The following is a 72,089-nucleotide window of genomic DNA, read 5'->3' as shown; positions in this document are numbered from 1 at the left end:
GAATGGTGCTGAGGCGCTGATGCCTGTTGTCCCCTGGGTAAAGCAGGGAGTATTAACCACATCTGATGGAGAAACCCTCATACCCTTGCTCAGTCAGCGTGGAAGGGTTGAGGGCGGTGTGGGGCAAGGGCAGCTCTTGAGTGCAGAGTTGGAGTCTGGAGGACAGCAGGGGCTATGGGACCACCATGGGGGCCAGTCTCCATGGTGCCCAGCTCAGGGCTCAAGAGGGTCTGATTTCACTGCCAGGGTGCTGTGCAGGCCAGCGGCTTCCTCAGGGCTGGGGTGCTGGGGGCCAAGGGTAGGCATGGTGCGGGGGGGCAGTGCCCACACTGATGGGTTGCAGCCCCATAGCACCTGAGCCACGTGAGCCAAGCAGGGTGGTGATGGCAAGAGGCCTTGCTGACAGGCTGATGAACATAAGCCAAAAACAAGGTAACCATCCAGCGCCAAGGACAAGCCAGGAAATCCAAATAACTGTTCAGGAACAGGGCTGAAGACCCTGCAGCATCTCTGGAGGGTGCTAAAATGGGGTTCTGGGTTGTAGGCAGGGTGGGCATAGCCCTGGAGGAGCTGAGCAGGGACAGTCAGGTCCACCAATGCTCTCACAGCCCTGAGAAGGACTCTCTTTGTCACACAGCCCACTTTGGGATGTGTCGTGAATAAATAATGATAATTGGCTGGTGCAAAGTAAAATAGCGTTCACTCAAGCTGAGAAAAATTGAGCAATACCATTTCATTTTTGTTAAGCAAAATAAACAGTTGAGAAAAAATAAATTATACGAGAATGGCTTGTACTGGCAAAATGAGTAAGTGATGTCAATGTAACTGCAAGGTGGTCTCATTAGCAGCATGATTTTGTACAAGCTTTGCACAATAATTGTTGAAAGACTTCCAATATTATTTAGAAAGTTCAAACATACCTCTCTTAAAGTCTACTGTATTTTGGTTTAATAGTTTATTCCCTAGGGAGCTGAATTATTTATTGATTTGTTAAGGAGAACAATGATCTAAATGCAAGAACTGAAGTGTATGTAATTGAGATCCAATTGGAGAGACATTAACCTGCTCACTAAATTTAAGTGCAGACACTTAAATTGGCCCCAAGATTAAAAGAAATTCTTTTTCAGCTGGGTTCTTTCACTGCCAGAAGGTACATTTTAAGAATGAAAAGGCATAACTTTTTCCTTTTTTTTTTAATATCTCATTCTAAAAATGGCAGAGCAACAGAATGTATTTTTAAAATGACCCAATACTTGCTTACTTAAGACTATAACCTCAGACTGTATTGTAAGTACTGCTATAGCTAATATGGTTCACTAATGTAGCTTTCCCAGCATGTCACATTAGAGCAGAAGTTCTAGGAGAGTAAAGTGATGAAGGAATTTCAAGACCTGGGAAAAAAATTTTGAATCAGTATGCTTTTTAGTCTGAGCATTGGGAGAGTTCAGCACATTTTGCTACTGTCAAGAAAAGAAATTTATTGTAAATGATATGCCATTAACCTTTAAAAGTAACTTTCCTTTAGCAGGAGTGGTGTTCTACCGGCATCTTATTATACTATCAGTTCCTCTGAGTAATTGAGGCTGTTAAACTACCTCTTAAAAATTAATTTCTCTCGCTGATAATGGGAGCATCATTGGTCCCTGAAAGAATAAACTATACTTGAATTGACTCAGCCTGGAAGTACTGCCTTCTTCCAGTGCTGTGTTTTATGAGTAAATAGTGAAAAAGCATTTGAGCTTTTTAAAAGAAAAGTGTTCTCATCTGTTTGACTTCCACAAGATATAATTAACTGAATTCCCAATTGGGCAGTTTGAGCAGTTTCCTTTCTTCGAATTAAACACTGTCAGTAGGTTGGTATCCCTCTAAATAGCTTGTGAGCCCTACAATCGTGCTTGCTTTGATGCTGCTTCCAAAGCTACTAGAATGCATCCAAAGTGGTACCGTGTATGATTAGTTAGGCTTTACCTGTTGCGCAGGGTCATTTATCTGGAACCATATGACTTTGCACTGGTAAATGATAGGCTCATATTAATGTCTTCAGCCCCACTGAAAGAAAAGTCACACCATGGAAGACATTAAGTGTGGGCTTAGATATACTGTGCTAAACTTAATTCTGCTCTGTATTTTCATCTGCAATTCCGTATATACTCAAGATAGAATCTGACATCAATTTCTCTTACACAGTGCCCTATATATCTATTGGATTGTGCAAATAATAATAAAAGTTATAAAATTTCCTTGAAAAAATAGAATGATTCTTCTCCATGTGAGGTCATACTTTTAAATCCCTTATGAGCAAAAAGCAAGAACAAATTCAAGCTCAGGGAATAGTGTTATTAAAAGCTTCCCTGTTTCTAACACATATTCATTCTCCCTCCATCTTCCTCCTTTCTCTCTTTCCCTCTCCAATTCTACCCCTTACTTCCTTTGTGCTCTTATGTCCTCTTTTTTTTCTTTTCTCTCCATATGTTGTTTTCTCTGTCCTTTGCCTTTGTTCATTTTCTTTGTTTCTCCCCAGGGTATCTGGTGCGAAAATTTATTAGCAGTATAATTTGGACCTACTCAGCTAATTTTGCCGTAAGGTTGCCAGAGATACGTGGAAATGCTCTTGTGCATGATCACAGAAATGGTCATACTTTGTTGTTGTAGTTCTAGCTGTTGTTTTTAAAGTATCGATCTCCTGTTTGTTTGAGGCAAAAATGAGAGTTAATTAGAAGCTTGGGATTCTCACAGTCCGAACCCAAATTTAAAGCACACTTGTGTGTAATGTGTTGTAGTTAACAGAGATTTATTTCTGTTTTGTCTCCCATTTATGATGGATTGGTTCCATGTTGTAGGACTTCTTGTCTTTAGTAAAGGATAAAGTAACTTTATATTCTGCAGGTTACAGCTTTGTTTGACCAGTCAAACACTGTAAGTGTGAAAACTCCTGCGGTCTTAAATCTGGTTACAGAGCTTGGCTGAGAAGATTTAGATTACACTTAGATTACAAGGCAATGGCTGTAGTCCTGTGTTGGATAATGACATTCTTAATTTTAAAAACCAATGGATAAAGGCTAATTAAAGCAAAAATGACGTGACTTTGCATGTCCAGTATACAGTATAGTATTTTTGATTTTGAGTGAGCGTGGAATTCAGCCTCAGGAACAATCCTAAAGCAGCTTGCTATCTGCCACACTTTGACCTTAGAAACACCTACACCTACCTTAAAGATGATATCAGAGCCTAGGAGCAGAACTGCAATCATTGTATCCATGCCTGGAAGATATATGCTTTCCTTCAAACACTGAACTGTATTAAAGTTAGTTGATTTGATCAGCTTTCAAAAAGTGAGTCCCCTTCTCTTTTGGTCTCCTCCATTCTCTGCACTGCTTCTGCACAATTTCAGTACGGTAACAGAAAAAAAAAAAGTCCAAGTCAGAGCCCCTGACTCTTCTATAGAGCAGTTTGCTAACACTTACTGTCATACTCATTTTCATATAGGTAACAGCAAACACTGGGATTTTTGTCCTAAATAAAATATTATGAAGATAAGAATACAAAACTGCAAAGCACATAAGTGAACTGAGAATTTTTGTCATTTTTTACTTTACTTTTATCTCACTTACCAAGATTATAGATTCAAACAACCATGGCAGGGAATCAGGATTCAACAATAAGAATTATAATTTATTAGGAATATCTAAAAAAACATGAATTCCTGCAAAGATATGAAAAGCTTCCACCAAACTATAGACCAGCTGCAATGAAAACATATCTTACTTCTTTCCAGCTTAGTTTGCAAGCTGCTAGCGATTCCTTGTCATTCTCCATTCTAGAAGAACCACGCCTAAAAAAATTAATTCTTCTGGCCAAACCTGTGGAAAATGGAATATTTTCAGAAGGAAAAATTCAGATGGCTATGATTAATGAGGTCTCCTGATTCCTGGTAATATATTTTAAGAAATTACCATCCTTATTTATTTTTTCCACATTTTTTTCTGCCTTAGTAGCAGAAGTAAATGTATATTATCCTCTTGGTCATGACACACTGTGGCTCAGCATGTCATCCTAAACTGAAATGAATGTCTTTTAAGTTAATGTCATAGGTTGTGAACTGTGGCAACTCAGAAGACAATGCACTTTCACTTTTGTTAACAATAACAGCCAGCAGTAGGTCAATACATATAGGAAGACAATAACATCTTAAAAAGCCACTGTTAATCGGTTAGAGCCCTGCCTCCATACTGATATAATGAAATGAAAATAAGGCTCAAGCACCTGTTGCAATGGCTAATTATTAATACAGAGAAGTCAGTATGAGCAGGAAAGCAGTAAAAGACCCATCCCATGAACGATATTTTCATTAAGCAGAAGATATTGGGCATCTGGGAGCAAAATTGCCTGGAGAAGAAGTGATGGGTGTCTCATGCACAAAACCAAAACAAGAGAAAACTTAAGAAGGAGGAGAATCATCTTCCAGTCCATCCAGCAGTATGACAGCTCATGAACTCTGTTACATGTCAAGAACCTCAAGGAGTAAGACTGGGAGAGAGATGTGGAGAAAGAAGCAGCTTTCAGACATCTTTTGTCATCAGTGGGTTTCTTGAAATCCTTGAGCATCTCAGCTAAACTGCTATTTTAGAGGGTACTGTTGCCAACCGCTTCCATGAGCTATCATAGCACATATGTATATTAATTGCCAAAGGTGTCAAATAAATGCTCTGCATCTTGGCTTTCTTACACAAGACAGCCTACACAGAATGTGTTTTTTACTTTGTTATAGGCTGCTATACTTCAAGTGAAATAATATACTGGGTTTGTGCCGTTGACTTACACCCTGTGCATCCTACTTATGCCAGTAGATTTATGCATTACTGACAGTAGGCACAGACCATAATCATATATTTCCTCCTTTCATTTTAGTGGAGTAAAATTAATGTGTCTGATTAAAATATCTTCACAGACTGACAGGGACAGCAGTATCACTACAAGGGAGGTTCTCCTTGTGTTCGAAAATTACCTGAGGGGTTTCAGATGGTCTTTTAATTAATTTATAATAACTTCTGAGTATAAATGACAATACAAAATCAAGTTATTGAGACAAAATGCCCGCATGCCATTTGAATTTTATTCAGTAATTCGACAGGCCTACTGAATTGGGATTGCCTCAGCATGTGGCAGAGATTCAAGAAATTTCCAACATAGAATAGGTGACTGAGATGGCATTTTACACATTACACTACTTGAGACATTAATCTATTGGAACATATGTATTACTACAGGCCTAATTTTAAAGAATGTGTGTTTGCCCTTGTTTCATCATTACCTGTACATTTGAAAGATGATGCCAAAATTGCCTTTGTGAATACATTTACAGGCAGATCTTTACACCCATTTTGAACATACTGAAGGTGCCTGCACAGTGGTGCAAGTATAATTATACACGTAAAGCAAATAGGAAAAATGTTACATGTGCAAATTTATTTTAAAATTATATTTCTGGCAAGTACATGAAAAAGGATTGAGAGTATGTTAGAATATCTGAAAATAATTGCCACTAAATTTAATCAGTTATGTGGAATCTGAAGAAGTCAACCCAAGGTCAGCTTAAAAAGGAAATGAACGATTTAAGCAGCCATTGCACAGGACCAGATGGCATGACTGCGAGGTTAAAAACAAGAAAGGACAGAGTTCTTTAAAGTTGTGTTAATTTGTTAATGTATGTATACTAGAATCATGTAAATGAAAGGTTCACTGATTATTTACAAATTAAATTTACTAATTTCCTAATTGCTGAAGGGAAAGAATGGAGATAAGAGGCTTAAGACACACACAACCTTTTTTCTATTCCTGTGAACAAACAGTCCATATTTTTTCTTCAAAATTTTCATATTGTTCATAGACATCTCCAGCTTTCCAGGCTCCCTCTACTCATTTCAGAGTGTAAAGAAGAACAGGCAGACTGCATGTCTGCTCCTGTCACTTCCTGCTAGCCTCTTTACAGAGATCTTCAAGGTTATTTCCATCTTATCTCTATTTATCCTACATTTTAATAGAGATAGGAAAATACTCATCTGAGAATTAAACATGCATAATTTGTCCTTGTCTATCAGGTTTCTCTTCAGACTATCAGTTCCCCTTGTTGTGTTCATCTCATCATCTCACACCTGTACTCCAGACAATAACTTTATATTCCTTGAAACTATTCTTGACTTTGCTGTCACTTAAGACGTTTGTCTTTCTTGACACCAAAGGACACTGCATTTGTAATTTAACTACTCTTCTATTAATAAATTAATAGCTCATAGTTGTAAGGGGCCAGAAGTCAAATGCTAGTCAGAGACCTGTAAGAAAGAGCATTGTACCTGAAGCCAAGTACTGCTTTGGAAGCTAGCATATAAGATATGGGAGAAATAGGCACTGTTTGAATAACGCATGACCAGCAGCACCTTGGTTTTTGACTTTTTCATCTGATTATACTGTTATGTAGGATGATAATTTTCAAGGAAGACCATCTGATAAAGATGAAGGATAGTCCAGTGTCTATAGAAGTAGCCTAGAAACCAGGAGAGCAAGGCCCTTCTGTGTCTCATGTCCCCATCCATAAACAGGGAGTTATAGTAATCTCCTGCTCACTGAGGTAAGCAAAATAGGCGTAAATACAGTTCAGAAACTAGGGTGAAGTGCTGATACTGCTGCTGCACTGTTAATGTATGTGTGAATGTGTGGGTGAAGGAGGAAGATATATAAATACCTATGATAGGAATTTACAGAAAATGGCTTCTCCAAGGGAAAAGACTTTTGGTCACTATTATAAGGGTAAGATTGGAGAAGCGGCTTGTCATTTAAGAGTTCTTTTCTACGATTAGCATTATCACTCAGTCAGTTCGTTAGCTGCATTTACATTCCCTAATAGGATAACGTTCCTATTTAACATCAGCACCTTAAAAATCAGGCATCTTAACCCAAGCAAGGCTCTTTCCACAGCAGCTTAGGCACCTTGTGAGGGCAATTAGCTCTTACAAAGAGTTAAAATCATAGGATAATTCAGGATGGGAGGGGCCTCAGAACATCTCCAGTCCAACCTACTGTTTCTCAGGGTTTTATATAGTTGAGCCTGGGAAACCTCCAAGGGTGGAGACAGCACAACCTCTCCAGGCAACCCATTCCACTCTCTGGCTGTCCCTAGCAGAAAACATTTCTCCTTATATCTAGTCTGAACCTCTTTTGTTTCAACATATGCCCATTGTCTCTCGTCCTTCCACTGTTCATCACTGTGAAGAGACTAGCTCCACCTTCTCAATGACCTCCCCATAGCTACTAGTGGGCTACTGTTCGGCCCCCCAAAGCTGCCTCTTCTCCAGCGGAGTTCCCTCTACCTCTCCTCACAGGGCAAGTGCTCCAGCTCCCTGAGCATCTTGGTGGCCTTTGCTGGGGTCTCTCCAGTTATTGATGCCTTTCCTGGGCTGGGGGGTGGGGGATGAGGGGAGGAGAAGGAAGAGCCTCCAAAATGGACACGGTATCTAGATGTTTATTAAATATCGAGTAAAGGAAGGTAATCGCTTCCCTTGATCTCCTGGCTGAGCTCCTGTTAATACAGCCTCCGATGCTGTTGGCCTTTGCTGCCAGGGCACACTGCTGTCTCACGTTCAGCTTGCTGTCTTCCAGGATCCCCAGGTCCTTTTCCACAAAGCTATTTCCCAGTCAGTCAGTCTCCAGCCTGTATCATCATAAGAGGTTCTTCTCTCCCAGGTGCAGGACTTCACAGTTTCATTGAATTTCAAAGGTTCCTGCTGGCCCATTCCTCCAGCCTGTCTGAAATTCAGCCTCCAGAAATCCTGAAATTGGTCTTTCACAGTTCTAGAAATTTTTATTCATGTTGTCCTTTATAAACACAGGACTGTTTTCCTCACCCAGTGTTCGAACACTGTCTATCAGCTCTTACAGCAAATGAAATAAAGAGGTTTCAAGCGATGAAAGTGCGGCATTGCTTTCAAAAAAGAAGGGCTTCTGACAGACTGGTAATTGCAGCATCAGGTATCCTGCCAGTTCTAGGTTGGCTCCTCAATACAACTCAACTTGGCAGAGCTAGCATAGACACAAAAGCTGATTAGTTATGGTTAGAATTTTTTTCAAGTTTGCCATTTTATCTTCCATTAGAACAATTGATAAAGCTCCCATTGCCTTTTGTGGAAACTAGGTTATGCCATTAGAACAATTGAGAAAATCCAGCATGTCTCATTCGGTTTTGAGGTGCTTGAGAACAGTAGCTTAAACTGGAAATCAGGTTGTTCTGAAAGAAAAGAGAAAGCTTTACTCAGAAAAAGACTGTTCAAAATCTAGAAACTAATTTCCAAATCTAGAATAGAAAATGTATTGGCCCTTGTGAAATAGGACCTCTATAATACATTTGAGGAGAGTATAAGGACAGAAAATTAGCCAGTGCATTTATCTGAGGAGTTGCTAAGAACATTTCAAGCTTAGACCTAATTTCTAGCACTTAATAATACAAAAAAGTCCAGATTTTAAAGTGTTTACTAAATAAAAAGGAGATATTTTGCATTTCTAACAATGTTACATACAGACGAAGATAAGCTGCAATCAGAATGGTGTTGCCAGTGCCAATGCAGCAGGTATTATGGTCCAGAAAATATTACATATTTTGGTGCTCTCTAACCAATTCCCTCCTGGGAATCTCTGTTTCCACAGCCTGTTGGATAGTTCAGACTGGTAAGGAAACCTCTTTGGACTATATAACTTTAATATACTTTGTTTTCTTCATACTCAGCTATCTGTGAATTCTGTCCCATTTGACAGTCTGCAGGTGCTGTTTCCCTATTAAGACAAACATTGGCAAGGTCCGCAATCATCTTCATAACATCATTAGAACAGATATTGGGTTAAATTATTTGTGTATATACAGCTAAGTACCAAACAAGACTCAAAAGCTTATATTGTCTCTATACATCAAAGTTCTGTAGTTCAGAGTTCCAAGGAGTAGGCTGAAAACCCAACTTCTAGCTCTGTTACTCAAAAGAATGAATCATGGGGCTCAAGGCCTCCCTCACAAGGAAATATTTGAGGAAGTAATCTATCTATCAGGGGGAAAGTAAAGAGACTGACCTATAACATAATAATAGAACAGGAGTATGCAATAGGAGAGGGCTAATGGATGCCATGTTATTTATAACTACAACAAAAACCACTGCTTACAGTTTATGGATAGGCACATTCAAAGTGGAAATATGAGACACATTTATATCAGGGAGACAAAATAACCATTGGGTCAATTTATGAAGGAAAGTAGTAGATTTTCTGTCCATCATGCAACATTTTAAAATCAATATTGGTTTCTTTCTAAAAGGTGTACTGTATTCAACCATAAATTATTGGACTTCATGTCGATGTTATTGGGTGAGGTCTTACCGCCTGTGTCACATCACAGGTCAGACTAAATGACTGCAGTGTTCTCTTCTGGCCTTAAAATCTATGAAGCGATCAATGACTGTTACAGGATCGCAGCCGTGGAAAAAAGTAATGATTACTTGTGGTTGAAAGGAAAAGGAGACACCATGTGATCTGATAGGCCTGTTCAGTCAATACCCGCCTATGGAGACTTCCAGTACTCATAAGGCAAAAAGTGACCATATCTACCCACCCTGTGCTTTCTGCTTTTAGATTCAAATTCAGTATTTTATCATTTTCACTCTCCTGCATAGAATGCAATGGGTTCAGTTAAGATGTCATTTCATTTCATGGAAATAGACACAAGTACTAAAATAGGACTGGCATTTTAATATATATAAACAATGGGTGCTTTTCCTTCCTGTAGTTCGTGATCACTGCTCTATTTTACCAGCTTTCTGATCTGTCCCTTTCCCTCTGAATACCATTTCTCATTTTTTCCCACTCCCTCTCCAACCTTTGGACTAATGCATCATTAACAACTTTGCATTTATTTATGATTTAAGGAAAAGATAGCTGAAAAAATAGAAAAAAAGATTTATGATTGAATGACAGAACTCAGCACCTCTCGCAGTCATGAGTTCAGTATGTTCTCCTTTGCACTCTACACGATACCAATAGCTTCTCCAAGAAACAAATGAAAGAATTTTTTTTTTCTTTGAGGTTGCAATTAAAGTGCTTTTGAGATTCATTATTCTTTGCTTTCCTAAATCTTTTGCTTGTCTTGGGACACAGAGAAGTACTATTTATTTTAAGAATAAAATTATGAATTAGTGTCTTGTTCAGACAGAAAAACTCTGGAAAGACCACAGTCTGACCTTGTATATTATGTGCTATCTTAATTAATTTAGCTGTAAATTAGCCTTCAGGATTTCCATGCAGTCTGTCTAAAAGGTCATTAGAATACTAATAAATTCTCTTGTCTTCTTTAGCTATTCTACGTACAGTAGGCTGTGTAGTAAGAAGTGACTGAACTTCCTTTGAGACGTTTACTCCAAAACAATTTTTCTCATCAGAACTATGTGTCACATGGAGTTTAAGGAAAGTGCATGTTTTAAAAAATATGAATAAGTTCTGGATGCTACTTGTGAGAAACCTGCATTTTATTTTCATGATGAATATCAATTTCACCTATTGAGTGCAGAGCACTGTGACAGGATGCTAATGGAAGATGGATTTTTATATATATATATATATATATATATATATATATGTATATTTCCAGGATCCTGAGGGGAAAGGAGACAGGAGGATGGAAGGAATATCTCATGTCTCTCTGTGAGATGTTGCTGGATGGGAAAGACTGTCCCTGGTCCAATCTCATTCAAAAAATCTGTTTCAAAAATTGAGTACATGGGTTACCCCTCTGAGTTGATACCTTTTCATGTTTTGTACTTCACAAAAAAATTTCTCAAGCAGCTGTATAAAAGGATCTTGTACATGCATGGGAATTACTTTAAATGACATTCTTATCATGAAGTACAGTTATAACAATCACACCAAAATCCTGTCAGTCTTAAAAGAGCTGACAGTTCAGACATGATTTATAGAAGTGCAGGTAAAATGCTACAATCTTATTCTGTGGCATTGTATCAGCGGTGTGTAGATTAAATGATTCTTAATAATATGCTTTGCTATAGTACAAGATGACAGCTCTTCTTACAAGGATTACGAAGTATTGTATGAATCTATGCTGTTACTATCTACATAGAGTGACGTGCCGTTGAACTGCCAAAGTAAGATGTAGCTCATCTGCCTGGTCTCACACCAAAAGAATTCATAGAACTCCGTGAAAAGTTGGGCAGAATTGTTTGGCCTTCATTTAATTTTAAAACCTTTTTCTTTCCACAATATGTATTGCAAAAAAAAGAAAAGAGGCATGAAAAAGCTGTAAAAAAATGTTGTCTTTGTCCTTGTAGATTATGAACCCATATAGTTCAAATTCTGAAGGACTAAATTAAAAGAATAACCATGAGTGCATTATCTGATGAATTATCCAATATATCCTGTAAGTTTTGTTGGTAATTGTAAATTTACTTAGCATCTGTAATAATGATTTGGGGAAAAAAAATAGAATCAAAAGATATATTCATAGCTGTTGCTATCAAGGGTATCAAGAGAGAAATTTAAAACCTGAACCTTGTGAAACCTGATAAATGTGTAAAAAAGATCAACATAAATTCATCTTGGAAGAAAAAAATTATCTAAGAAAACCATCACAGATGAGATTACTTAGTAGAAAGGAAATACTTAAAAAGTTGTGCAATCAAAATAGATGTGTGGTCAATAATTTTAATATCTTATGATACCCATTTTTAAAAAGCAGCTTCAGACGTGGTCGTACATCTAGAAGTAGTACCTAAGACTAATTAGAACACATTGTCTCACTATAACCATGGTGTCCTGGTTTCGGCTGGGACAGAGTTAACTCTCTTCTTAGTAGCTGGTACAGTGCTGGGTTTTGGATTTAGTGTGAGAATGATGCTGATAACACTCTGATGTTTTAGTTGTTGCTAAGTAGCGCTTATCTTAAGCCAAGGACTTCTCAGTTTCCCATGCTCTGCCAGCAAGCAGGTGTGCAAGAAGCTGGGAGGGAGCATAGCCGGGGCAGCTGACCTGAACTAGCCAAAGGGGTATTCCATACCATGGAACGTCATGCCCAGTATATAAACAGGGGGGAGTTGGCCGGGAAGGGCGGATCGCGGCTCTGGCATCTGTCAGCAGGTGGTGAGCAATTGCATTGTGCATCACTGGTTTTTTTTTCCTTCCCCCTCCCTCCTTTTTTTTTGTTATATTCCTTTTCATTACTATTATTATTATTATATTTCATTATTATTATTGTTAGTATTATATTTTACTTTAGTTATTAAACTGTTCTTACCTCAACCCACGAGTTCTGCCTTCTTTCCCAATTCTCCGTCCCATCCCACTGGGAGCAGGGGGGGACGGGACGTGAGGGAGCGGCTGTGTCGTGCTTGGCTGCTGACTGGGGTTAAACCACAACACATGGGCAGTAGCATTAGCTTAAACCATTCTATAATGCTTTCAGTCCTGAGTGTTTGGTTACAAAGACACTGGTACTCAAAGGAGAAAACATATGCATCCTTATACACCATATAGCACTGTATGGTTGCCGTCTGTGTCACAGTGCTATTATTTCAACCAACACTGGGAAGGGTATGTCTGCAGCTCACTGCTGCATCATATAGAGGTTCCCAGCTCCAACAAGCAAGCTCCAGAACAGGAAGCATCAGAGCGGCGGCATCAGTTTAGCAAAGTGCCTGAGTAACTAGCACTGCAAATCAGAAGAGTAAAAACATCTAGGGATATTCTCTGCTATTGAAAGCATCATACTAAGACCACTAAATGAAGGAGAGAGGTGAGTCACATAGATGTTTGATGACTTGCCACAGATTTCTCTACAATAGCTGTTGAAAACTAGGCTAAGGCCTTTCTCAGTACTGACCGTACTTTGGTCAAAATGAACACCACCATTATTCTTCTCTCCTGCTTCATATGTTTTGTTGCCAATGCCTTTGTACTCAGGGATTCAGAAGTGACTGTACTGAAGTGTCTTGAGCTCATCTTCTCATGCCCTTTTCTGTTGAGAGGAAATATTTACATTTTGCTGAACTTTTAAAAATAATAACCCTGAAAATGAAGGGAAGACTGGAACACAGGAGACTAAGGCTACATCAGCACTAGTAAAACAAGCAAGTCACTAGCATCATCTTGCACTGCTCAGTTTTTAGCATGTTCCCTGGCTTGATTTTCTCTGGCGCTAAGAAATGCGGAAACATGGTTCAGGGTCTGGCAAAACACACAGAATCAGTTCAGCTGGCCGTGTTGATAAATCTGTCCCATTTTAGGAGAAATAGGTTTGTGCATAGCCATGTGGGCATAAGCCATCCTCAGGCTCTGGCTTGGTTTTTGTTCTATATGTGTGACCTTAGATTCATTGCCATCAGCTGTCTTTCTAGAATCAGATACTTGAATTGGGTCTTCAATATCTGACCTTAATCCTCCCATCCTGGGTTAAAGATCATTTAACAAGACAGGAGGAATCTGGTCATGCTCATGGTTTTGACCAGAGGTTTCATTCCAGATTGCAGAGCACTTCCCTAAAAAAAACATTTCATTGATCATGTTGTTTCACCAAACAGTTTTGGTTCTGAAAACTCATGATTTTCTTACAGAATAATATTGAATCCAAATCTGCTCCAAAGAGCTTCCTGTTTTGTTCCAAGAGCAAAACATCACTTACCTTTGAATTATAGGTTCTTCCTTCTCTCTGTCCATATTTACTCCGGTTTTATTGTGCACAGGAAGCAAAAACGTATTTTACACTATGTATCTATTTTTGAATCATGCACTACACACTTATTTCTAAGTATTATTGATCAGCCACAGCTCATAATTTTAAAAAAGGAAATAAAATACCTAAGATCTTCACTAACGCTATTTTATGATTGAGCATTTATACACACCCAACAGTCAGAAGCTGGCTTTCAGAGTTGTTGCAACACTACCATATCCTAATTTAAGACCTGGTTTGATGAAGCCATAGGTATATGCTTACATGTGCACTGCCAAATATGATTCTAATGTAAGAAATATGGAAAATACTAGTCCAGTCCATCAGCTCCTTCCATTAATCTGTTATATCAAAGTCAGAGCTCATTCCTCTACATACCCCTATTGCTGAGTTAACATCTAAGGACAACATGCTTATCTACCAGCATTAGCAATACATGGCATCCAAAACTAGAGTAGTGCATGCACTCTCTTCTAATGTCTCTCTTGTTCAGGTGACCCAGTATTTCATATCTCCTCCAGCAGTTCTCATTCCTACCTTTCTGTCTCTTTTATCTACTAGTTCTTTCCTCTTGCCTTACAAGACTTACTAGACTCTACTACTCATGGCAAGTCTTGTTAAAAGTAGTCTGGACATTACAAAAACTGCTACATTGTTTCTAAATCAAGTTCTACCCTTTGTAGTGAAGTCACTATACAGTTTAGCTCTAGATCTAGGGTAGATCTGCAGTGTATCTACAAGATCTACACTCTATATCTAGTTCCAGTCTAGATGCCTCAGAACTGAACTTAAACTTCCTAGGTTGCCAGCCAACATTGATCATGATGTTGGTTCTTAAGGAACACCTTTTGTCCTCCACTTCAGGAGATTCTCCTCATTCCTTCCCTAAATTTCCATGAGATTTAAAAAAAACTTATGGTTGGTTCTACTTGTACATGTTTTTCTCTATGGATCATCTCCACCAAGTAAATGGTACTTCCACCTTGGAGCAGTTCTTCCTTCATTCTCCAGATTCTGCCTCCTTCTGGCCAAGGTGAAACCTTTGTCCCTTAAGTCTCTTTATAGATAAAAGTAGTGTATTTAGGAATCCTGGTAAATAGATGCAGTTTGTCAGGAGTAGCATAGCATAGCATAGCATAGCATAGCTAGCATAGAAACGGAACCTTATGAACTTTCACATCTTTCATCAGCTTTAGCTCTGATACTTCCCAATCCAAAGTTCATGGAATTTATATTCACACAGGGCTCAAGGCTTCAGAAAATACCCAGAAATAGAGAACTATGGACACATCCTAGTATCTCACATTTAAACTCCAATCCCATCTTCATATTCAAATAATACACTTACCAGTACACATACCTTGGTTTCATATGCATGTTTTTTATCAGTACACACATTTACAGAGAATATATCTTAAGTGTAAAAGGGATCAGTTCAGAAATTGATGTTCCGAAACAAATTTATTATTTTAAGACTGCTAGAATTTACCCTGCACTACTGAAGCAAATGAAGTTTTGCCGTAGACTCTCCTGAGAGCAATTCTGTAGGCTGTGTCAGTTAGTAATTGGAGGAAAATGAGGAGAATTCAAGTTACATATCAGAACAGGCCAAATATTTCAATGAGACTGGGATGAAATAATAAATAATGCATTTTAGCACATCAGTCACGGCAGTAACTTAGTTCACATCACATTCGTACAACTAGAGTGTTCCACAGCCTCAGAAGTATTGATCTCAAAGTTTTACAGAAATAGAGCTTAAATTATATTTATTTAGAGCTTAAATTATATTTATTTCTCAGGCAGTCAGTTTGTTTGAAATTTACTGGTAACATTCCAGGAGAAAGTTGGAATTGATAATTATATGTTGATGGATTATTTGAATAAAAACCTTATTTGTCAAAATACATCCTATGAAATATGGTGTAAATTAATCCAGATCAGTTACACTAATAACTGTTGGCTCTGGACTGGAAGAGAACTTCAAGAACAGCAAAAAGAACAGCCCTGGCTATAGCATACACAGCACACACAGTGAGATTTAATTTTAAAGGGTGAGTGGTTTCTTTCTCTGTTGGTTACCCTTCGGCATGTTCAATTAAAGTGCTTCCCTCTCCGCCTGCCCCTTTCACTGTTCAAGATTTTTTCTCCTGATGCAGAATGAAAATTGCAAGGCTTTTTGAATAGTTAAGTGAGTCTATTTGACAACAAGTCTAAAATAATTTCCAATAATCCACGTTATAAATGAGTCTTATTTCTATCAAGTTAGAAACATATATTTTCTATTGTAAGCAAAATGGAATCAGTTTCTGAAATTTCATCCAAGAAACAGAATTTAGTAGGCATTTAGCTTGCTGGGTCTTAGGCACTTAGCTTCTCTGGATCATAACTTACAGGAATTCAGTTATGATCCATAATTAAACTCTGTCTAAACTGGGGAGGTCTGATTCTCTGTCTTCTGTCCCCCCTCACCTTTATCAGAACACGTGTTTACCAGTGCAAAGTAATTCCAGAATGGACATAGACCAGCACGGTTCTGATGTTGTAGGTTTTTACACCAACTTAGCAGAGTTGTGAGTGGTTACCTGAGATGTAATATAGTGAGAACAATCCTGAGATGATCGTGTTTGCATTATATCTTGTATCATTCAATAAAAAGGGAATAAAAAACAACACCTGCCATAATTATTACCATTACTACTTACAAACATTATGAAAAGTCCTGAGGCTTCATGTTTTGAGGCTTAAAGAAGTCTCTAGCTGTGAGATATGGAGAAAAGACCTAACTGAGGAAAGCACATATTTAGAAAAAACAATGGGAGTTTCTAAAATCTTTCTCTAAGTACTATAACATTGGTTACAAAAAGAGGCAACAGATTGCAGTAGAGAGCCTAGGAATCTCCTATAGAACAATAATTCCTATTTCATCCGAAAGTGCTTTAGAGTTGTAAAGGTCATTTTTGCAAACTGTTACTCTTATGACTGGATAGCCTAGATAAGTAAAGAATGTAGATGTGAATCAAATAAAGAGTACAGAAGTGAATTGAAGATGAAGGATCAGCCCCTTATTTAATGAACACTGAGTTAATTGAAGCCACAAAAAAAAAAAAATCAGTTTGGAGTTAAAATGCAGCATCAGATCAATGGCACATAGCAACAAAATAGAGAAGTTCAAAGGTGAAAAAGGAAGCATATCTTTTCCAGTTGGAATTGCAAAAGCAATATAGACAGGTATTACCCACATGAAAATTGGCTAAGGCACTGACATTAATTTCATAAAACTCAGCCTGTGTTGAACCTCTTTCTGGTTATTCTTTTGCTTGTTTTTGCTAAACTCATTAGCTAGGCACTTGAGAAAATTTGCACTCAATAATTAAGTGCTCAGTAAATTGCTCAGTCCCTGTGACGTGTTATGGCCCAGAACCAGAGTTAAAGAGGAAACAGGATTTTAGAGCTTTTGAACAAATGAAAACGTGGTCTTGAATCCTTTAACAATGTTGTTTCAATTAATAGAACTTACTTGCTGGAACCAAAGTTTTTAGGCAGGTGCACAGGTTAGACTTACCCTTCATACCTCCATACTAACAACTCAGAAAGGCTGGGACAGGGACCAGGTGTTGGCTCTGCACCTGGGATTCACTGAGCAGGCAAATAACTCCATGCTCATTAGCAGCAAAGCAAAGGTGATTGCAGAATCCAGGTGGGTATGAAGATGCTTGTTTTCATGCACAAGTTCAGGCTTTTGACCTGAATGAATACAAGACTCTGTCCCTTTGCTCATTATTTTTTCAGGAAGTAGCACAGCCCTCGATAAAGTCCCTTCTTTGCATACTTTTTAGGTTACTGTTCTCTGGTAAATTAACATAGAAAATGAAACTAAATTATCTGAAACTAAATATTACAGTTGTAAAGATTCCATAGGCTGAAACTACTCATACATGCCAGAATTATTGCATTACAAGATTTGTGTATTCTTGTAATGCTTTGCATTTGAATAACATTGCTCAAATTAAACATTATTTCAGGCACTATTTCCTCTTTATCCTATAGGCAGTCACTTGTGCATGTTCTTGGAGGACTGTATTTTATTCTGTGCCTAGTAAACCATTTCTGTGAAAAACCTCAATAATCAGTCTGTAACTGAAACACAGCTCCAAGTCACCATATAGACCTGTAATACAATATTTATATGACAGCACATTTTAACTACAGAGAGCAATGCATTTAGAAATAAATGGCAACGGTATCTTCTCCAGGAGCTATTTTCCTTGATACAACTTTCTTCCTAAACCCTGAAAATTAAATCATATTGTGTCTTTGCACCATTTATTTCTGTTTCTGTTTTTGTCATACAGATTAAAAATCCACAAGCGTTTGTCACGGTCTGTATTTACTGTTACTTCTTCAGTTCTTATTCCTCTTTGCCATTCCCAAGTTTTGTGCTCTTTTTCACTGCCATTAGGATTATACATATGTGTACACTCCCTCCATTTTACTAGCCCATCCTTCAGGTGCAGAATTTAGTGATAATCCTGTCTGCACACTCTGTGGGTACCTGAACTTCTTCAACATGGGTACCTCAATGTCAACTTCTTGTTCTCATTTCTCCCATGACCCTTTCTTTCCTCTATGTTTTGTCCATACATCATTCTAGAAATAGCTACAGATCTTCTACCCTTTCCTTTAAATCCCTTCTGAATAGCCTATTCTTCCGTGATGCCCACAAGAATCTCATCAGTCGTTTATCTACTTAGATATGTTTTATCCATTTACCTAGATAACATAATAAATAATCCTGACTTGGATCTATCTTGCAAAACATTAGCCAAGTTGTGACAAGGGTCTGATCCCAGTATGAAGGGAACTCCTGTATGTCTATTGTTCTGTCCTTCTGCCCTCATTCCTTATTTTCATATTCTTTATGTCACATGCAGAATAATTTGGCATATTTTCTTTGGGTAAGGATCCTTGTGTTTCAGCACAAATATTTGATCATTCTTGGGCATCATTAAATTACAATATTAATTAGTTTTTTGCAACAGGAAACGCAAACATATGTCAACTTGCAAAGACAAAAAAGCTCATTTTTCCCTGTATTTGTATTCCTCTAATTATAAATATGGTACTAAGTATATATTTTTAAATACTTTCCATTCATTACATAGTTTAATAATATTTTGAAGACCTATTCAGTACTTGGAGAAAGTAGTATCTACTGTTGTCAGTCTAAAGAATAGACAGCAAAGAAGCACAAAACAATTATACTCAGGCTTTGAGCTACACAAAAAAGAGGTATGAAATAGTATATGAATAGATTACAGGTCAGATAGGGATTTATCTGCAAAAGAGAAACATTTTCTGCTAATGGTGTAATAAATGTACACAGTGACAATTACTAAAACACATGCATCAGAACAAAGGGAAGATCACATAAAAGTGTGATCAATATAAATTGTAAAAAATGTGGTTCAATATAAAATGTATTTGGAATTATGAAATGTAGCGCTAGCTTAAAAACTGAAAAAAAAGGAACTAAGAAAAATAAATGACATAATTCGAAGATCGTCTGTGCAGGGTTGGAGATATAATAACATTTTATTTGGGAAATGGCATGTGATCTTACAAATGAAGACACCTATCATGGCACTTCAGGGAACACAGTGAGAATGTTAGCATCTAACTCCAAGAACCCATTCAGAATGTAAAACACTTTTGAAGCACTGCTTCATCTCATGGAGGTCTTTCCCTTTTGGGATCACAAAACCCTAATTAAAATGTCAGTGCCCACACATACTCCAAAATGTGTCAGGAATACAACTTTAAGAGGTAATTTTCCTGTTAGTAAAGTGTGTGCTGAGTCACACAACAAATGTGTCTTTTCTTCTTCTTTGCCCGCTTTTTATTAGTGTGGACTACCAGTGGGATGGCTCTTGCAGAATCTCTCTTAGTCAGCAGGACAGGACCTGTCCCTTCCTCCCCTGCATTGTCAAAAGTCTGTGTTATCCCTAGTGGCTATGAGGGAAGAAACACATGGAAAGAAAGGGAAACTGAGGTATTTTGGACCGTCACATAAGCAGCAGCTCTTGGCAGAATATCAAAACCCCGTGCACAAGCACAGGAAGCGAAGAAGCTGTTGAGAGTCTCAGATAATTTGTATATGATGGCACACATTGATGTCTCGTCTTCCTCCTCTATAAAGATGTTCATAGAATATGAATGAATGAAAAAAAATGGCTATTAGGGATCTTAAAAACAGGAGCTGAACAGCATATTTGATTAAGGTCTACTGTGCAGGGCAGTTGTTTGCAAACGTCTCTGTGGAGTTATGTTGTGTTTCTCCATTCTGAGCTGTAACTTCCTTATTATTCTGAGCATTTCATGCTTAAAAAGCTTTCTGTTCATGATATGTTATCCCACACCCACTCATTTTATTCATTTTTAAAACCAAATTACATTCCTCTTGTGAAATTTCAGTACCATATGGCCTACACAGTGTACCTGTAATGGGCAGTATTTCTTTCTTTTGGGTATGTGCTTGCCACCTTATTCTAATTTTGTTGAAGCATGATGCCAAATTCTCTTGGGAAGTCTGGCTAATATAACTCATCAGGCCTAGGGGTTTATGTTATACCCATGGCAGTAGGGTATGACCACCTATTCTATTAAACTGGCAAAAATGAGGATTCAAATCTTTGTGCCTTAATATCAAACTTGGAAGAAGACACTCCATGTTTTAAAATCACAGCAGGTCACTATGTTAAAAACCATCAGTTTGAGACAGAAATCACACACGTTGACTTATGCAGACCAATATAACCTGTTTTCCTCTAACTTGGTTTATTTCAATATTTTCATCAGAAAGTATGCAGTATTTCTGTAATAACTTGTGTATGATGTATAAGTACTTCAAGTCCTTATAAAAAGTATCTTTTTCTTTTCTCTCCCCAGTAAAAATCAGTTCTTCCTGTCCTGAATAAATCTTAGTAAATGTTTATATTTTGCAGTCAAAATATCCTCATTACTTGTGACAATGACTCATGTTATCCTTAATTACATGATGGATTTTTTTAAAAATCCTAAGATATATAGTTTGGAAACTAACCAACTTTAAAAAAATAGATGTCACCATCTTTAATGTGATATGAAATTAATTTCAATTTGAGAAAAGTGATACTTTCTGTCATTTTACAATGCAGGTGATTTCATATAGTAACTGTTTCATCAGAAGACTGAAATATCATACCTGTTCTGATAAAAAGTATATACCCTTATATTTGAATATAATTTCAGAAGCATGTTTCTAATATGGCTTCTGAATATAGCTGTAATAAATAGTTTGATACCTGGTTTTTCCGTGTAACTTGTACGTAATTACAGTCTTGTTCTTAGAATGAAAGTTAAGCATTGCCTTGACTTGTTTACTTTTATGTTTTCACATTCCAAGGGGATGAATTCCATAATTCAAAATTTTTATCGTCTTCCACAGACAATTTAATTTGCACGTTACTCATTATTTTAGGATAGTCACAATAGTCTCTTAATTATGCAGCCTGTGGTGAAAGCATGCACTTGATAACCGAAACAGTGTTTAAAAAGAGATCAATTCTGATATCAAAATATGCAGAAAGGAATATTAGAGATTTTCTAGCTCTGAAACCAGAAACACAAAGAAAGGAAATATAATAGCAGTGATGGTGTGTATATATATATGTGTAATATTTTTGTTATAATATGACACTACCTTCCTCCTGTTTGTCTTGAACAAGGCCATCACAACAGCTGCTCTCTGCTGATGTTTCATCATGCAGCTGTTCCATCTACCAGTCTTAGACTCCTGATATCTAAGGGACAGTGAGGACTGCCTGCGTGTTCTCTTCTCAGCTCAGCCACCCTCCCATACTGAATTTTTCTCCATTCCTCTTTTCAATTGGTTGCATGCTGCTTCTGCTGCATGCTATTATCGCTCATGCGATATTACAGATTTTGTGACATCCATTCCTAAGAGTAACAAATGTCAAGTCATGGATTGGAATAAAAGGGAGATGAATCTGTACCAAAGAAGGGAAAGGAAGGAGGGAGTTAGAGAATAAGCAGAAAAGAAATGTGCGGTTCAAATGTAGAGATAACTTGGATAACTTCCAGAAGGTAAAAGGAGGAAAAGAGAAAACACACATAATAAAGGAAGCATTCAAAAGGTAAAAGTAAAGTGAATACACAAAAAGATAATTTTAAACCATATTTATTATTGGTACAGAGATTCTTAACCCAGCACAGCAAACATAAATGAAAATCTGCATCCACTCTTACATCAAGTTAATCCAGGTCATAACAAATTTGCTTTTGTTTCACCTTTGTTAGAATAATAATGTATGTTAATATAGATGGTGTGTACAGATTTTAAATGTAAATTTTCCAGGTGTATTTTGAGTGCCTTTCATTTCAAATATAATATCTTTGGCAGCAGAGAAGATAACCAGAAAAAAAAAAAATCAGCAGCTTTTTGTTGGCAAAGCATAGGTATAAAATTGGCAACATTGACAAAAGTAATTACAGGATAAAATTGATGTCCTTCTACTTAAAATAATTTTGTGGAATGAAGTTAAATTTTATAGTTTCTGAAGTATGTACAGTTTCTTCCTCATGACATCTTTACTTAAACTAGAAAAGACTACCTTGCGTGCTGCATTGCTATGCTTGTTGGATTAAATAAATTAGATTCAAAATGAAGCCTGGGGAAAGTACTGCTGTATTGTCAGTCACTTGAGCATGATTAACTTGCTTTTTAAAATGGCTTGGTAACATAACAAGAGTTCTGTATTGCTTGATTAAATAATACATAGAATTAATGGGATGAATCTTGTTCTGGGGTGCAATCCATTAAAAAGTATACTTTTTTTTTCTTTCTGCTACGAGGTTTTTTTGTTTGTTTTTTAAAGATTTTATAAATCATACAGGTAAACCAGAAAAAAGTAATATCAATTTCATGTGCAGTTCGTTTTCCCTTGATTGCACACTAAATCATTATATTTTAGTTGCTACTGTTATAGGATATCAGTGAACGTATTCCTCTTTGCATATGCAAAAATGTGGAAAAGCAAGCACTTAAGTCAATGTAACTGTGAGCAGAAATTAGCTTACTCTTTTTTTTTTTTTTTAAATAAGGTGGAACTGAAGTCCTGCTGAAATTATTTAAGAAGCCTGTGATACATTTCAGCAGATTTGAGTATTAAATCTAGTGCTCTCGCAAAATCATTAGCTACAGTCCTCTCTGATTTCAGTTCAATGTAGTACTCTCATTTAAATCCTTCAGTAGATTCCAGTTGCCTAGACCATGCAAGATGACCCAACTGAACTGGCAATTTTATCTGAATGAAGACTACAGGAGTCAGCTTACAGACTATTTTCTGGTTTTACCATAAATATTCACCTAATCCTTCCTGTGTTTCATATACTTCTTCGATATTTATTGAGTAAGAACCCTAGGATAGTTGAGGTAGGAATGGACCTCACGACATTTCTAGTCCAATCTCCTGCTCAAAGCAGTCTCAGATCTGAGGTCAGGCTAGGTTGCTCAGGGTTATGTCCAGTTGGGTCTTGAAAACCTCCAAGGATAGAGACTGCATAACATCTCTGAGCAGCCTGCTCCATTGCTTGGCTGTCTTCAGGATGAAAAAGTTTCTCTTTATATCTAGTTTGAACCTCTCTTTTCAGTTTGTGCCCATTGTCTCTTGTTCTCTCACCATGTACCACTAGAGAGGATCATGGCTTAGTCTTCTCAATGACCTCCTCGTAGGTCTGGGGGGCTGCTAAGTGCCCCCAAAGCCACCTCTTCTCCAGGCTCAACAGGTACCAGTCCCTCAGCTTCTCCTCACAGGGCAAATGCTCCAGCCCCCTGAGCATCTTGGTGGTCCTTCACTGAACTGACTCCAGTTTACCAGTCTGTCTTGTACTGGGGGACCCAAAACCTAGCCACAGAATCTACGTGTCATCTGAGTGCCGAATAGTGGGGGATAATCACTTCCCCGGATCTACTGGCTATTCTCCCATGCAGCCCCAGATGCTGCTAGCCTTCTTTCCTGCCAGCGCACACTGATGGCTCACATTCAGCTTGCTGTCTGCCAAGATCCCCAGGTCCTTTTCGGCAGAGCTGTTCCCCAACCAAACAGTCCCCAGACTATATCATTGCAAGGGATCTTCTTGCCAGGTGCAGGACTTGGCATTTGTTGTTGAATTTCAAAACCTTCCTGCTGGCCCATTCCTCCAGCCTGTTTAGGTCCCTCTGAATTGCAGCCCTGCCCATTAGCACTTACTTGTTCCTCAGGGCAAAAAAATAAAATCTCGCCAAAACACCCCTCACCAAGAAACACCTTAGTCACCTGAAGACAGAAGTCTTTGAAAGTTTTTCCAGTTGAAGAGATGACAGAGAGTATCTTCTCATATGAATTTTGGTCAAGTGTCTGGCTTTTCTGATACACAGCTCATACAGATTCTGTGTGCTAAATGTGAAAATGTTCAGCACTGAAAGAACTTTATTTAGGTTATGGTCTGGGGCACAAATATAGCTTTATGGCTTTACAGGCACAAGAGACTCCTGGAGAAGGAGTTGTGTCCTGTGTGAAGTGCAGCAGCCTCATAGCTGGTGTAACTGGTGCAAGTGGGTAATGGTCATTCACGAGTCAAGCTAACAGTCAGAACCGGAGAGCTGATGAAGGCTAAGCCATTCTTAGTCCACTCTAACATGAATTTTTACTGAAAGAGCAATTTTTGGTGCCCTCACATGACCTTCACTGCTGATTTAGTGCAACTTTAGGGTTTGCTTTGCTTCTGAATAGGGCTGCTTCAGAAAAACATGGGATCTGAACCACCTTTGTTGAAAGCAGTATCAAGTTTGAATCTTCAGATAATACTTTTTCTGTCTTTCCTGATATGCTAAATCCCACTCATTGGTTTGTCAGTGCCAGAAATCCTGGAGCCAGGCTTGTCATTGGCAGACAGGCCCATACATATACATGCTGTGCATGTTAGAGTATCCAGGAAGTTTTATCTCATCCAAAAGAGAGAAAAGTGAACACCTTCCTCCTGGCTTTTTTCCCCTACAGATGTACCTGCCAAACTCTGTAATTCATATGATAAACTCAGGAGTGCCCTTTTGGAGGCTGGTATTAAGACCTTTCCATCAACTCACACACCAGAAAAGTCCTTCAGTATTTCATTTCAGGTCAACAACAGGGTTTTTTTCCAAATGGATGGCAGTACATCTGTGGTCACTACAGTGAGAGGTCATTCATCTGTCGTCATACAATGGCTGATTATGGCAGATGACTTCAGAAAATCAGGCACTAATTACAGTGAGCAGGGTTCAATTCTTTCCTCAGCCCCATGCACTGAATTTAGGCTGAAGGAAGGTTTTGTATCTTTCCTGCCTCACGAGCAGCTTGGCATCATAGGTATACATGATCCTTATGTTTTCTTTGCCCAGTGTGATAGAGATGATCACTGAAAAAAGGCAAGTGCTGTAGGCTGAGGCCAGCTGCTATAGCAGCCAGCACCACCAATTCTTTCTCCCAGCTCCAGTTTAACATTAATATGCTACAGAATTTGAAATTAAAAATCTAGTCCTGTTGTCTCTGTCATCTGTATCCAATCACTACCTTTTTTTTCTCCTATTGTTTTTCGAATGTTAGTCAGCCTACTGAGCTCTTCTACCTGCTCATCTTGGAATGAGTTCACAGGGCTACCATTCCGCAAAACCCCCATATTATTCCAGTAACGTTTCCCTGAATGGCTATAAAGCATGTCAACTTCTATTGCTCTTTTATCCTTAGTCATTGTTTAGCTATAGATTTGTTTTACCTTTTTGATCTTTCTCATAAATCAGTTCCTCCAGGACTCTTTATTGTTTTGTTTCCATTTCATGGTCTTGCTCCGTTTTCATCAATATCTTCTGAAGTCTTCATGTCCAGGACTGTGTCCTCCCCTGAGCGGTACAGAGAGGTATTGTCTCTTTTTCTTCTTTCATATGATACATCTTCAAAAGCAGCCGTTTGTTACATATTATTTTATTTGAGTTTATTTATGAATATCTTACCATGAAAAGAGGCTTTAACTACAAAAACAAAAACATCTAAAGAAGTCCTGAACTGGAGTGCATTTTCTTAGTTCTCTGGTAACCCTGAAAATTCTGACAACTTGTATTCTTTTCACCATGCACCACAGCCCCCTTCTTTTAAAAAATAAATACTTTGTTTGTTTGTTGGCTGGTGAAACATGTTAATAGCAATTCAGGAGAATGTTGCAAGAGTAAGCATAGTTATACTGACAGAGAACTGAGATAGCAGTGTTGACTTTGCATGACCATTCTAACCTGGATCTTGCATTAGCTCTATTCCAGATTCTAGAGGCACTAACTGAACATCTAATGCCAGGTCACAAAACCCAAACAAACTGAAAAAGAAACCTGAGACTTTTTTCCATTCAGGTTTGGAGGAGTGGCTGGGTTTTTTCTTGTCATTTCATAGAATTCCTATTAAAATTTTGAGAAAATCAAACAAAAAGCAAAAAACAAATGAACAAAAAAACCAGCCCAAATGAAAAAGATTCCAAGGGACTCAGTCATCTTTAAATGTTCAACTCCTGGCAGACTATCCAGGCTCAAATAAGTCTTCTCCATTATCAAAGAGGAAGACTGTGTCAAGGCTCTGAATAGACATCAAAACAGCTAGTTCTCTATTTTATTCAAAACACCATTCCTGTTAATCTGAATCTACTGGCCAGAACAATATTTTCTAAATCTACTTGCACCTGGTTCTTTTTTTTATTTCTAGAAGACATTTTATTGGAAAGTCAGAAATTGTTCCTGCTGCATCTTTGAATAGATGACAGTAAGAGCACCTCATTAGTTCTTAGTGAGGACTGGACAACCTCAGACACTCAAGTGAATACAGTAAAGCTAAAATTTATATGGTGTCTCACAAAATGAGATAAAAAGGTTATGTGTTAACCTGTGGTCAATTCTTCTTCCAAACCTAATGATTTTACAATAATTTCTTCCTAGTTTAAAGTGTCATCCATGTATTCCCTCCATCTCCTTTTTTAGAGCTGTTTGCTGCCATCCGTTTTATACACGACATCAGTACCTCATCATCTTTGTCACAAGCTCCAAACCTCACAGTCGCCTGAGCTCCACTCAGGCAGTGCAGTTTCTCCTAAAGCCAGCAGGGACCTCTGTGCAGTTGATCAGCAGTTCACCAAGAGCATACTTTCTAGCTTTTAAGTGTTTGAAATCACAATCTTAACATTGACTTTTTCTACGCATAGAATTATTAATTTTCAGTGAAAATGGAAAAAAGGTCAGATATCCTTTATCTCTTATTAACATTTGTTTTCTTCTGCTTGGTGCTCTATTTTTATCTTCTCCTTTGTGTTTCCTCACTGCTTCATGTTTTATAGCACATCAGACACAATAAAGGTCATGTGCCTCATACCTGATTATTTCTATGCTCAAATTTGCTGGAACATTTGCTGGAAACTTTCCAGGATTACAAGCGTAACAAATAATCTTCATAAAACAGAACAGATGGCAGGCACCTTTGTCTTTATTATGGCATTGTTGCTTTAGAAATCTACAGGTCCAGATGCTAAGAAAAGGATGGAGCTTTGTTCACTGAGACCAATATCTGCTGCTTGCTTCACACTGTGTTAAAATTATGGTAAATATGTCACCTTTTTATGACCCAGTAGCTTGGGTTTATATGTGCAATTGCCTGTGTGCTTTTATTTTCCCACTTAATTTTAATATGACAATTGCAGACTCAAATGTAATCTCAGAATAGGAGGAGTCAAAAAATCCCATCCTGTTGGAAGCTCTTCACAGCTAATGAACTCATATTCAATTAATAGTCATCAAGCTGCTGGGGTGAGTGATGAGAACTGAGCAAGGATTCCTTATCAGAAAAGGTCCCAGCTCCCTCAAGGCAGGAGAGATCCAATAGTGGAACTGAAAAAGAAATGGGAGATTATGTGTTTCTTAGGATCTAGCTTCCATAGATACTTTTAGGAGTATATATTTTACTTCAGAATGCAGCCAATTGCACCAAACAGGCTCTCTTCTACCAAAAACTAGCATAGCTGAGTAACAGCATATAAGAATCTCTCCAAAGTTGCTATTGCCCTGTCTTTAAAATACAAAGTTCAAATACTGATCTGCTGTAGACTAACTTGGAAATTCAATCAAGTCACTTCTTTAACCTGCAAGCTGAATATATAGCTAGCCATAGATAAACATACCTGAGAGGAAGATAAATAATTACATGCTATGATGAAGAGCAGAGGAGTTGCCTCAGAGGCACAAAAAGATATAGAGTAACATGATGATGTCAAGTCAATGCATTTTGAGAGCAAAGTAGGAGAAGTTGCTTAGTCTACGTGATGCACAATGAAATCACCTTCTTTGGGAAGCTGTGCAATATTTGAACTTAGTTCAGACTATGCCTTTCTTTATTTGAATCACACTACCTACAAATGTTCAATCACATAAATCAATTCTTCACCCACAAAAATTAGGTCAAAGGATGTTACTCAGGTTGGAAAGCCAAAACACTGTGAGCTAGGAAATGCCAGAATCAAGGCTGTTTGTCAGTCTTCAGTCTGCCCTCGTGTGAATGTACATATTAAATCTTTAATTATTTAATTATACTACTTTTCCCAAAGGACCTCCGACTCACTCAGCACAAAAGTTGAAAAGCGCTCAGTGAATGAGGAAAATAAAGGATCAGCTATTCAAAAGGCACTGTTATCCTGAAAGAAAGCTAAAGACTTTTTGGCCAATAGTACAAAACTGATATAAGAGAAACTGATTTTCACTTGACAGAGGTGAAGTGCGTGAATACTTAGGATTCACATCAAGGTGTCTAAATACTGATAAATATTTGACATGGAAGTTGATTGGAAGTATCCTGTTTTCCTAAACAATTTTTAGAGTATTTAAGTACTTAAATTCCAGCAAGCTTTAAAAGGATCAAGCTGTGTGACTTCTATTAATGTCAATAATAGTTGCACAACTAAATTCCTCTGCACCACCACAAAATTTCCTCCGTATTGTATTTGATAATAGAGATTATCATGCAGAATTTGAAACAAATGATAAGACAGCCCAGTTACACAGACAAATTATAAAGTAATTGTCTTTAGTTGTATTTAATTGCTAGTCGATAGAGCAGTGGGAGAAACAAAAGTGCTGCTAATTTCAGTGCTAGGAAGATAGAGCATGGCAACAGTAGTATAAGTATATTGTGGATGATCAGATAGTTCCGGTATATGGAGCATAGCTGGAAGATCATTAGACACAAGAAACCACACTCCTCCCATTCAGCCTCAGACTGCAGTATTTTTCTCTGATTATGATTTATTGTCTTACCTTATGAAGATTATTCTCCATCTGGAAGAGTCCATAGATCACCAAAACCAGGAGACAAGAGGCAGGATCTGAGAAAGAATGCCAAGTACTTTGTTCACTTACTCCAGAAGGAAACTTGGATAAATCAAAAGCAATCAGTGCCACCACCCAGGATTTTTGACAATGTCTTCTGAAGGCAAAAAAAGAGGTGAAGCAGTGGCCTAAAAGTCAGCTTCCAAAATCTCAAGGCCATGTCATTTATGATAGCAGAGTTAATACTTGATATATTCAGGTAAAAGATCCTTTTTTTCAGTTCCTTGCCACTTCTTTGTAAAATTTCAATCATTTGAACTGGGTTTTTCTGTGTTAGGTGTTTCACTTAACACATGCTCAATAGTGTAGCTACTAATTTCTCTGAAAAACCTAGCTAAACCGAGAATGTGACATGCCAGACCTGTGCAGACTGAAAGGGACTTTCCCTACAGTTTTTTCTCCCAGATTCTACAGGTCACTCCATCCTCTGACACCAGGGACAAAGAGCACAAAGACTGTCTCTCTTGTGCGTAATATTCTCCAAGCTAATAATCAAGTTGAAGGCTGATTGGAATAAAAAACAAGACAAGATTAATCCACCTTGGATTATTATAGCCATTTTGTAAACTGGAGAGTTTTTGGACATTTCTAAGCTATTAGATGCTATGCCAGCCAATAAAGCTCACTTCTATCTGTAACTAATCAGCAGTTTAACTTCCACCATAGAGAGCCGTGGTCAAATTGGTTGATGACTGCCTGACATAAAGTCTGACTACTCTCCCTTGTATCTACAAAGCAAAGCTCCCAAATCAGAAAGTCAGTTTTAAAGACACTGACTTTTCCACCTAGCAAACCAGTATGGTATGAATGCACAAAGTAGGTCTAAATGAAAGGAAGAAAAATCTTCTGAGGTGAGACAGTCGTGTGGTAAGGTTCCTGCAAATGATTTAAAATATGAGGCACATAAGTCTCATTGGATTGCCTGCACTTTCAGACTCTGTTAGAGGGAAACAAGGAAACTTTTTCACTGTGCATTACTCCTTTACTTATTTTATGTCCAGTTATGGAGCTATTTCAGGCTTTGAAAAATAGTTATGTTATGCTCTAAGTTGAAAGAGCTGGGCAATCTTTGCATTGTGCAATTCATAGGCACTTAATCTGGGGGAAAACAATTTTGTTTCTGTCTTTCCAGTTTCATTCTAAGATTTCTTATGTGCGTGTCTTTAAATAAGTCTCAAGTTTTCTCTATTGCTACCTGACCTGTTGGTTTGGTTTTATTTTGCCTGCAAAAATTTTGACCTGCTTTACTCATTCTGTGTTTTTCTGTCAAAACCAGTTACCCAGCATAGCTAACGTGAGTTTTATTTGAATAAATCGCTAAATAAGTACGAGTTTGAACTACAGTTTAATTATGTGAGGTAGGACAAATAATAGAGTACGTAGCAAAAACAACCACAGAAACAGATTGTTGAAACAGAAGAGAAGTTTGACCTAGGCATGTCATGTTATTATGGTTTGAAATTTGAAGCAGCTAAGCTTTGATCCTGCAAAGGCATGCTCAGAGGCTTAGCTTAACTCACTAAAATCAACGGGGCTCTTTGCAATGCAAAATGGCAAGCAGGTGCATACACCTTTCTCGTACTGTAGCCTAAATGTGCCTATAATCAAAACTTCACATGAAAGGCCACAGTGTCACTGTTTAACAGTTTTTAGAGAAAGCAATGGAAATCACATGTTAATCTGAACTCCATGTTGTTCTCAGCTCATTTTATTTGTTAAAGATAAAAAAAGGCCAAGTTTGAAGGAAAAAAAGGAATATGGTATTTAAGAGATCATCATCCTTCATGATGTACTTCCACACAAGAATTGTTCACCACAACATGGCTTTTGATTTTTTTGAACCATTAACTGTCATTCCACAGAAATTAATGCAAAATCAATTTAAGTCAGGCAAACCATTTACTCCTGTGGTCTTTGGATCATTGAGAGAAATGAACAGCTCTGCTTTCAAGAAAAGGAGTCTTTTTTACTGTAAAGAACTTTGGCGAAAATAAGGCAATGGTTGTCACAGCGTTGATCCTGACCATGCTTAGTCTCTGTAGTAATCTGCTTCCATCTGATCAGTTCTCAGTAGCTTAAAGGTAGAAGATAGGAAGGGTTTAGTAGCTAAGCCAAATGATTTTCTCACTCATGTCTGTGGGAAAATACACACTGGTGCTAGTGAAACTAGATTTTGGGGTTTGTTTTGTTTTTTGACTTTAACTTCTGGCAGAAGTGTAAAGTGATAATCTTGGTTTATGAAGATAATGAGACTTGAGTGGCAGGACTACAAAGAGGTCCAAACCAGCATTTCATGCAACCACTAAACACTTCAGGTTATTAATTTGCAGCTTAGTAGTGTATCATGAATACTGCTGAGTTTAAATCTATCAAGAGATGATCTACAAACTAACAGGATTTTTAAAAATTTATTTCATTCTTTTGTTTAAAACTAAGCATGCCCTCTCTGAAAGAGTTGGCAAATACAGAGAAGTGCTGCTTATAGGTGGAACTGTAAAGCTGAATCATAGAGATCGTTACTATTAGTTCTTGTAAGTGATGTCGTCGTTATTTTGTAATCTTAAAAGTGAATTGATGATTTTTCAAAACAATTATTTTTAACTTAAATATTAAATGTTTTATGTATTTATTTATTCTCCCTCACTACTCCCTTTCCCATCCTCCGCTGCCAGATTATAATAAAATACCAATGTATTTCTTCCCCCAAAAGATTAAGGAACACTTTGATTTTTTTTTAATTATGGATAATCTCCCTTACCCATTCCATTCATCTATTTGAATCTGGATTCTTCTATAAGGCAATAGTGTCTTCTTTGGTAGTGCAATAGTGTCAGGTAGGACAGTTGCACAGGTTCTTTGTCAGTTTTCATAGTGGTGGAATACTCTAATTCCTGTGCACACACAGAGAAAAGTATCCTTTTTGCAATGCAACTATTTTGTTTGGATAAGTAGTAAGGACTGTACTAGCTATATTATTCTTTTGGCGGCATAAATCACTTCTATGTGAAGGAGACACTAACAAAAGGACAAACATGAGCTGGTTGGAACTACCGATTTGCAACATTAAGAGCATTTCACTTTAGAGAAAAGTTTCATACAAGTGGATTTAAGCATTTTATAACTCTCTGCAAGAAAAGTCTTCTGCATATGAAATCTATGCTACATCACTTGATCTTCTTAGGTGGATGAGAGAGAAACGCAGCAAAAAGTTACTTATCTTGTGCTAGTTCTAATATTGCCAACTCAAGTGTGTCACGTGTCCGTGTTTTAAGGAAACAGTGAGCAGGGAATAGCTGTGAGGTATATAGTTTGCGCTAATATATACAGATGAAAATTCTAGGGCCAACACAGGTCAGGCTTGTAGTGTGTAGCACTGCAGAAATATAGCAGAAATATAATGTTGTTATATATCCCCGAGACAACAGTTCTCAAATTCTAAAAGAATATTTTCCATAAATCTCAGCCTGTCTTTATTGTTTGTGTAGAGTATTCTTTCCCTCTAAGGTCCTGTAGCCTTGGATAGTTGCCAGCCTGCTAGTAAATAACCTGATCATGCAATCCTTATTCAAACAAATCTGTTACTGATTCTTATTAAGCCTGTTCTGCTATCTATCATATTTACCTATACATAGCTGCAGTGTCTTCAAAGGACACAGGATACAAACATGTATGCGAGGGCCAATATTCTTATAAGCCTTGATTTGGGAATTGATCATGAATTCTTCATTCAAGCAGAACTTCCAGAAGGAAATCAAATATCATTTTTTAAATATATTATACAGACAAGCTACAATTATATTGTCCACATTACAGCTATCTAAGCCAACGCTCATTTTTTCTAGATGGAGGTGCCAAAAATTTTAAAACTCATATGCAGGTGTGAAGAAAGATGTGCATGTGTCTTAGTTTTGCCTTTCACAAACCAAAAATCTGGTACTTGAATCCAAATTGTTCCAGAAAAACATTCTCTAAATTTCTACACAAAGATGATTATTGTCTTAAAATTATTCCTGTGAAACGCTTTTGCATGTGCTTAACTCTACACATGAGTAACAGTTCAGTAGAATTACCAACATGCATTAATGTAAATGATTATTATAGTTCCTTTATAAACTTAGATAGTAAGGAAAACTAACATCTTTATAGTATTTTGAATTGCGGATAAACACAGTGATTCTAATTTATACGAAATGTTTGACTTATATTGCAAACTGTATTAAAATCTATTTTGTGTCTTGAAGTAAATCAATTAAGAAAGTATTGTTAAACTGGCCTTTTTGTGAGCTGAGTAGATTTACATCATAGCTAGTTAAATAAAAGCATATTAAATAGCATTAGAGAAAATATATTACAGGCTAAAAGCAATAGCAAAAAGATCAGTTCTAGGAAAAAAAAACAACAGAGGGATCAGAACAAATTGGGACAATGGAAAAGAAGCAGAAAACTGACAAAAAAAAAGTCAAATTAAGATAACGAGTAGATAACAAAGGCAAAAAAAAATCTTAGATATGGTGAATGCCATTTCAGCTAGAAAGGTAAAGGAAATTATTTGATCTTTTAAAAGTAAAAGAGAAGAACTTGTGGTAGAAATGGCGCGCTCCACTTTTCTGACGAACAATGTGGATTGACTGTCAACCAGCTTAATGATGCTGAAAGAGAAACTACCTGAGGTTGAAGCAGCAGATTTGTTTTATAAAAAGACTAGACGTTCACTTTAGTCACAAATTTCTTGTTTTTAAATGACTTAATTTTATATGCCAGCTGAATTTATAGGCAGCAAAAGGAGATAAAATGTTATACAGTTGTGAAATATTTTAGTTCTTAATAAAGACAATTATGTAGTATAGTGTACCTTTTTGTAATAGAACACTAGTAAGTCTTAACCATATTTGATGATATTTAGACCCTTACTGGAATTTACAGACATGCTTATTGGTATTTTTGTGCTTATCTGAACCAAGAAAGAAATGATCAACAACCAGCACTTTAATGTAGAAGGGCTTTCAGGTCTCAAGAGACTAGTCCCATTCTAGAAAGTGCCATGCACCCTGATTCCCATCAAGAGGATTTACATAGTGTCAAGATCAAAAACAAACACATTTTCTTGGATGAAGCTGGAGAAAGTTTAAAAAGGCTTACAAGACTTGCAAAGATCTTTCCCGAAGAGAAGGGCTTTCCCAGCAGACCAGAAGCAGCTAGGGGCCTCGTCATTTGGAGCCAAAGTAGCCATGCCAGTTGTATATATGAGTTAGAAGGTGAGGGAGACAAGTCTATACTAATCTGGTGTCATGGTTTAATCCCAGCCAGCAACTAAACACCACACAGCCGCTTCCCCCTCCCCCCTCCCAGTGGGGTGGGGAGGAGGAAAAAAAAAGTAAAACTCGTGGGTTGAGATAAGAACAGTTTAATAACTAAAGTAAAATAAAATACACTACTAACTAATAATAATAATATAATAATAATTGTAATGAAAAGGAATATAACAACAAAAAAAGAAATAACACCCAAGAAAAGACAAGTGATGCACAATGCAATTGCTCACCACCCACTGACTGATGCCAGAGCTGCAATCCACCCCTCCTGGCCAACTTCCCCCTGTTTATATACTGGGCATGACGTTCCATGGTATGGAATACCCCTTTGGCTAGTTTGGGTCAGCTGCCCCGGCTCTGCTCCCTCCCAGCTTCTTGCACACCTGCTTGCTGGCAGAGCATGGGAAACTGAAAAGTCCTTGGCTTAAGATAAGCGCTACTTAGTAACAACTGAAACATCAGAGTGTTATCAACATTATTCTCACACTAAATCCAAAACACAGCACTGTACCAGCTACTAAGAAGAAAATTAACTCTATCCCAGCCAAAACCAGGACACCTGGATAGGTGTTCTTGAAAATCCCATCTCTGTTACTGAGCATCACATATGTGACTTTGTGTCCGTGGCCATCCAAATACTTTGCATGTGCTCAGTGCTAAGTTCATGAGTAGTTCTGCTGAGTTTAAGTGTGAACATTCAGAAGGTTCAAATGGAAAAAATAAATATTTCCAAGTCTAAATTCAAGGTAGCATCCAAGCTTCACAGGCAGCTGCTTCTGTTTTGAAGATGAGTGTTTTAAGGCAACATAACTATGCTGGCTCTATGCCTCCTCAACACAGGGAGAATTTACTTCTTATCTTTTCAATTATCTCCAGGTCAAACAATATATTTGCTGAGTACCTACAATTGAGCACATTGGCAGGAGACCTCTAGCACGCTCTTTCTCAGGTGAATGTTGTAAACACAAAGCTCTGTGCTTCCAAGATATGCAAGATACGAGCCTTTCAGGCTTTGGTTTCGAACTGACTCCATGTCTTTCATATTCTTGGCTGACAAGTTGCAACAGGGAAAAAAGAGAAGTTCTCTCACCAATGTCTTTCCACAATGAGTTACTGCTTGTTGGCTTGGACGCTCTTCTGAGACTACTCGCTCCAGCTGAGTGCTGTACTCTACAGTCATGTGTCCACGTCATAGGAAGCAAAGATCAGTCAACACTCAATTTGATAGCCAAGTTCAGGAGCTGGGCTTCAAGGTCTATATTCTAATTTAAGAGATGTGACTACCTACCACCTTAAGATGTCTACTTGTAACAGAAATAAATTTGTAGATTCACCCTGCTCTGGCCAGGTTTAAGCATCAAAGTGTTTCACCTGCTGACAGGTGCAAATCCCTCTTGTAGGCTTCTAGACATCCCATTCATTCAAAGGAACAGGGACATCTGACTTTATATTGCAAACCCTACTCCAGGTGCTCCACTTCTCAGTAGCACAGTGCACTTTTCAGTGCAAACATTACACTTGGCTCTGAGTGTGTAAGTTTTAGGCATTGCAGCATTAAACTGTAGTTGCCTGAACCGTTTTCTAGTTCTTAAGACAAGTGACACTGAGCACTGTATTCTCCCATTCTCCAGTTTTCCCATTTGCTAGAAAAAAATTACAAAAATTGCCATGAGAGTTGGATTATAATCAACCTACTACAGAAACAAAAAGCATAATTCTGCTGAGAAAAGCCAGAAAAAAGTGGCCACTCTGCCACCTGCAGAAATGCATAGAATCATAGAATCATAGAATCATAGCATGGTTTGGGTTGGAAGGAACCTTAAAGATCATCTAGTTCCAACCCTCCCTGCCCTAAGCAGGGACACCTTCCACTAGACGAGGTTGCTCAAAGCCCCATCCAAACTGGCCTTGAACGCTTCCAGGGATGGGCCATCCACAACTTCTCTGGGCAACCTGTTCCAGTGCCTCACCACCCTCACAGTGAAGAACTTCTTCCTTACATCTAATCTAAACCTACCCTCTTTCAGTTTAAAGCCATTACCCCTTGTCCTATCACTAGATGCCCTTGTAAAAAGTCCCTCTCCGGCTTTCTTGTAGGCCCCCTTTAGGTACTGGAAGGCTGCTATAAGGTCTCCCCAGAGCCTTCTCTTCTCCAGGCTGCACAACCCCAACTCTCTCAGCCTGTCTTCATAGGAGAGTTTCTCCAGCCCCCTGATCATCTTCATGGCCCTCCTCTGGACTCACCCCAACAGGTCCATGTCCTTCTTATGTTGGGGGGCCCAGAGCTGAACGCAGTACTCCATGTGGGGTCTCACGAGAGCAGATGTATATCCGCTTGAGATGTATATGTATCACAAGAAGATGTATATGAGTTCAGAGCAGAGGAAATTACACTTAACTCCTGTGCAGGATTTATTTCAAAAAGTGTTTAAGACGATTTCACCTCGGAGATTAATGTTTAAAGTGAAGAGAAGTGAGTAGTTGCAGGATGGAAAGCTGATTTGTGAAATGTAATCTGGGATGGAAACTTTCAGTTTGGGAAAGGATTGTAGTACGCTAGGGTAATTTCAGGGCTATTTTGCATTTAGATAATGTACCTGTGATTTGATGGAGAAAACTGATGGAAAAATGTAAGGAAATTATTTAACTCAGGAGCAATGCAATTATTGAGACATAATCCATACACGCAGCATCCCTGGGATTGGCAATATGTGTCTTTTAACTTCTACTTGTTGAGTATAAATGCATTTTACGAAGCTCCCTCCTCACCTGTGCTCAAAGAGGACATATCCTGTAGAGAAAGTCCCTTCATTAAAAGGGTCAAGGTGAGAGCACCTTCATTGTGGTGGCCACACTGCAGAAGGGAAAAGAGAAGACAATGCTGGCCTCCCTGGCAGCCAAGACACTATCCTCACAAGTTCTAACACCTCAGAGGCTATGTGCAAATTTAGTTGTCTACTCAAAAAGCACTAAGTTAATTAATGCAATTAGATTTAAAGAATTTGGATCATTCGGGGGATTCAGCAAGCACTGAGCAAATAGAAATCAGCCTGGAGAGATGCTGGGGAATATTTGCTAAATAGAACAATTGTAAAGTACACTGGAAAGAAAGGGAATAAACTGAGGAGCAGTAGTGAGAACATTGACTTAGTGTGTGGGCATAGGTATACTCTGTTTCTTTTACCCAGATGGCCCATCCCTTCTCACCATACAACTGGATTGCCATGAGGCAGTACTTGCAGAGTGTTCGGACAATCCAAACGGTATAAAAAACAGTGACACCTTAACTTGTTAGAGAAAATTTTCAGTTCTTCCTTTTCCACTGCCTTTGTTGCCATGATAAGGCCATCTATGGCCACTTGTTTCTCCAAAATAGTTTACGTTGTGTTTTCCTGCTATTGCTGCTAAAGCCCTCATCTGCTCTCTTTGGGTTTTTAACCAGTCTCCTCACTACACTCTTCGGCTCATATAAAATACAGCTGCCAAAATAGTCATGTCAGTTATTATGGCCGGCTTGCCTCTGTTCTGAAGCTCTACCTTCTTGCCCTGTTTCCTACCACATCAGAGTCAGCCTTTGTGTTTTTACCATTGCACATCACCTTGGAATATGCCCATCTTTATTCACTTTGCTGCTATGGTGGCAAACATCTTTCAAGTTCCTTCTAGGTAGCCCCTTAATGCTACAAAAGATTCCTAAAGTTGACCTTCCCCTTAACACCTAAAGACACACTGTTTGGAAAGAAAACAAAAAAAACAAACAAAAAAAAAAATATAGGTACCAAAAAAAAAAAGAGCACTCTGATATGAATTCACCAGTAAACACGATGGCTGATACAGATCTATTTTAAGCTTTCTAAAGCAATTTGGATATGTATACTTAAATGCATGATCTTACTTCTGCTATCTTTGTCTTTCTTCTTATCTTTCTTCTTATCTTTTGCTGCAATCGTCTATTGTGTCTTGGCTCAGGCAAAATACTCCTTGTGGCAGATTTTCCACCTGCATGTGAATGTTCATAATGCAAATACAATCAAATTTCTGTTCTGATGGGGTTCTCCAGAAACCTGCCAAAAGATATGTTATTTCTATACTATTTTAGAAACTATAACTAAGTGGTACATCAGCCAGCTAAATCCATACACCTTTATAAAGGAGAGGGTTCTGTGCTCATGTGGTTTTTGCAAAATATTAAAGAAGTTTGAGCCACCCTCATGACCCAAATCGACTCAGTTATGGAGCAGGCTCTGTCCATCATCTGTTACATAAGCAAGACATCACTCTTAACAGAAAAGTGCAAGGCAAATTCCACTGAACTAATGGTATTCGTAATAAAATATATTGTATACAAAAAAGTATTTCAGATTTCCAGATGATCTAAATCTTCTCTGTGTGGTATTAGGGGGAAAAAAAAATTGACAATTTTTCCAGTGATATATAACAGCAGAGATTAGAGCCATCAGGAAATGACAACTTCCATTTGCAGTCTTAACATTGCTCTTTTCCACATATGTTTCATAGTACAGCCACTATTTACATGTATTTCAGTATTTCTCAGATAATGTAATGCCCTCTAACATTATGTCTTTTCTATACATATTAACTAACAATTAAAAAAAAAAGTCTTTAAAACAACAACAACAAAAATCTTAAAAGCCCAGTCTGAAAACCCAGTTTTGCAGATGCAGCTGAAGAAACTTACTTTTAATTATTCCATTTATGATCTCTGAGAGCATCGAGCTTGCTAACCCAGTCCCCAAGCTTACGTTTGCAGGAAGAAAGTCAAAAACACCTGAACAAATGCATATGTTAAGCAACCTGACCTTGACTCTGTACTAAGTACATTATACTAGTGATGTCTTTGTAAACTGTTGTTTCAGCTGAGTTAATGAGTAGAATTCCTAGACGAGATCAGACTGAGAGCTCATGAGAATGCGGGTGACTGAGAGCTAATGCGATGCAAATAAGAACAAAGACACACACTCACTTTTGATTTCCCTGAGGGGGTAAACAGAGACACTGAAAGAAAAGTCTGTTGGAGGAGAGGGAGTGGAAAAAAAAGCCATCGGTAGGTGTAGAGAGTTGATAGATTTTGTGCTGTTATCTATCTTCAATATTTTCTAAGAAACTGCTCAGGGTATCCAGGAGAGTCCCTCACTGGGAAATCTCACTGTAGCAAGTAGTTGTTAATTTCATTTTAAGTTACTATGTTTTCCCACAGTACAATTTTGGCCTTATAAGCACATATCTAATAAATGCTCTAACCTAAGAGTTCTTCAACTACTTGAAGGTAAGGGTGTGCAGCATGATCGTTATCTCCTGGAGCTGTGCTCCAAAACCTGCTGTGTATTTGGCGCAGGCCTAGCCGTATCCTTAGCAGACCAAACAGACAGTTTTAACGCAAGCTACAACACTCAGTTGAAATCCTTGCCCTACACAGCAGCAAGCTGGGAATATTCAAAAGGCTTTGACCTCAGTGTTGAAGAAGAATTTGGCATAATCCAGAGAAAACCAGAGGCTAATCAAGAGCAACACTGAGGCATTTACTGACATAGTCAATGAGTGAACTAAGTGAAATCTTTTAGTATGTATGAAGCATATAAAAATCAACTTTTTTTCACATTTGTAACCTTTACAAAACAAGAAACTCTTCTGTTTAAGTTTGAAAAGACCTAAACTACAACTGAAATATTTAATGGGTTCAAACTGGCTAGGAAAGGGGGGAAAGAGGCTATAAATCTACAAAATAAGACACCTCATGTTTTGCATGTTTGGTTGTTTTTCCTGGAGTTTGGACCAGAGAAGTGTGACGAACACATGGGAAAGTTGGATAGAATGGCATGCAAAAAAGGGCTAAACATGTTGTGCCTTTTTGGTATTCTAATTGCATTGTTTCCTTCTGTTGCTTTGACACTTACTTACTTAGATTAATCTGATAGATTGCAAATGTGTATCCAGGGCTGTAAATGTAATTGACATGTGTTAAAAATAGATCATATTGGTCTGAAGTCTCTGCATCTTGTCCTCCTAAGGGCATTCCCAATTTTTTGACCTGCAAGTCAGTAATAGTGGGGTTTCTTTCTTTGAATTCTTAGTTTACCCAACACTTCTGGATTTTATTTATTACATAGTTCAGACTTGTCATTTTCAATTGTCATGGCCAGTGGCTGTGATGTCCATAGCTGTCACTCAATAGTATGAAATTGTACTTTTTTCCTCCCTATGTAATTTTTGTGAATTTAAGAATGTTCACATTGACAAATGTTTAGTTCTCTGAGCCTGATAGAAGAGATTATGATTCTGTCCTTAAAATACATTGTTTTTCTTCATCACCGTAAAACTTATTTATAGTTTTGCATGTTACTAATATCACTTTAAATGACAAAGATGAAATTCTCATTTTGACCAAGTAAGTGAACAGTAATCTTTGTTCCCTACTTTCTTTACTATTTTATTCCAATATTTTCTTTGCCACAACACTTTCATAAACTATGTTTGCATATGTGCTTATTGTGGACAGATTTTATTTTATGGGGTTTGGGTTTGGTTTTTTTTTTTCATTTCATGTTTGCAGTTGCCTATTTGCATGGTGGAATTTAGATCCTGGGCTGGTGTTGTCAGTTGACCAATAAAGAGCTCCTCGTAGTCTGCAACATCCTAGCTAGTGACGCTGTCCTTTAGATCCTTATTGTGAAAGAAGGTAGAGAAGACATGTACAGACAAAGGGTGTATATACACTGCCCTGCACCCTGTTTATACCAGTTCAGATTATACAGTCCAACTTAAGTCTATAGATGAGGTGTAGAATGTTTCTGATGTCATTGCATTTCATACTTACTGCTCATGACAATACATCTATGCAAATTCCACAGAGCAGAGATTAAACATAGATAGGAAAATTTCCTAATCCACTGGTTTTATTTTTTGTTACGTATTTTGTGTGATAGCATTAGATTTTTCTCCATGCTAACGAAAATGCTTTTTATAATTATATTAGGCTTTTCTGCATGAACATGTGGATTCCTTTTTCTCTTTACTGGACAAAAAGACCTTAGCCCTAGGATGACTTTTTCACGTTGGGTATCACCACATCTGGGATCTTGTTCTCAAGAAGTAAAGAGGGGGCAGGATTTACCTAAGAGTTTTTGATCCTCAGATTTCTCTGCCTTTCATATATCCTGTCAGGCCTTACTAAGATTTTGTAAGGTGATTGACTGGGACCGACAGCCTGATCAGAAAACTTGGTTCTGTCATTTAAGATAATTGTTTGGGGAAGTTTGCTTTTATTTTAGATTGGCAGATCAGGCTTTTCTTGCTCTTGTGAGTTGGAATAAGGCTCTGTGGGGGGTTTAGCTGCCCTCGAAACTTTCATTTCTGTTCTATGTGAGGAAAATGTAGTGAAATTTTATGTTATTTTTTCTGGCTGCCTAATGTATGATTCTGTCTCTGAGCAGCAGTCATATGAGAACTGAGCTGCTTCAGAGGTATTCCTGGGTTTACTCTTTTTCATGTTGTAGAACTAGCAGGACTTTCATTTGCTCATCACGACCAAGAAATACAAGCTTCCCCAGGCATCTGGGAGTGATAATGGTTGTTTACCGCAGGGCAGGATCTAGGGTTACTCAGAAACAAAGTTTCCAACTCCAAAGGTGATACAGATATATAAAGTATCAGGAGAGATTCAAGCCACAGGTGGAAGATCTTTCCTATATGGCATTTATATAGGTTAGGGTATTTAAAATTATCTGTGTTTATACTGCCACACTCAGAAATGGAGTTCACAGAAAGTGAGGAAATAAGAAAAGTCATTTAGACAGTTTATTCAAGCTTCAAGAACCCTTACAGACTGCTTCTTTCACATAGTGTAATCTTTGCCTGTAGCGTCATTGCAAGATCATAGGCTAATTCATGTCTGTTACCCCTGGGTTAAACACCACAGCAGATGGTCTCCCAGGGCTCATGCAATTAATCTTCCTTTCACAGAGGACTTCTTTGTACATGAAGACATGAATCAAATGCATTTGTCAAAATTTCATATTAAGCTATGAGGTTGATATACTCCCCTTTTAGTGGCATCGTCCTCAGACGTAAGAGTAGCATAGATAAAATCATCGCGTTTCTCTCTTGTCTATTCTAAATCTGTTGGGTGCCTTGTGAGGAAAGAATGGAGTCTTGCTTTCTCTTTTTTTCTCCAAAGTAGTTGCATGAGCTCTTTGTTCTCCAAACTGTGCCTCAGCTCTACAGTTAAAATCACTTTTCCTTGCACATAGGTAGGGAGATACCACAGCTGAGCTGTGAGCTAACCCAGGCTTTGCTGTGTGCCCTGCCTGTGATCAGGAGCAGATGTTGGTATGCAGCACTCCTCTTAGGATATGGTCACAGGGATAGCAGTCGTCTATTCAATGCCTCATTCCTTTTAATACCAGAAAGGATACATGTCACCTTCTTCTAGTTTGTGTTGACAAACAAATCAGGTGGGAAGTTCAACTTGCTCAGCTGCATCAGATGTATAAAGAAAGAAGCTGAGGAACTTTGTCCCCACACTCCAATTCAAAGTAATAATTCATGAAGTACAGCCAATAACAGCAAGAAAGTGTTTGAATTAATAAGATCATTTACCTCCATATATTGAATAGAACTATGTAGGAAATTTTTAAAGCCATTTGTTGGTAATTACTTGTTGATCCAAAATGGCAGGACTTGTACATCATGAATATTACTCTCTAATTTCTCTGAACAACTCATCAGCATCAATCAGAGTGCATTTGGCACACCTCTGGGGCATATATGCAGCCTTTTTCTTTTAACTACTGCTTGAGAGGTTTGCTTTAATATGCTATCTGAGGTAGCCAGATTCAGCAGCTGTGTGGGCCAGATCTGTGCTTCAGGAGCCCATCACCTTCAAAACAAATATTGTCTGTTGCCCATGAGCATACTCTCCAGCTCTGACCAGAAGCAGAAAGTACTTTATTTTTTTTTCAGTCTCCAGGACCCGCATGCTAAGCCTACAGTCAATGATGTGCTCTGTGTTGGTTTGGGGTGCTTTTAAATTATTAGATTGTGATAAATATACTTTATCTGGAAGATACCCTTTACTCATCCTTCTGTGGAACTGGCAGGTGCGAGCAGTGAAGGCAGACTTGCACATTATTGTTCTCTGCTGCTTCTGAGTGTAATTTGGGCATTAATTAGCTTTAAGAGCCAAGAGAAGGGCTTTACATTTGTTGCTCAATACATTTCAGGCAGGGTTGTTGTCGGATGCAGGACTGTAAAAAGTGAAGATTTTTGTACAATAAAATAGCCAGGCTATAATCTCAGAGTTTGGTAATAGCAAAATAATGTTAATCATTCATCATACTCTGCAATTCTATCTGTATTCTATCTGAAGATATAAATATTAAATAATTAATCCCCAACACCTCTGAGCAACTCGACTGTCATTATTTCCATTTTATAGATAAACTGCGGAGCAGAATAATTAAATACTTTGGTTAAGATCACATAGTAAGTCTGCTGAAGATTTGAAAATAGAATCAAACTCTGCTGATTCCATGTTTGGCTCTTTAGCCAAAGAACAATCTTTTTCTGCAACATCTCTCTCACTCATGATACGTCTCTTGCATAGTCTAAATTAGAAGCATCATTAAGAAGTGAAGTTAATTACCTTCTCTCCTTTAAAAACTATTTGCTGATTTTAATATTGAATACATTCAAGCAGTTTTCTCATGCGATGATGATGGCAAAAAAGCTAAACACAAATCTGAAAATAATCATGCTGTTTCTCCATGTTTTCATGGTATAAACAGCCAATAACACCCACAGCAACTTTATTAAGACAAAGATTAGCAAATATAGGGGTTTAATTGGATTCCATTTTCAAACATATCAAAGCCGTAAAAGACTAGCATTTACATTCTCCTTCTTCATTTCTTCTCCATGACATTTTAAGCAAACCTGTTGTTATGAATATTAAGGCACTGTTTGAACAACAAAAACTCTGCATTTTTCTAGAGAAGTGGGAGGGTAGTTTTTAAAAGCGTGTTATACAACAATTTCTAAAATCTCATTTTCAAAAGCAAGTACAAGGGATGGAGAGGGCAGAATTTGAAGGTACAAATGTTAATCACTGAATATAATAACACCCAGAAACTTTAGAAAATTCCCCCTGGCATATTAGTTGAATTTCTAGGTTCTGACATAAAAGGAAAATATTTGACTTATAGGCACTCCTGGAAAATTTTCATATAGAGCCTAAAGAGTCAAAGTCTCATTGAAGATGTGTGATTCTAAACCTAAAACAACATGAGGACTTAGACATCTCCTTCATCTTCTTAAATTGAAACATTTAGGTGCCTGTGAGACACTATACATGCTCTCAGCTGCCATGTAGGCTTCCCATGTCTGGAGACCTCTGCATCCAAGTTTTTGTCAGTGAAGTCTTCAGCATAAAAGTCCACATATTGGCTTCTGAGCTCTGAGGAAACCACGCACCCTTCTACTGTGACTGAGCTGTCAAAAGCCCAGGGGCATCCCATTACCCTGCTAGGATTCTCAAATCAAAATGGGTTCTCGCTGTGCTACCTGCATACTCAGACCCCGTCGCCATTTTTGGAGCATGCCTGAGCTTCACATGAGTCAACATGGAGAGAAGGGAAGGATATCTATTTGGCATGTATCTGAAAGTACTCACTTACGATGTCACAAGATGTGGTTAAAATGTGTTTTGTCTGACGTTTTGAAGCAGAGATTTACACCTTCTGCAGGCTGTCACATGAAGCTGCTGTATTGTGGGGTGCATCACAGATGGAGGATGTTTGTCTCCACAACCACATTGTTTTGGTCAGGTTCACGTTCTGCTACAGTAGTCAAGTATTTAAGTTTCGCCTGAGATGGGCAAAGACCTTTATTTCTGAGTGCCTCCTTACAGCTTAGTTGTTAGGCCTCTTTCCTAGAAAATAGGAAACCAAAGCAAACACAGAAGGGATTTGGATTTGATTCTCCTGTTTTCCAGAACAGCATTATAGACAGCTGCTCCTTACATCCCCCACCTGCCAACCCAGAAAGGACTGACCTTGCTTCATCCACTTGACTCCAAAAGAGAATTAATGACTCTACATCCCAAGGGGAAATAATAAGAAATAAGCATCTACTCTCCCTCCCAGACGGTTGTTTTATCATGAGCTGAATTACTTACTGAGATGTCTATCTCTCTCCTTTAATATGAGAAGTAGATTATACAACCAGCTTAGAACAGACACCTAAATTTTAGGAGATCGAAGTCCCAATCAAAATGCCTAGGTTAGTTTTGAAAATAGTGATGGATTTCTAAAGCATATGGATGATAGGTGCTTCTGAAAAGTATGCCCTTAACATTTCTGCAAATAGGACCATAATGCATTTCACTGAGCTTACTGTTTTAACTTGGGACTTTGCAGGATTGTGCAACATATAGCCATGGTTTAAATTATACCTGTTTTCAAAACCATTAATATGTATTAAATGAGTAATTTTAATGCGTCCATCATTGAGATGCAAATTTTAAGAGTTAACAATTTTTTTCTGTGTAGAGGTGTTCCATTAAAATTCATTGTATTTATTTAATTTCCAGTCTAAAATTGAGTGATTTGCTTCTACTCTGTGTAAAACAGTTAAAAAATACTATGCAAAACATAGTTATAAAATACTATGTAAGAAGCTCTAAAAAACTAATTTTGCGTATAACTCTCTGCAGAGATTAATGGAAACACTTGCTGACCCTTAATATTTAATCTTCTGGTTGTCACATCATATTTTTTCTTAACTCTTCCTTTTTTAGCTGCAACATAGAAGGGATTCTGGAAGAAAATAGAAATAAGGGGCTTCACACATCCTCATTGTCATTCTGACTAAGTTTATAAAACAATATTATGAGTTTACAAAGAGCATATTCTTACAGATTTGCAATGGACAATTTCAAAGTTACGATATAGAAAAAGGGGTTACCTGTGATCACAGCTGTAATTCGTATGTCATAAAAAAACAGCTCTGAATTGGAAATCATGATTTGGGGAAATAATCTGAAGTAGCTGAGAGAAGAGAACTAAGGAAGGAAGTAAGGGTAACTTTTGCCATCACAACCAAAAACTTTATTATCCTTTTCAAAATATTTCTTTGCTATTGTGTCTTAATAGCAACATACCACAATGGCATAATACAACAGTAACATGCAGTAAGGAGTTAACATGGGACAGATCTCCATAAATACATTTTTTCTTTTTACTAATGCATAACTGCCGCAGTCTACTTTTTTTAATTGGTTTCTTTTTTTTAGATCCATGCCAGCTAAAAAGCACTTGAAACATCTCTGAAAGTAATGAACAGATGAACAGAGACTGCTGATACTATCTACTCCTATATTTCAGAAAATGGAATGAAAGATTGGGTCATTTTCCTGTGATGAACATATCTTTACTTAACGTTTGCTTTTTTATGGCATATAGTCTTTTCACAAAGTCTCTAAACATACAATATACAAAGAGAGAGGAAATGTGAAAATAATAACTGTACTGCATATCAGCTCAGAGTGTATTTACTTACTCTGCTTTTCCTCTGTATCCATCAGTTCCATCTATCCCTTCTTTATATCATCTTGAGACTAAGAACCGCTTCTTCAATGCATTCAAGTCATACTAGAATAGAGGTTGTATTTTACCAACCTAAAAAGCTTGGTGTCCATCAAAGAAAGTGCATGGCAGTCTTTCAGATGGCAAACCCTTTACACACAAGTGCTGTGCAGTGTATTATTACCTGTACATGCCTTCTGTGAACAAAGTTCTGACCTTGTTGCCCTTTTGCACAAATTAGTAGAAGTGCTAACGAACTATGACTTGTAAGGACTGTCACGATGGCTATGCTGTATAAGATCTATGCTGTATAACTGCTCTGGCCATACTCAAGAAGCGAGCCAGTTCTGCTCTCGGTTGTGTTTAAGGACATCAGTGCAGCCAGCCCTCCTGAAGTCATGTTGAAAGGTTGGGTACGTTAGCTCAGATAGATTACAGCTTGTGCTCACATGATATCTGAACTAAAATGGCTTACTTCGGGCTTATTTGGAGGGCAAACACACCAAGGCTATAATCTGATGATACAGACCTACCAGTGGTGCAAATCAGAGTTTCTTCTGCAATCACTACAACCAACTTCGTGCACTTGACTTGACACTGATATTAGGAAGTAATTTGATAGATCACTTTTCGCTTTTTATTTTTCCAGTCTGCTGGATCTCATCTGTGCTAATTTGCAAGCCCAAAGCTGTCACAGATCCCAATTACTCACTTAACAGAGAATTCAGTCAGTACGAGGGAACCAGTCTTAGTTACATGATAATTTCTGTACATACTTTCAGAATACTCTACAAAGAAGGTGAATCTCTTTAACTCCATTTTATGTTTGAGGAAACTAAATCAGGCATAAGATCTGACTTGCCAGTGTCACCGTCACCTGTCCCACCACTCAAGCAAACCAGGTACAATGTCATCCACACTGAAACTCTGAGTATCCTCCTAATAGGTTGCTCTCGTTTCCAATCTCTGTCAAAACTACCATCATAGCCTCTCTTTTATGGTAGTCTAAAGTGTGCTTGTCTATGTAAAGGGATTAAATGATATTTTAAAGGTGTAAATGAGTTTACACTGAGATAAACCTCTCCCTGTTGGTCTAGAGGGAGATTTTATTTATATAAGATAAATCTTTCATTCATAGCAAAATTTAATACCAGCCCAGTCATTATGCTTTCCACAGTTATTCTGAAAAAAAGGCTTATTTACAGGCAACAGCTCTGTCTAACTATGCCTTAGAGATACCAACATTTCCAAACCTGTGCTGTAACAGTCAACAGTCCTTTGGGAGCAATGTTAAAAACTGATACCTTGATTAAGTATTAAGATTGAGAATCAGAGGAAAATCTGTGGAAAATACTAGAACATGATGGGGAGTACATGTGCATTTGGGAAAACTTGCTGCAGATCAATGTCCTATTCAGAACAGACAGTTCTGATGCTTGAGGATGAGGTTCTTGCCCAAGAACAGATCCCAGATCTGAGAGCTCTTTTAGCTTTTTATAGCATAAGTAGCTCTGAAACATTTTTTTTTTCATTTCAGCATAACTTTACCCAGCAGAATAAAAGTTCTATGTATTTTTGCACTATCACAAAATAAACCTGTTCTTCATCTTTCTTCACGTTTTAGAAGTGAGGACAGTGACTTTAGAGTTGCTGGCAAACCACAGGTGTTGCTTTCTTTACCAACTGGCAATCCTGTGCAGACAGCAGTGGTATACCATTCTCAAGGAAGAGACAAGCCTAAACAGGAGTCTTTGTTTTACCAGTGTCCTAGTCCTGGAGGACTCAGCAGAGGATGGGACTCTCCACTACTAAAGTTCATGGATCATTTTAGGAGAAAACAAAAAAAACCCCGAAACTGTGCAGAAAATACTTCACAGCACATGCTAACTGGCATAGCCCTAACATGCAGTAAAACAGCACGGGACCATCTAATCAATGGCAAATTTCTCTAAATTATAGCAGTCGTCCTGTGACAGTAATAGAGCTAGAGCAGTTCAGACAATACCCATTCCACATCTCTGATGAGTTCCAAAACACAGAGAATATCACCCAAATATTTTTCTACTCTGGGTCTACTCAATTGCTAAACCAGTTCCTAATGAAGCATTGCAGCCAAGTGTATTCAGCATAATTTTTCTCGAGACACAAAGTAATCTGCAGTCATCGTTCAGATCCATGTGGCATCAAAAGAAAAAAAAAAGTAAAAAAAAGAACATTTGTTTGAGACTATTTCAAACCTTCCACATTAAAAGTCCTCTGCCTTGAGAGAACAAGAAGCGAGTTCTGTAAACTGTATTGGAAGTATCAAACAGTGAAACTCAAGAGCTGCTTTCCCACAGTCCCATAATAGGATTTCTTGTAATTAGTACTGTATTCTTTTCATCTTAGTTTTTGGGGTACACCAGGTTACTTTTTCAAGCTTTGCTCTACAGCTGTGATTCCTAGAAATACATTTCCTTGGGAAAACGGAAGCTCTGTGCATTCACAGGGCTGCGGTACCCAAGAACCTAAGGCTTCCTGGGTTTAGGCTTACCATGCAATTGAATAAAAAACAACCGGTGAAAACATTTCTAGTAAGTCTATGGTGTGGGAATTTTTTTTGTGTGAATTCATACGCACGTATGCAAGCATACAGGGAAGATACTAATGGGCATAAATGATATTGTTTTGCTCTTTCTTTACCATCATTCAATGTTATGGAGTTCCAGGGGTGAGGTGCACTGAAGTCCAGCAATTCTCATCCGTATGTAGTTGTTCCTCAATAGCTATGTAAGCCAGAGCAGTTCACAGTGATGTGTACTTTCCTGCCATGTTTAGTTGTTCACATCTATGTTCAACAGTGCAGTTGGGATGTTGAACAAGCTAGGATTGTTTAGACATGTTGTTCTGATGCTTGATTGCCATAATGCTACTTCCCTCATCAGAGACATTTTGATTGGAAATCTGCAGTATGAGTCACAAAGGACAAAGTTGATGCAATTAGGATGCTAAAATGACAGTGACAGAGCGTTAGTCGAGCTGTGGGAATGACATTCAAATACTGGGTTTCATACTCTGTATTAACAATGGAAATATACCTTCAGACTTATGATGCACAGTAGCAACCATCTGCCACTGTTGTTACAGAGAAAGTGGGGCTTATTACTCAGGGAGTAACAACAGCTTTCAAAGCTGCCAAGCAAAAGGCAAAGTGCTGCTGACTGAGGACCAGGAAAACCACATTTGTGGGGTATGTGCCCGTATCCTTTTGCCCTTAGAAGGAAGTCCTTCTGTTACCCCTCCTCAGCCCTCCATTTGGAATTATTCTGCTTAGGAGACTGTTCCATTAAAGTCAAAAGACGAAGGGCTAAGAATTGCCTTCACTGTATCATTTATTTACCAGGCCTCCCTTGCTTTGCTTTATCTAAGTGATTTTTCTCCTCGGCAGCTACAGCAGGAATTACTTTAGTGTGCTGTATTCAGTTTGGTATTAGTTATTCTCTGTATCGTTCTGTGGCTTTGTTTATTATGCTGCTTTTTATGGCATCATAGCCTGACTGGTTTGGAGTATAGACATCTTGACAGCTTAGTGGTCATATTTATACTGTGGCCATCCATTAGGGAAACTTCAAGAACAGTGATTCCCAATTGGTAAGGTAAAAACGTATTAAAAGTGAGGCCCAGCATGGAGCCCCACTAAACATCAGAGCAGGACCTGTGTCAGCTGGATATCAGGCCAGAGCAGGGCTCTGGAACAGGCATACCGAGGAACATGGGAAAAAGTGACTTGGTGGTTCAGAGCAACATCGTTTGGTGGCAGCACTGTCACCTGCATCCGGAGTCTTCCAGAAGACCTGAGAAGCAGGGCAGGGAGGGAATGGGGGTTGGAAGCAGACAGAGATGAACACAGTTGGAAGCACATAATGTCTCTTATTTCAAATGAGGTATTTACATAGTAATCTACACAAAGCCTACAATCATAGGTCCAGAAAATATATGCAAAGCACCAGTGTTATAACCAAACTCATGGGATTTTAATTCTTGCTCGTTAATCGGATGAAGATTTCACCTGAAAGCATCAGTGATCTGGATCCTGGAGACATTTTTAATTCGGAGTGTCTGCTGCTGGGGCAACAAGGAATAACTCTAGTAATGAATAGTGAGCAGAGTGAAGCTGGTATGAAATGCATGTAGGATTAAGAAAGAAGTCTGCAGGAAATGTCAGGGATGTAATACATGCTGTACCGTGTCTCCATGAAAGCAACTGTAGCACCCTTAGTCAAGTATACACTTGTAAGCATGGAAATTAATTCTGCATAGCAAATAACACGGTAAAGCCATGGTTCTTCAATTCTGAACCCATTTGAAATAACACAGTAGGACATGAATATAATATAAAACATCTTTAACAAACAAACAACACTATCAAGAAACTGCCTCTATTCTGCAACCTTTACTCTGGGTGAGTCTGGAGATCCTGTCTTTCCTGAACACTCAAAGTCCTAAGGCTTCCAGTTTTTTTATCTAGCATTAGTTGTCTGAGCACTGATAATCTTTCCCCTCTCTCAGAGGAGTAGTACCGGAAGAAAAAAAATGCACTGCTTCCAAGTCCTTTTCTCCCAGTGTTCTCATGGGCCTTTATTCTAGTAATTTCCATGTATGTAGTAATTGTTGTTGGATTAACATGCTGTACCCTATCAAGAACACTCAAAGTTCTGTTGATGTGCCTTAAAAGAGGCAAATGCATAGAAAACAGCAAATTCTATATGAGGAAGAAGGATAGGAAAAGTGACATTGGCAGTATTATTTGGTTACTGCAATAAGTTTTTAGGATGCTGCTGGAGCTGCCAGATTTCCCTAATTGTTGCTAATTCTGAAAAATGGAAAGGGCGTGACATTGCCCCAAAAAGGAACAAAGTAGAGATGAAAACAGTGTCAGAGGATGAAGAAAAGGGAACAGTAGAAGTAGAAGGAAAAAAAGAAGAGAGAGGCAGTTAAGATAGTGGGTCGAGGCTGTTCTTAGTAGGAATTATGATGTCTGAGACTGAGACCATGAAGCTCTCACTATAATCGTGCTGGTTTAGAGACTGAAATTTTCCTAAGGTATATCAGAAGCATTGTGCATGTGCATGTTAGAGGTACAAGCTCTTTAGGGCAGATCCTTCAGAGTACCCTTACCTAAAAGCTTAAGGGACACTGGGAAGCACGGTACTCCGCTGGGTGCTTGCTGCTAGAGCAACAGTTGCTCGATTGCCTACTGATGGAAACTACTAATTACTCAGGCTTTGTCTGTATCGAGGTGAGATGTATTTCTTCCACCCTTGCTTTCCTTTAGAAGGTACTCCAGTTGTACAGCTCAGGAGAAAGATGTGATGCTGCTGTCATATCCCATCCTGACAGCATGTGACAGTGTGTACCTGTCCTCCAGGCTTGACAGAGGATAAGAAATCTTCCAGCCATTAAGGGTATCATAAATTGGTAGCTGGAATGACTTCTTGTCCTCTGCAAAAATCTGTGATGTTGAAAATGTTCTCATTTTTATCAGGGCAAAATTGAAGTCTTTCAAACCATTCCCTCCCTAATGAGGTCCGCTGGTATTAAAGCAGCTATGGGCTTCCCTGAAAATTTGTTCAAAATCTGACAAAAAAAATCCCTGAGAAAATGTTAATAGACCTGACATTCTTGAGATAAGTTTTTGTTTTGACAAACTGATAATGGACAAAAAAAAAAAAAGAATTAAACATTTTGTGATCAAGTTTCCTTGAACTTTGATAGATCAAAATATAGTTTTACACTCAATGCATCAGAATCCAAAATCATTTGAGAACCAATGTATGGAGAGAGAGTAGGAAACAAAAGACACTTAATTCACCTTGTCCAATGAAAACAAGAAAGTTATTTCCACCATAGCTTACAGTTACTGTCCAGTAAATCTGAGTTTGTCCTCTACTAGCAGAGAACAACAGCTTATACACTGCAGAAATTTGTAAAAGAAATAAAAAAACTTTCCTCTGCATTTCGAACAATAATAGCAGTGGAAACTTTTTTATTGTTCTTAGGTTTTGTAAATCAAGGTATTCCAAAGCTAAATTCTGTGCCACGTTTGCCTGAACACTATCCCTTTTATGTAATTTCCCTTCTATATGGCAGTTAAATAGAACAGTGATGTAAAATCCCAATGGAAAAATAAATCTAGCTGGAGCAATCATACTATCAACACATCAGCTCTGCAAAACTCTGTCTTGCTTCCTTGCACAAAATGACAATTTAAAGTATCTTTCTAGAAGTCTCCTGGGAGATTATCGTATTTTATTCTCTATTTAGAAAAAAAAGTAAAAATCTTTGAGAACCTATTAGAAGTCTCCTAGTGAAATACTTACAGTGCAGTTCAGCATTATACGCCAGTTTCAAAGAGGTTGAAATGTAATTTATTTCATTTTACTTTCATCAGCAAGTAAAGGTCATCCATCCAAAACCAGCTTTTCTGGATGCACACATTTCATTTGTTATCATCTTAAATAGCACAGAAATGCAGTCAAATCCCAGTATCTGTCAATCTCACACAAGTTCTGTTAAGTAATCTTTCACTTTCTGTTTAAGTGCTTGCACCATGGACATTGAATATATGCTTGCTTGGAATTCAAACGAACAGCTTAAAGCAGGAAGACTTCCTTTAAACTGTAAGGAATTTTCTAAATATTTCACGAGTACCTGAAAAACTATATTTTCCAGTTAATGTTACACTATTTGGAATCTAGAAAAAGCATTCTGCAAGTAGTTACACCTCTAGAAATCCAGTAACTCAATTTTTAAAAGTACTCCTCTGATCTTTAAACATAGTCTTTCTCCTCATCTGTTGTATCAATTGCTAATAACAGGTGTCATTGACAGCTCACTAGGAACTACAAACAAGCACAGAAATAACTCGCAAATACGCTAACTATGCTAATATACCATTAGGCATACAGATAATATGTCAGGTTATTTCTGTGCCTTTGGCGAACACACCAGGTCTTGGCATATTTTACTGTTGAGATTGCAAAAAAAGAACCAAGCATGGTTAATTATTCTTGTGACTTTGTTGCTGTGGTCGTTGTCTGTGTTAGTGATCTGCTTTGAAGCCGTATTGCAATTCTGAAATGGATTCCCTGACTGCTTCCCTTCATTGTCTGTTGGTTCAGTTCTTAGAGAGATTTAGATGTGCACAAACTATTTTTCTTTCCAAAAAGAAGTAGTCAGAGGCTTTGTTTCAAAACTTCTCCCGAGCTTCATGAGGATATTCAGCTCCAAAGCAAGGTGAGGGCTGGACCACCCTGGGGTCCTGCGGCATGAGCCCTACCTGCATTCAGCCACAGGGCTTCCAAAACAGCCAGAGCTCCTACAGCAGCCTGAAATGGTTCTCATGCTTTATAAAGGGCCATCCACTTGATAACATGCTCTGTGTATTTTCCTCTTCACTTCCAGCTGCCACCAGCAACTACATCTTCAGGCTCTTTGCCACTCCTTCACCATCCAAGAAATAAAATCATGAATTCACTTCAAATACGTGCTCAAACAGATTGACACAAGGTAGAAATGACTCACAGCTAGGTTTTCAACCTCAGGTTTCTAATGGATATTTCTAGCTTCTAACAGTTTGAAACAAACATTTGTTCTACTTGTTTAAAGGAAACAAAATGCATTCAGTTAATATGTATATTACATATGGTCTATTTATCTATTACGTAAGCACACATTAGCTGCCACCTGCTGATTATCCCACAAATGAACACCAAAGACTGAGTTACAAGATCTCCTCCCGCCTTCATATATATTCGTACAATGCCTTCCTTGTTCTGACTTGGCCAAACTTTCTCTGGTGGTAAATCAGTCTGCAGGATGAATAACGCTCTGCGAAAGAAACCCTCTCTATTGCTGAAGGTTCTGCAACAGGAGCCAGTCAGTAAGAGACTGATCCTACACAGAAGCTGAGTTCTGCTGAAGATGTATTTTCCCAGGCAGGCAGCTAGTCTCAGCAGTGCTAAGGAAGCAATTTGGATGTGTGCACTCAGGTTATCCTCCTCTCATTCTCACATGCAGAACAGAGCAAAACAACCACCTCTATGAGTACAGAATCGTTTACATAAAATAAATTCTCACGTAGTCTACTTACATTTTAATCTTCCCTTTTGGCATTGCAGAGCATAATTTCAGAACAATAAATAACAAAACCAGATGCTAATGTGTCAGGCATGACAGGAACCTGAACAGAATAACTCAGAAAATAAACAGAAGATTTGTGGAAAAAAACTTTCAAAGAGTTTATTCTAAAATGTCCTTAGAATTTTCTTTTTTTTTTTTAAAACACGCACATAAATCTTAGACTTTTGTATTGGCAGTTAAAATTAATCCACTATAAATAGCTGGTTGAAAACAATTATATTTGTCATATTCCTGACTCAAAACCTGAAAGCACAGTAAACTTGAAAGAAAGTAACTGGTAATAAAAATTAAGCTGATAATCATTGTTGATGCTGAAAATGCAAAAAATGGGAGAATATGAATGAAAACTAAATTGGATTTTAAGAATCCTTTATCTTTAAAGCTTTCTATTCGTATCAACTGTGTCAATAAACATGCTTGTTTGCTTATTAGGAAAGATTCTTGAGTAAATCCACCCCATTCCCCCATGACATATTTCATCAGCATCCTAGTCTGAGCAACTGCCTTCTCTTCCTTGCTAGAGTTTTTCCAAAAGTCTAAAGGCAGATTTCCCATCTCCAGATATGTATACAGAGGTCTCATGCATCTCACGCTGTAAATAATCTTCAGGATTTCAGGATTCAGCCTGCTGCTGTGCTTCTTGCCGAAGGAACTGTTTAAGAGCAATGCCTTCTTTCACGTCCTCTCTGATAAAAGGGCTAAGGTATATAAGAAAGAAAAAGATTTTCTTTCTCATGTATAACAATCCCCATCTCCACTTTCCGCCTCCTCTTCCCATCCACCCCTCCCCGGCTCAGTGCCTCGGTGATTTCAACGCTCTGTTTCTCTCCCTCCTATTTGCCAGTATGGCAGTAGTAGTCGCTCCATTGCCTTCTGCACCTGCTGGCTGTCACATTGCAAAGCAGCAGCACATCTCATTAGGACCGATGCCTCTGTCCGCGTCCAGCAGACTGGACAGTAGTGCCCTACATATTCATAAGCATATGTGTGCATGGGTATATACTACGTACATACAGATGTATGTAAGTGTATGGATGTGAAGAAATATAAAGCAGAATTGATCAGACACATTTCAGGGAATCTAAGGAATTAAGTGTGCTATAAAAACCACATAAACAGTGTGTGTGTATATATATACATATATATATAAGTATATATTTATATTTATAAAATGTTGCAGGTGTGAAAACTGAGACACACTTTTAATAGGTGATTAAATCTTTCCTAAGGTTACAGACTGTGTGTGCCTGTGTATATGTGTGTCTGTGGGAGAGTGTTTATTATTTGTAACTTGTTCCAGCATTTAGATTCCCTGAGCTCTGACTTACATCTGTCTTGCTGTCTCCTGAGTTGCCTTAGGTTTTTCATTTCTAAGTTAACTTTAATCACAAAGGAATAGCTTTTGAGCTCTTTTTCTCAATTCTTACATGTTGCTGCAATAAACTGAAAGAACAAAACCCTAATCATACTGAAATTAATAGAAGGTTTTCCAGTGTTTCTGTGAGCAAGATTTCATCTCTGATACTTCTTGTCTTTCAGCAAATCCAGTGTTGCTGACAGACTTTCGACTATGGTTCTGAAAAAGGGTTGTGGTTTTTCTTATTGTACAGATCAAGGGGTCATTGACTTTAATCTGATTAAATCTTCTATTTCCCTTTACTAACTTACTACAATCAAGAAGATTAGGATGTGTTTTCAGAGATTTGAAACAAAGATACATGCCAGAGATATCTGATGTGAATAAACGTGATATGACTAGTTTCTGGTGACATTTGTTTGAAGGAAAATATTCTATCCTGCAGACTCAACTGTTTTGATGTAAATTCAAGTCATCATTGTCAAATATCTGTTAAAATCTTTATGATATTGTGAATATCACTTTATCTTTCTGGGACTTGATTTCCACTCCTCCTTTACTCCACATAAAGCAGTTCCAGTAATAATTTTCTGACTGTGCTGTGACTAAAACTTAATTAATGCTTGTAAAATTCCAAAAGATTCTTTAAGGACAGGCATTTCAGAAGTGGAATTATTGTTATTACTAGAGCAGCATTTTATTTTGCTTGTACGGTACTTTTAATCTGTAGATTTTAAAGTATTCTATTAAAGGAGGGAAAATGTCATTAGTCTCATGCTATAGGTGTCTGAGATAGTGATTAACACTTAAATTAACACAAATTAAATTCCACTCAACTAAACTCAGGTTAAACCAATAGAAGAGTCAGGAAATCCTCCTCCCACTTTGTTCTCTGCCCAGATATGAGACTTGTCAGGGCACCAACAGGCTCTAATTGCCCTGGCAAAACTGTGCTGTCCTTCATCAGACTGAGATGCTGGTCAGTAAGATCAAGATTTCCTAACATTATTATTATTGCTTTTGATTTCACTCCCTTTATGAGGACTTACAACATATATATTCTAGCAGAAATTCCATTTAATTTGGCTGGGAGGGAGACTTTGTGGTATTTTAATCTTTGTTTTGTGTGACATCTGACCGCATCTGATCATGCAGACCAAAGGCTGCACTCAAAAACCAGCTTGTGTGCTGATCATTAGCATGTCTGGCTGTTAGCCCAAAAGCCTCATTAGGGTGCCTAGACCACCTACTTCATGCAGGAAATTAGTTAGGCAGCTAAGGATGGAGACACACAGCACAAGTAGTGGAAGAGGCTGCCCACAACAGGACTGGGATGTGTCTTCCTCCATCCCTCACCAAGGCACATCCAGTGCTCTGAAGGAGTGGGTCCTTCTTGGGATTCAGAGCTGGGAATCCTCCCTTGAGACCAAGGAGCTAGCCCCTTTCTTTTATGAAGAAATTAGGGAATTACACCTTTTGAAACACAGCCAGAGGAGGATTCACCCAAATACAGACTGGTTTTTGTGATCTTTCCAACAAAGGAGATTCAAACCACCTCTGCCACCTTCTCCTTACAGGGTTGTAAACTGCACAGGGAAGGAAGCTGACTCTACTGTTGCAGATGTGCCCCTGGACGTAAATCATTAAGGAGTCAATAGGCAAGAGACAGAAAGAGGTCAAGGGAAAATAGTAGTGTCTTGATTAGCAGCCAGGGCACCAATAAGGAGGAAAGGATTCTTCACCTCTAATCCTAAAGCTCTTCACACATTTTAAAATTGACAGCCATTGTCGCCTAGGAGCTAGGAAATCTTTAAGGAAAGTGAAATATCTAGGTCTGAACCACTTCAGGCTGAAGTAGGATTCATATCTAATAGGTCATAGCTTCAATTGCTGCATAAAGGGACTTCTTCCTATTCCTGTTTCTTTTAAAATCAGACAAACAAAAAGCAGCTGCTACCACTGCATTTAAGATGGAGTCTGCTCTTGTAGGCACATCTACATCCTTAGGGTTGAGAGCTGGGGGAATAGCTAGTTTATCGGTTTTGAATGGCCCTTCCCTGTGAAGAATGAGCCCCTTCTGGGGATGTGTTGGCACCAGGCTGCTAAGTGCACAGGAGCCTGAAAGGCAGAGGGCCAGGGAGAGTTTAAGCATGACCAGCATTAAGAGGCAAATGAACAGAGGTTTTCAGGGTTGCAGTTTCGGAGCCAGATATCAACATTTCCCCTGATGCCTACTAGTAGTGCCCGTTTCTGGTTTGGGGCTCCTTAGGCCCTGGGGTAGCCTAATCAACCACGGGTTTAGGTCCTTCTTATTATTCTTGTCATCAAATTACTCCTACCCACATTTGCTAAGCTGTGTTAACTGCAGGGATTCACAGACTCTTTGCAAAGGCAACTGCCTGCCATCATTTTTCTTTACACCAATTTCCTTAAAGCAGAGGAATACAGAATTTATTAGAGTGCTGCTGACCTCATATCTAGCTCCTTTTTTTACCATTTTCCAATTTATTTCCCTGCTCTCTCTCTCCTTGTATTTCCTCCTAGCTATCTCTGCTGACTTTCTTTAGAAAGTTATTTTCCGAGTAAGATGGCTATATAAAGTCTTCCTCATGTAGCAGGAACAAATGAAAACTTTTTCTTTCTTCTGTTTAAATACCTGTTTTTAATATGTACTGTAGGGTTGTACCAGAGAAAGACTATGGGCTGCAAACCTTAAGATGGGAAAAAGACTGCTTTGCAAATTGTATTTCCAAGATATAGTAAATAATTTTACATTAAATTGTTACTGTAGTGGTAAAAATGTTATTAATTCATTATGGAATTTTTGCTCTATTAAGAGTAGAATAATGTATGACAGTAAAATCCAGTAATTGAACATCAGAATGAACTGCTTTAACTTACACTGCAAATATTTAACTTCTCTTTTTAACAAGCATAAAAGGAACACAATAAGCTAAGAAATAGCAAATAGCTTGAGTCTTTTCAAATGAAGTATGATCTCTGCACTAACTGCTGATCTGCTGTGTACAATGTACTGTCAACAGCCTGTGCAGAATATTCTTCATTCTTGTATTCTAACCTTGAGAGTTGCTCTCAGAGACATCAGTGCATATGTTAACCCAGACAGTAAGTAGTAACAAGAGAACATCACCTTAGAACATCTAGGTGTTTGTAACTACTGGAGGATTTTTTCAGACTATTGTTCCTTCGACCCATTCCTCTTATGTATTTGCTGTTTCTTGACTGAAGGATTTCTTTTTTCTCTTTTCTACAGAAAAAGTCTTTTCAGTGACTTTTTGTTAAGCTTTTTATTTCTCAGCTTGTTATACGAGTAGATCCAGCTCTCTGCTCTTCCTTTTGTTATGCACACAAAGAGACACTCCAAATTAACAACCTGTTTCTCTCAACTGCGATTTTGTTTTCTCAGAGGAGTGTGCAGTTTGAGAGGTTTAGGGATTGTTATTTTTGCTGCTTTTACAATATATACTATCTAAAATATATATTCTGTTTTAAATATGCTTCAGTCTTGCTATTTAATGTTTTAGGTTTGGGGGGATTATGTTTTCATTTCTGTTTGTGTGTGCATATGTTTAAACTTATAATATTATTAGGAATTATTCTGAGTTTACTTTGTATGGATCTTGCTCTTTCTCTCTGTGCATGAGTAAGAAGCCACTTGTATTGGACTCTTAAAAGTCTTCTGTTCTTGTTTTCAGTGTCCAAACTTGGCTAATCTTTATAGTGACTCACTAAATTGTTTGCTCCAGCAAGACAAAGCACCTCATTCAAGAGTCTTGTTTTATTATCACCTCCTATCTTACACCTACCAGCCTCTAGCTTTAAAATGTTTAGCACTACCAACACAAGTCACTTTGAAAACATAGCTGTTGGTGCGCAATGGGAAAATGATTGGTGCTATTCTTCCATTTTTCTAATTGTCCATGAATTTAGTGCTGATGTCCTAACACTCACAAGTGCTCTACATTACATCAATTTTACTTGAATTGCACTTTTCCCAGATGGAAAGTAAGCAACCATCATTTTTGGCACTCAGTTATCTTATGATATGAAGGATTTGTATTCTCTATACACAGACTCTAATCTGAACCTTTGAGTCACTGATGCTTTTTTATGAAAGCTGGAGCACTGAGGAGCTCTGCTCGAGTCATTTAGACAACAATTAGCAGAACCTGGATAAGGACTCTTGGCCATCATGAGTCCTGTTGACCAACACTTACTTACTTCTTTGTTCAGAACAGTCAATAAATCCAATTCAGTTGGCTGGATTTCTAAAACAAATGTCCATCCTTCCACCCTGTGAGGGGAAGAAAGAAAAAAAAATTCTTATTTGCAAAGAATATGGACATATTTCAAAGATATAGGCCTATAAATCATCACCTCTCTTCTCCACTTTCCTTCTGACTATGTTAGTAAATCCCATTCTCCTTTTCAGCCATAGAGCCGATTGCAACTGATTTGAGCACTTCAGTTGCTTTCTTTTCTCTCTAGGGCAATTGTTGTCTCTCTGGCAACTAGTATCCATAGCACTTAAGACTTTGCAAATTAAAGCAAGAACATTGACCTGCATCCTAAAAAAACAGTTACATCAGTACAGATCCCAAACCCAGAGGTATAATAAGTTTATTAAGGAAAAGGTTCTAGGCAGGCAGAGAAGTGAAATTTTAAATAGAGATCAGATTATGAGGATTTTATGGTATTTTTTAGAGGCCTCTCAGGCTTTCTTTTTAGCCTACAGAGCTGTCTCAGGACTTATGCTGCTGCTGGCAGAATCCTCCAGATCTATGTAGTTGTATCTGCAAAAAAAGCAGCATTAAATCCCAATTAAAATTTTTGAGCTTGCCCATGCAGCAAGATTCAGCAATGTAACTACTGCACACAGCCTCTAATCATATCTACACAAATAGCTCGTGCTTAGAGCTCCAAAAGTCTTGCTTTGCCACAGAAGTAGTGTCCCCTACAGTAAGTGTTCACTGTTATAAGCAGGCATCCTCTGCTCTTTCCTGATTCTGATTTGTCTGCTCTGCATGGGGAGGTGTTTTCCCATTGTACTAGGGAACTATATACTAGGAAATCAGCGAGAAGCAACTATGATTCTGGGATGTGGAGTTTAGCACACGTGGACAGCAAGGCCTATGATTCTTCTTCTGCCACTTCATGCTCCATCTCTGTTTGGCTTAGCTCACACCATTTTCACAGCTACTGTGAGTTAACTAGGGCTTCCTGGTGGGCTGGTGGCCATCACAAATACATAGCTTGTGCAGGTATGTTATTCATATTTCAGCTGGTCGGCTGCAGTTTTACAAGCCAGCCACAAAGCTACTGAAGAGCTCTTCCTGCAGTTCTGGCAGAATCAGAGAAAACAGCAGTTTGCTGTCCCCAAACCACATGGAAAGAAGGGAGAAAGAGACCACTTGCTTCTGGAGCCGCTTTTCTTTGATCAGCTTCATTTGGTGCAGAGCCTTTTCAGGGCTTTTGAAAGAAGTGTGGACTGGCTTGTGCTGCATAGCTAGGATGAGCTTTTTCTCCAGGAAGATAAAAAGCACTTTCCTGGCAAGGCAGATAAAGTTTGCTCCTAAGCTACAGTGGTGAAGAACTCCCTTTTCTGTAGTTGCACAGTATGGAAAGCCACCACCCCTTTCACAAACAGAATGCTATCGGTCATAAACTAGCTGTGATGTGGACAAGCCAACGTGGAAGTTAAGGTAAAAAAGGTCCTGTCTCTGCATGTTACCAAGGCTGGCAATGCTGCTGAGGTGTCTGATAGCTTTGCATGCATGTATTTTCCAGCTGTGCCAGAGAGGGAATGGAAAGTACTCATGTTCCCTCTGAGACAAACCTCAAAACACATAATTAGAAAGCGACACAGCTGCACTGTGAAGTGGGGTGTCCTGACACTAATGCCAGATTGTCTGGAAAAATTCCTTGCTGATAGGATTTTTGGGTAATTCCACTCCTCTTCTTTTTTTTTTTTCATACATGGCAGTGGGGGTGGAGATACGGTGACTCCAGTATGGACAGCAGTGCTGTAGCCATTTCCCTCTGTTATTCTGAGAGACTCTGTGTCCCTGGCTAATGCCTTTTGCTGTACAGTTGGATCGCAGAAAGGAACCACTGAGCTGTTGCCTAAGCAGCTGGAGAGTGACAGTGTGTGACTGCCGTGGGGAGAAGGAGAGGATAGATGACAATCACAGGGGAAGGCTGGGGGCTGCTGAGCCATAGCAGCACGCTGTGTGTTGCACAGCAATTGGGAGAATGGAGCTGAGAACAGGGTTTTCCTCAGCAAGGCCTGAGGGGACAAGATTCAGAGATTCTCAAAAAAGCAGCAGCACCCCAGCTAGCAGGAAGCTTTACTTTTTGCCTTTAAAAATAGGGACTTCCTTGTTGTTGTTGTTGTCCGTGCAATTTTTCAGTTTCCTTCACGTTTTCACTGTGTACAGTATGGCTATTTCATAGTTTACAAGACAAGTTTCAAGATGGGGGATTTTTTTACTCATTTATTCAGCAATTCTTTGTAGTTTTAGACTGTCAGCTTGTGTTTTTATTAGGTGCATTTTACAAGAACCTGTGTTTAATATTATCACTGAGCACAAGGCTGGAAGGAATCAGGTGAGGTCATCTAGCCCAGCCCCAGGACCTGGGAGCAGAATCTGATCTCTCATTGCTTAGCGGTGCTTGTCTAACCTGTTCTTAACAGTCTCCAGTGACAGGTTCAGCACCATCCCTAAGCAATCTATCTTAATGGCTACCTGTCCTCAGGGTGCTCTTAGATCATTTTTCTAAAACTGTTCAAAATAAAAATTACCACTGTTGAATAAAATGATTCTATACTGTTCTCAAAGCGCAAATACACAAAACTGGAATCTGAGGAATTGAACAAATAACCCGAAAACAAAGGAGGTGGAGAGGGCAAGAAAAAGAATGTTGCAAACAATAGAATAAAAATATGCAGTCTGAGATTAGCAGCTCATTCAGCTTTCAGCCTTTAATTGTATGCAGCTCTGTTGAGCCTTTTCATACTGGGCTGCTTTCAGAAATCTGTGGGACAGGCGTGGAAAGGCGTGGAAGCAAGCAAGCCCATGTTTGGATAGTGGGAGGAAAAATCCACTGTTCCAGTTGCGACAGAGGAGGCGTAACTGGGAGTGGTGAGAGTTAATTCCAGTAAAAAGAAGCATTCTTCAGTCTCAGAGAGCTAAAGCAAAAGCAGTTTGGGGCATGTCCACACAGCAGTGACTTGGAGATAAGAAGTCACACTCAGGCTATCCTGAGGCAATCAGTTCTTTTACTACTACAGGTGAAAAAGCTCCAGCTAATTGGAGGTGTGGTCTAAGAAAACACAGCTCTTAGCATAAATGCAGATATGCCATGGCTGAGGCTGGTGAAATATGCCAGAGGACAGGGAGAGTAATTTCAAATGAGCCTTCTTTCTAACAATAGCAACTGTTTGCCTGTGATTCCTATCAGTTCCCACTGCATTTGACTGTCCTTTTAATAGTCTGGAAGTATCTACCTAGCTAACTATGTGCTTCTAAATGGGCCTACCTCTGACACCTCTCTTCGGTTCTGTGTCCTTCTGCTCCTCAATCTTGATAAGTCTTCTGTGCCAGAAATGCCCAGTCTGATCCCAGGAGTGATCCTCAGAGACTATCTTGAGGCTGTTAAGTATTTCTTCTTGAGTTATCCTGAAACCAAGTGATGATGAAGATAAGAGTTAACCCTGAACACTTAAGAATTCTAAGATGAGAAAAGTAACAAGTGATTTTTTTATTCATTATTCAGTGTCCATGATTTCAAAAATCTTTGCTCTAGCTTAATTTTAAAATACTGTCCTTTTCCTTTGGAAAATCTCAGTACTAAACTAGTAATGAAAATTATACCTCTGCAAGTAGTGATATATTTTGGGCTACTGGCAAAACTTTGAGGGTATATCAGAGAAACTGGTGTAAAAATATACCAGGGAAACAGGCATTGATATTATTGACCAAAAAGGTTACATTTTCTCACTCCTGCAGTGTTGCATAACCAGAAAAAAATATGTCTATCCCTTCTGGAATGATTGAGAAGTCACTGTTGTAATGAAGCCATGGTAAAACAGTTTCCATAAAATTCCATTTTATTTCTTAGTGAACATGATGCATTCACAAAATATAGATATATTTTTGCAAGCCTTGTCTGATGTACTTGGGGTTAACGTTGTTGGTACCCTGTTATTATCTCCCTGTTTGTGTTGCTACTAAATGGAGTTGCTTGCTGATGGAATGCCAAGTTTTGCACTTAAAAAGGAGCCTTGCTAAGTTTTGTACCGAGAAAAAGAGTCTTGTACTGATGAAATACTGTACTTTCCACTTGGAACAAAAACACCTAGAAAACACTTGCTATGCTACAACACTCTGAAATGTACTTTATAACAAAACTATCAAATGTACCAAATTCTTCCAGTTGGCAAAAGTCTCAGTAAACACATTTCTTTGACAAAGTTTTCTTTTCAGAATCTGGCATGCCAGAGATTGATGGGGGAGGGGATCCGCAAAAAGGAAATTTGTGATTCTGTGGTAGAAGGAAAGCCATGAAAGAGGAAGGGTGAGCTAAGGTTACTTGGCTGGATGTCTTGTAACAAATGTCTCCTTAGTGTCACCTTTATAGTGAGAATTACAGCGGGAGATCGATGGTTATCTTGGGCACAAATGATAAGAAGGAAATAAATAAATATGGAAAAGACTCCACATTTTGGAGAATATGGTGAAAAAAATACTCCACGAATTCTAGTGGACAAACAAAAAAACCGCAATATATACTTCCTAGCAGTATGGACAAGCTACTTCTCAAGAAAATAGTATTTGTCAACAGGTGCTTACCACATGCCTTCACTGTACTGCTGCCTGACTGTGTACAGGACTGTCCTGGTTTCAGCTGGGACAGAGTTAACTTTCTTTTTAGTAGCTGGTACAGTGCTGTGTTTTGGATTTAGTGTGAGAATGATGTTGATAACACTCTGATGTTTTAGTTGTTGCTAAGTAGCACTTATCTTAAGCCAAGGACTTTTCAGCTTCCTGTGCTCTGCCAGCAAGCAGGTGTGCAAGGAGCTGGGAGGGAGCAGAGCCGGGGCAGCTGACCTGAACTAGCCAAAGAGGTATTCCATACCATGGAACGTCATGCCCAGTATATAAACAGGGGGGAGCTGGCCGGGAGGCGCGGATCGTGGTTCGGGAGCTAACTGAGCATCGGTCAGCGGGTGGTGAGCAATTGCGTTGTGCATCACTGATTTTTTTCCTTCCCCCCCCCTTCTTTTGTTGCATTCCTTTTCATTACTATTATTATTATATTTCATTATTACTATTGTTAGTGTTATATTTTACTTTAGTTATTAAACTGTTCTTATCTCAACCCACGAGTTTTACTTTTTTTTTTCCTTTGCTTTCCTCCTCCTCACCCCACTGGGAGGGGGAGGGGGAAGCGGCTGCGTGGTGCTTAGTTGCTGACTGGGGTTAAACCACGACAAGGACTCAGTCCCAAAAGCCATGAAGACAGAGTTTGCTGGTCCATTCCATAGGTTCCTCAATCTGCTTTATGAAGCACAGAAGTTATCGCATCTGAGGTTAGCACTTCATCCTGAAAAATTACTGCTATTCCTAGTACACGTCTTAATAGTTATTGCTGGAGTTAACAAAAAATGGAATAGAAAAATAGAATTCCATGACAAAATCCTGTCCAGCTCCTCGGAGTATAGGTAAGTGATATTTTTAGGAGTCTGCTCAGGTCTTCTGCTTCCTTGCAAGCCTCTCATTCCAGGTTTTAATGGGTCTTGCTTTTACAACCCTTTTCCGCTATCCCATTAGCAGTAGCTTCAAAGTGAAGCATGTCAGTGATGCCTATACATCTAATGGATGTATGAGTCTGCGTAATGAAAGGCTAGTTCTCTGAATCCAAAGGACAGAAAACTAAAAAGGACTATCCTGACTGTAGGCTAGTGTTTTGGCGAAAGGCAAAATCTAAGAACCATGATCCCAGATCAGGAGGGGGCACACGAGTTCACAGGGCAGCAAAGCAATGTGAGAAAACAGATCTGGAAGGGATAAAATAGGTAAACTCACCTGTTCAGTGTTGTGAGATGTTAATATTGGTACTCTGGGTAGCACAAACAGCAAGTGTTTATCCTCACATCGGCATTACAATTCAAAAGCTTTCCACACAAATGCAACACCATGGACACACTAGAATTTCAAGCAGAGAACAGAATACATAATATCTGGTCATTTCCTATGTAGCAAGAATTGCCATGTGATGATGCAGGGCTTTTTATTAGTTAGCAGAAGAGCTTAGTGTAAAATAATCTCTACCAGAGAGGCTTGTGTCAAAGAGCTTTTAACTGGAGGGCGACTAAGTCACAAGGCACAATGTTAAGGTCCTTTTCTGATTTGTCATCCATTTCAATCCCTAGAAAATGATCAGTCTCTGTGAACAGACACCTTTCCCAACCTATTGTTCAAACTCAGCTCACGCTATCTGTTCAGTGAAAAGCTATACCTATTCTGTGTGTTGGTTTCAATAGCACAGAAATGAACGGAGTTACATGAAGATCAGCTCAGCCTCTTGTTTTTCCTTAAGCTTCATCTCCTAGAGCTGCTCAACCTAAATCTCTTCTTCCTCAGAGACCCCCGTTCTGACTTTCACTATAGTAAGGCAGGGAAGCAGCCTTCTGCTCTCGTGGGTCATAACCTCCCCTCTAGACATATTTTCCAGCAAAAATCAACATAGGTTAAAAAAAGCCAATGTGATGTTGCTGTAAACCCACATATTTCTTTCAGAGGGATTTAAACTGATGAGGGTAAGTGGAAAAGCCATGGACACAACAGTTCCTTCCCTTTACTCCCTTCAGGATCATTTTGCTGAAAGCAGAGAGGACCTGCTAAACTATGTCCTAAAGAAAGGGGCAGAGACAAAAGAGTCAGACTCAACATACCACTATATTTTATATAACGGTATCGGGTGTTCGTGCCCAGGTATTGGCAGCGGGGGCCGCAGGGCAGCCTCTGTGAGGAGAGGCTGGGGCTGCCCCGTGCCAGACACAGCCGGTTCCAGCCGGCTCCAACGGACCCACCACATGGCACAGCTGAGCCCAGCAGCCAAGATGGTGGCGTGTCTGGGAAAGCGTGTTTAAGAAAGGGATAGACAATGAGGAATGAGGGGAAAAAAATGTGAGAAACAACCGTGTGAGCACCAAGGTCAGAGAAGGAGGATGGCAGGAGGTGCTCCAGGCACTACAGAAGAGATTCCCCTGCAGCCCATGGTGGACCACAGTGGAGCAGTATCCACACTGCAGCCTGGGGAGGACCCCACGCCAGAGCAGGGGTATATGCCCTGAAGGAATTGCAGCCCATGGACAGCCCACGCAGGAGCAGAGGTTTTTTTCCTGAAGGGACTGTATCCCATGGGAAGGACCCATGTTGGAGCAGGGCAAAAGTGTAAGGAGGAAGGAGTGGCCAAGAGGAATCGTTGTGGACTGACCGCAAACCGATCCCTGTGCACTGCTCAGGGGCAGGGAGGAGGTAGAGGAGTTGGGAATGAAGGAGGAAGTTGAGCCTGAGAAGAAGGAGGGGGGGGGAGGGGGAAGGTATTATTTTAACTTTTGTCTTTGTTTCTCACTATCCAAGTCTATTTTAATTGGCAATAAATTACATTAATTTTCTCCAAGGTGAGTCTGTTTTGCCTGTGACAGTAATTGGTGAGTGATCTCCCTCACCCACCCACCTCAACCCACGAGATTTTCATCTTATTTTCTCCCCCTGTCCTGTTGAGGAGGGGAAGTGAAAGAGCAGCTGGGTGGGTGTCTGACAGCCAGCCAAGGTTAACCCACCACAATACCTAAAACCAGAATTAAGACCATCTGCATTCCCAAAACAGGGGAGACATTGTGGCAAATTCCTTTTTCCTCAAGACATAATGTTAGAGTAAAGCTAAGCATGACGTTCCCTCCTTTTTCCTTTCCTCAACAACGAATGTGAAAATTCATTCTGAATTTAACTACTTATCTCACAGGTTAAAGGAGATGAGCTATGAAACTGGCTTAAAAAGCCTGAAATTCTCTTTCTGCTTTCTGTGACTTCAAATTTATTTTTTTAATTTATTCATATTGTCCTGGTTTCAGCTGGGACAGAGTTAACTCTCTTCTTAGTAGCTGGTACAGGTGTTCTGGATTTATTGTGAGAATAATGTTGATAACACACTGATGTTTTAGCTGTTGCTAAGTAGAGCTTATCTTAAGTCAAGGATTTCTCAGTTTCCCATGCTCTGCCAGCAAGCAGGTGTGCAAGAAGCTGGGAGGGAGCATAGCCAGGACAGCTGACCCAAACTAGCCAAAGGGATATTCCATACCATGGAACGTCATGCTCAGTCAGTATATAAACAGGGGGAAGTTGGCTAGGAGGGGCAAATCGTGACTCTGGCATCGGTCAGCGAGTGGTGAGCAATTGCATTGTACATCACTTTTTTTTTCCCCACCTCCTTTTTTTCCCCCTCTTCTTTTTTTGTTATATTCCTTTTCATTATTATTATTATTATATTTCATTATTATTATTGTTAGTATTATATTTTACTTTAGTTATTAAACTGTTCTGATCTCAAACCACAAGTTTTACCTTCTTTCCCGATTTTCCTCCCCATCCCACTGGGACCGGTGCGTGGGGAGTGAGGGAGCAGCTGCGTGGTGCTTAGCTGCTGACTGGGGTTAAACCATGACACATATATATATTATATATTTTAGGTATGTATTTAGGGGTGGGATTTTTATAAAAGTTCTTGTGGAGCTAGCTAGTAAAGTTAAAAATCCAAATAATTGAAAATTATGCAGAAAAAGAAAGCCAGACAAACTTTATAGTCATTGAAATGCACTGTAGAATTACCTTTCTACAGTAGGCCAGTATATTCAGAAGACTTATTTTTGGTAACTAACTTCCACTCCTTTTTCCTTGTATGTCATAGTGCTCTTTACACGGTTAACTGTTTTTATTTTTAGAACACCTCTGAGTTCTAGGGCTACATTCAGGAGCAAAGATTAGCAATAAGCAACCCCTAACTTTGCTAGGTTTCACAAGAACCATATGGAAGAGAAGTTCTGGAAAGAGATTTATCACTTCTCTCAGGAAGAGACAACCAGAGAGAGGACAAAGGAGACTATATGAACTCCTCACTCCTTTTTGCCCGTGGAAAAAATGGTTCCTCACAAAGATGCAGCATATCTCTATTTTCCTAATTTTTAACACAGGGCTGTGGCATAAAAGCATAATCAAATATTTAAGGACATCTTTTTACTCATTTTTCTTTATGTGGGAACTATGTGAGGCTGCATATGGGAACAGAGGAGCTGAGAACCTCTATTGCTGCTTTCCTTCCCTAGCTATTTTAGGAGTCCTCTGGAGAAGGCATGAATGTTCATCCCCGTGTAGCCATCCGGCATGAACTAGTTTTCTAACAGTCGTCTTATTGATTACAAAATTAAAGTTCCAGTCCCTTCCTTTTTCATTCCTCTAATCCTATATCCTCCATATGTATATACACACAAATATGAATGGACTAAATCTACAGCATGTTATCCCTTACACAGACACAAGGGCAGAATCAAAGGGTAATTTTGTCTGTCTTCTGTGTCTCTTAAACTCTTGCCCTAGGTTCTAAGCAAAAAGACTTCTCAAGATATATACTGATTTATATCAAGTATGAGATGTATTAAAATCCTGATTTTAATTTATGTCAATTAGCTTTTAATGTGAAAAGGAGAAATATTGTCACTTTGTCATGAATAGCATGCAAGAACCCATACCCTCTCCACTCAAAGGAAATTTCTGAAGTTACAACTCAGTGATATTGAAGTTCTATCCATTTTGATGTCTGATGTCTGATTGCTTTCACAGGACATACATATGTAATTTAATACCTGATATTATTTTCTCTCTTTCTCTTCCTCTCTTTTTTTCTCAGAACAAATTATGACATCGACATCTAAAGGAATTTTCCGGCCATTTTTTATTATCTTCATTGTCCTTGGTTGTTTCATGGCATTTATACTAATTTATATCAAACCAACAAATAGCTGGATCTCTGGTCCTATAGAATCAGCCAGTTCAGTTTTGAAAATGAAGAGCTTCTTTTCTTCCAAAACTGATAATCTTAATGAAACTACTATTTTGATCTGGGTTTGGCCATTTGGTCAGACATTCGATCTAACATCCTGCCAAACAATGTTCAATATCCATGGGTGCCATCTGACTATTGACCGCTCACTATATAACAGATCCCATGCTGTTCTCATTCATCACAGGGACATTAGCTGGGATCTGACTAATTTACCTCAGCAAGCCAGGCCACCATTCCAGAAGTGGATTTGGATGAACTTGGAGTCTCCAACTCATACTCCACAAAAGAGTGGCATTGAACACCTCTTTAACCTGACCCTGACTTATCGGCGTGATTCAGATATTCAGGTGCCTTATGGCTTCATGATGGTTAGTACAAGTTCCTTTACATTTGAAGTGCCAAGTAAGGAAAACTTGGTCTGTTGGGTTGTAAGTAACTGGAACCCTGAGCACGCTCGAGTCAAGTATTACAATGAGCTTAGCAAATACATTGAAATCCATACCTACGGACAAGCCTTTGGAGACTACGTCAATGACAAAAACTTGATTCCAACTATCTCCACTTGCAAATTCTACCTTTCCTTTGAAAATTCAATCCACAAAGATTACATTACTGAGAAACTTTACAATGCTCTTCTGGCTGGATCAGTACCAGTTGTACTGGGCCCTTCCAGAGAAAACTATGAGAATTACATTCCAGCAGACTCTTTCATACACGTGGAAGATTTTCTCTCCCCCAGAGAGCTGGCAGAATATCTTCTGATGCTTGACAAAAATAACAAGATGTACCTTAGTTATTTCAACTGGAAGAAGGATTTCTCAGTGCATCTTCCTAGGTTCTGGGAATCACACGCATGTCTTGCTTGTGATCATGTGAAAAGACACCAGGAATACAAGTCCATTGGAAATTTAGAAAAATGGTTTTGGAATTAAATTTTCGTGTGTGTGTGTGTGTGCGCGCGTGCACTTTTTTGAAGAAGCCAGAAGAAACTTCAGTCCAACTGGAGAGGAAAGGAAAAGAGAAAAAAAAGAAGGAAAAGAGAACCTTATGTCATGGTTTATCAGCTATCCTCTCTTGGCTATCCTATTTATATTTTGTAAGAGATTTTAAAAGATCATCATCAACAGCCACCAATACTCAGTTTTAAATTATAATGTACATACTAATTCTGTGCACTGCAGAATATTTGATTGTTTACTATAATTTTTAAACAAGATTTTCCACATTTTCTGTGAAATAT

General features: G+C 38.6%; 1 protein-coding gene across 1 annotated transcript in view; it reads left to right on the top strand.

Annotated features, from left to right (window-relative positions):
- Positions 1 to 70,691: 70,691 nt before the first annotated feature.
- Positions 70,692 to 72,089, top strand: part of FUT9 (fucosyltransferase 9) — a 2,040-nt gene continuing 642 nt past the window's right edge. Inside the window, exon 1 of the mRNA XM_050894536.1 lies at positions 70,692 to 72,089. This exon is cut by the window's right edge and continues 642 nt beyond it. Within this exon, the coding sequence (XP_050750493.1) occupies positions 70,702 to 71,781 (1,080 nt within the window). The 5' untranslated portion in view covers positions 70,692 to 70,701 and the 3' untranslated portion in view covers positions 71,782 to 72,089.

The sequence above is a fragment of the Gymnogyps californianus genome, chromosome 3, assembly GCF_018139145.2.
Source record: "Gymnogyps californianus isolate 813 chromosome 3, ASM1813914v2, whole genome shotgun sequence".
Lineage (NCBI taxonomy): Eukaryota > Metazoa > Chordata > Aves > Accipitriformes > Cathartidae > Gymnogyps > Gymnogyps californianus.
This window is presented reverse-complemented; position numbering and strand designations above follow the sequence as displayed.